This window comes from Cibotium barometz, chromosome 34 (genome assembly GCF_041138505.1).
Source record: "Cibotium barometz isolate CiBa-2024 chromosome 34, ASM4113850v1, whole genome shotgun sequence".
In the NCBI taxonomy this organism is placed as follows: Eukaryota; Viridiplantae; Streptophyta; class Polypodiopsida; order Cyatheales; family Cibotiaceae; genus Cibotium; species Cibotium barometz.
The window spans coordinates 49,719,056-49,791,144 of record NC_141079.1 but is presented as its reverse complement, the minus strand read 5'-3'; positions in this window follow the sequence as shown (position 1 = coordinate 49,791,144).

Sequence of the window (72,089 nt, the reverse complement as noted above, 5' to 3'; positions counted from 1 at the left end):
TCTGTTCTCTTATCTTTTACTCCACCCTGATCTGAACATGTACTCTGAACTACAGGGGGAGTACCCACAAATGGCTTAAGTCTAAACCCATTCACCCCCTTTGGTACCAATGTTCCAAAGGCATCTGAAAGCATGAAGGTTACAGCCTGTCCATTTGCCTAAAGATGATAGAGAGTGGACTTCTTATGCAAAATCATATGGGTTTGAGTCAGCTCTCTGATAACATCATTCAAGAAGTGTGTTCCCTGATCACTGACAAGCTCAATGGGACATCCAAACCTTGTCATGATGTTACTATACAAGAATTTGGCCACACTAGCTGCTTTATTATCTCTGAGAGCCACTGCTTCCACCCATTTAGTACAGTAATCTGTAGCCACCAGAATATAACTCTTACCTGTCTTGCTCTTTGGCTTGATAGGACCCACAAAATCTAATCCCCATTTCTGAAATGGATCTAGAGGTAGCACAGGGTGGTCTGACATCCTATCTTTAGAATTGGATTGGCCCACTTGCTGACAAACCAAACATTCCTTGGCATATGTGTGAGCATCCTTTAGAACTGTTGGCCACCACAGACCTGATTGTAAAATCTTCTTTCCTGTTATCTCCCCTGAGAAGTGACCTCCAGACAACCCTGCATGTGCCTCTTGTTATCTGATCTATCCCCTTTCTATACAATGCTCCTGCAATGACTAAGAATGGCTTGCTTTTTAGCACAAACTTCCTTTTCTGATCCACACTCATCTCTTCTGGTAGCAATCCATCAGTGAGAAACAGCAACATTTGATCATAAAAGGAGTCAGAGCTCCAGCTCTGAACAGCAAACAGATCAGAGTCAGGGAAATAATCATTAACTCCTGGAGCATCCTCTTTACTTTCAAGTCTACTTAAATAATCAGCCACAGCATGCTGATTCCCTGGAGTATGTACTATCACAAAGTCAAATTCTTGCAACAACAACATCCATCTTGCTAACCTTCCTCTCAACTGTGGTTTCTTCACAAGAAATAATAGAGCTTGATGGTCAACATGGAAAAAGACTTTGTTAGCCAAGAGATAATGTCTAAATTTCTGTAAAGAGAACACCATGCCCAAAGCTTCTAACTGAGTAATTCCTCTCAGCTGAAGTTAGCATTCTACTTGCATAGTAGAGAGGTCTGAACCAATTCTTGATTTTTTCCTACATAAGAACAGCTCCTACTGCAATGTCGGAGGCATCAACAAATACATGGAATGGTAAAGACCAATCAAGAGGCTGCAAAATTGGAGCTACCACCATCATCTTCTTTAAAGTTTGAAATGCCTTTTCCTGGGCCTCTGACCACCTGAATTCTACTCATTTCTAAAGTCTGAAATGCCTTTTCCTGGGCCTCTGACCACCTGAATTCTACTCGTTTCTTGGTTAAATGTGACAAGGGTGCACATACATCTGACAAATATCTTAAATGTCTACTGTGCCACTTGATCTGACCCACAAACCTAGATGTTTCCTTCAGATTCACTGGGCTCTTGGACTTTATGATGCTCTGAATTTTTCTTGGATCTACCTGTATACCTTCCTCTGAAATTACGTGGCCCAACAAGACTCCTCTTTTAACTGCAATTGCACATTTGTATGGATTCAATGACATACCATACTTTCTGCATCTCTCAAAACCTTTCCTCAAGTGCTCCAAATCATCTCTTTGGATCCAAACACACAGAAATCATCCATAAATACCCTCATAAAAGAAGACAAATAGGGCTCAAACACTCTGCTTGCCACCTCTGAGAAGGCTGGTGGTCCATTTTTTGATCCAAAGCTCATTACTGTGAACACAAATGCTCCCCACTCTGTAATGAAGGCTATTTTATGTTCATCATCAGGGTGCATCCTAATTTGATTATATCCTGAGAATCCATCCAGAAAACTATACATTTGATGCCCTGCCAACTGAATCTAGCAGAGTATTTGCAAAAGGTAATGGAAAAGGATCTGTGATGGTGGCTGCATTGAGCTTTCTATAATCCACACAAACTCTGATTCTTCCATTTTTCTTGGGAACTACTACAATTGGAGATAGCCATGTTGCTTCATGTACAGGCTGAATGAATCCCACCTTGAGCAGCTTGTCAATTTCATCTTTAACCTGCTTTGCATAATTAGGATTCATTATGTACCTCTGTTGGATATAACAGGCTTAGAATCTTGCTTCAAATTAATCCTATGGGAATAAAATGCAGGATCAATCCCCTTCATATCTGAATATTCCCATGCAAAAATGTCCTTCTATTCCATTAATAATTTCATAAGATTTTTTTTGAATTCTCCTTCCACATGAACACTAACTTTGACAACTTTAGGCTCATTCTCTGTTCCCAAATTCCATTCATTCAGATCATCCTCCATAAATCTAGCTGATTTCTTCATACTGTTTTTATATTTTTGCTCTGCTATTGCAATAGACTGATCAGTTGATAGATCATTCTGCATCTCCTCTGACTGTGACAGCTCTGATTCCTGTCGAACTCTGAACTGTTCCTTAGTCATCTCAGTCCCTGTTTGAATATCCTGTAATTGCTAGTCTGTCTCCCCTTCTGCAGCTACAGCAAAACAATCCTCATAATCTCCCAAAATAGTCATCACATTCATATCAAACACTGGGACAACTATTGGATTGGCCTTCAAATATTCCTCTTCCACATCATCTTCTACTTCATCTGCCAGGTGTATGCCTTGTGCCCACAAAGCTCTTTGCTCCTTTGACATAGTTATAGTAGATGTCATTGGGTAAAGTCTGTTTCTGGTTCCCCTGTTTCAAGATCACCATATTAGCTCCCCAATCTTGCTTTAACTTAGCCTGCCTAAACCAGGGTCTTCCAAGGAGCATTGGGTAGGCCAAGTTCCCTGATTGCATCCTGAGTACTACAAAGTTAACCATAAACTTCAATCCTGCAATGAAGATCTCCTAGTTTTTTAACAAACCTAAAGGTTGTAATATCCTCTGATCAGCCATTTTAACCTGAAAAGGTACTGGATGCAACTTTTGGCTCCCAAATTGAATATACACTGACTTAGAAAGTATATTAACTCTTGATCCACCATCCAAAAGAACTCCATGTATGAACTGGCCCTGATATTTGACTGATATGGGAACTTTGAAATCAACATCTTCCACCTGAACAATATTGCTCATTGAAAAATTACTTTGAGGTGAATCAACACCTTTTCTTTGAAGAATTCTTTGAAACAGCAAATCTCTGAACCTTGGTGCTAATGTCAGCAAATTGGTCAAGAGAAATCTGAATTTCTGAATGTAATAGAGCTTCATAGAGTGAGTCAACCATAGAAATTTCCTCTTCTCCTTTGTCCTGTCCTTGTTCTTCACAAACCTCTTCTATTTGTTCTGACAATAGTTCTTCCAAAGCTGGCTTCTTCTTGTCTAACTTCCTCTGAACCTTGCTTCTAACTTTCTCCTGATCCACCCATTGAATTGGACCTTTATTCAACTTTGCAGCTCTTGTCACTGCCAAGGCAGGAACCTGTTGTTTCCCATCCCTATCATTTGCATTGACTACACATCCAGAACAATCACAAGCAACATTCTCAACCATATCAGAGTTGCTCTGAAACTGGTCCTCTGTCACTGTCACTGCATTTAACTGTGTTATTTGTTGGTTTTGCTGCATCTTTCCTCTCTAATTTTGATCTGCTATAGGGTACCTTACAATTGGGATACCCCTCTCTGTCCTATGCTTGCACCATAACTCACAAGCTGGGCCCTGTCTATGGCCCTCTTTGTCACAATAAGTGCACTTCAATTCTCCTCTACAGTCTGATTGCCATGTTTGTCTAGGCTGTGATCTGAACTGTTTATTTGGTCCTCTAGCTTGAGCAGGGAAGACTTGATTAGATGAAGTTTCTTCCTGCTACTTTGACCTTTGTACACCGAGGGGAACTCTTCCTCTGAAATTTGGGTTATACCAGCAGTTGGTTGCTAAATGTCCTTCCTTTGAGCATATTTGACACACTGGTCTGTCATTTGTTAATGCTGAGGCATACTGCAATGCTTTAAGCCTCTTTAACAGTTGTTCATCATCCAATCCTTTCTTCTTCTTTTTGCTCTTATCTTTGGACTTAGAAGATTTCTTCTTCTTTTTCCTTTTCTGGCTAGTTGATTCATCATTTGAATCTGAGTCACTATTATATTCTGAATTATCATCAGAGCTCTCTGAATCTGTGTCTCCATCAGAGTCAGAGTCCAGGTCTGAATCAGACCTCTTTTTCTTTTTCTTCTTCTTGGTAACACCCAACCTCTTTTCCACTCTTACTGCTGCTTGCAATGTTGCACCAAAGCATCAAAACCTGCAACAATGTCTACATTAGCCACACTGCTAATCTGATTGTCTTCCTTAATCCATTCAGGAAATAGGAAGCTAACATTTCATTGGAAAGCCTATCTGCTCCTTCCAATCTTCTAGAGAGAACCCTGAATTTCTGAGCATAGTCCTCTACTAGCATTTCTTTTTGTTGAAGATCTTTAATTTTATTTATGATATCATTAGTTGTTTTCTCCCTTCTGGACCTGGCAAGAAAACTATCTCTCAAAGCATCAAAGTTTCCAAAATGTCCCAAACCATACTGGCTAAACCAATCCATTGCTGAGCCTTCTAGGGTAGCAGCAAACTACCTCTTCTTCACCTCTCCCCCATAAAGTGTGTCATAGCCACTAGCCTCCCACCTTGTTTGGAATTGGGCTACATGGCAGTCAGGGTCCTCCTTGGGTTTTCCCCTGAACTTTGCTGATCTCACCTTTGGGTTCTGTGCTGGTGGATTTTGAGGATTCATTGCTGCCCCTCTAACTAGCCTCCTTGTTGCTAAGACTGGTAATGGTTGAAACTGCAACCTTCTCCTACTACTTCCCCTGATAACTCTGTTCAACAAGGTTCCTCCAAGAAATGTCCTGAAAGTGCTTGAGAATACTGGTGGATTTTGAGCATCCCCAACACTTCCTGCTTCTGCATTAACATTTGAATCACTATTTAAAATTGGAATGCCCGAATCAGATTCAGATTGTACCAAACCTGTCGGAATCCCTTCTCCTGGAACAGCATCCACAAACTGATCATGTGCTTCTTCTTCATCATCAATATCCTCTGCTTCTTGATCCAATGTTTCCTCCTCTACATCTTCTTCCAAAACAGTTTCCAATGGTCCACTTGTCCCTGGAAGAACTGCATAATCTGAATCATAATCATCACCTTCTTCGTCATCATTCCTGCTTGTTAAAGCAGCATCAGCATCTATGGCCCTTAACCTTGTATAATATCGTCTTGAATTCCCAAATTATCTTCAGACATCCAAGGCTAGCGGTCCTCTGAATATGTCATGTCCTCCCAGAACTCAGGGCATTCGAACTCGCAGGATCGCCAGTGTGTACATGGCCTCTAAAAGGTTCTGTACAAGACATTAACAAACAATACTCACTCAACACCATTCAGAGCACAGACTCTGATTTATCACGATAGCATAATGATTGCACAAAAATCAAGAAAGACATGATAAACACTGATGATAAACACTGAGCAAAGACATAGTAGAACTTCTCCTTCATTCATTAGCGATCAGAATCATCGTATTCCCTAGATGCAACTGCCAGGGAATAACCACTTGGTTCAGATCCCAAAAGGCACATCCACACGTAACTAACCCCCAAGCCCTTTGACTAAGGTCTAAGAATTACATAAGAAAGCCCAAACAGCAGGTCAATAGCTCCTCCAATGTAGATGATCCATTTTTGTAAATAAATATTATCAATACTCCTTCAATGTAGATCCATTTTTGTTAATACTTATAATCTAATTTTACAAACATGGTAAGTTGCCTCATTATACATCATGTCAATTTTACGCTCGATAATTTTATACTACATAAACCATATCCTAGGAAATCAAATACATGTGATATGCCAAACTATGAGTGTCTAATAACTTAAACAAGAGTCTATCCCTATAAACCTTTTCAAAAATAGCACCCATGTGAACCGTTTTGATTAGGTTAATAGCCCATAATGTGAGTCCATGTATATAGAATATGCCAAACCGGCTGCCTTAAGGTTTCAAAGTGTTTCAAAATATCAATAAGGCCTCATACTAATGTAAATAAGGGTGGGCCACTTAAATCTTCTTATATATAATTGAGGTTTTTCCTCACACAATAATGGAAACTTTATTTATGCCAAATGTTCTTTATGGAATAGGCAAGGAATAAAATCTAATTCAACTCTTATTTTTCTTACATATTCTTGTGAGTATGGGTGTGTAAAAAATATGGTTTTAATGAAGAGAAATCTTTAACAACAAAACAGTTAAATCATCCTTTCACTCCTCATGAGAGATCTCAACACATGCAGTTATGAAAGCAACTAGAGGTTAGATCCCCTTACGGGTATACGCACCATAGATTGATGCCTCTTTCTTCACACGTCAATCAATGTTAGCCCAATCAATTGATGCCATTTGGTTGCCGCTCTCTGAAGGCATAACTAAAAACTAGGAACAGTCAGCCCTCACCTAAAGTTTAAATAACATTATGCATAAACACATCCAAGCATTCTCAATGAGGAACACTACAAAGGAAAGGGCTATGGCTGCGAGCACAACTATGCCCGTAAAAAATCAAAAGAGAAATAAAAAAAATTGCTATGCACAAGCAGTAATGTAGCTAGATGCACATCTTGGTGATTGCCACCATGAGCACAGCCAGCATCACACAGCCAGTTGGCTACACAAATGGTCATGTGTATGGGTGTGCGTGTGGCCACGCATGGTAGTGAATATAGTTGTGCACGTGGTCATGCCTCTGTTGAAATATACAAGTGAATAGGGTGTGTGTGGGAACAAGCTCTTGGATAGAGGCTGTAAAAGAGGAGATGTAATTGTGAAAGAACCTGTGAAAAGGTTAGGAGAATCTACTGGGAGAGAATAATGGGTAGCATGAGGGAATTTAGGAGTGTGGAGATATTCTGGGAGATATTCAGGGAAAAGAGAAGAGGTGGAGAGAATCAGGCAAGAGGTGGAGATATTCAGGGAGTGAATCATGGAGAAATCAAGGGGATTTGATGCTTGATGTAAACACTATAAATTGAGGCATAGCCCTAATGAGAATTTGCTGGTTTTTGAGTATCCATGCCTACATTAATCTATGTGCTAATTATTCACTAATTACGTCTTAATCACTTGCTAATCACTTTGTTAATTATGCTGATTCTAGTGTTTGATCCACCATAGCTCATCATTATGCTCAAATTTCAACATGGTATCAGAGCCATGCCTAGAATCAACTAGATTTATGAGCCCATTAGTGAATTAATTAGGATTAGTAAAATAATTAGCAAAAAAATCAGTTTTTAGTAAGCTTTCACTCTTCCCCTTCACCCCCAGCCAGTGGAGGGTCTCTAGCACTTAGCACACTTCAAATTAGGGCACAAGCTTTATACACAAGATAGCTAACCTCATTAGCTTCAAGCCCATCTACTCCACACAGCAAACCGCCGTCAGGATGCGCTGAATTTCGCTAATTGCTGGGCGCCGTTTTTCTGCAGAAGAATTAAGATCCCTACTTGCTCAGTTCAAATGTCTTCAATTCCTCTTAGCACAAAGGGTTTTCAAGCATGCTCTACAAGCTGGTGAAGACAGAAATCAATTTCATCAAGTCTACAGAGAGATCAAAGCTCTTCATCAAATCTGCATGTGACTTTGGTAAAACAGAGATTAAGCTTTCATTATTTGGTCAAATCTTGTGTTTCTTGGCTTAATCCTCTACTAGACTCATTGCTATTGATGCCTTTGAAAGCATTTGAGCTCATTTGAAGTGGAAGGCACCAGATCTGAGCTCCCCGCATACTCTGTTTTCTGCACACAAACCAGAGCATTAATTTGCTAATCAGTGATTAATCAGTGCTAATCACTGTACTTTGGTGCAATTGAGGGTTCAAATTAACCATTAGGTATCTGATACAGATCCCTAAAGCTTCAGATTGCAAATCGGAGTTGGTTTGATACTCCAACCATCCCGTACAAATTGGTTACTCTCAATTTAATGTAATTTCTGGTGATTTTATGCTGATAAAATTGTTGTAATCATCTATTAAACACCAAATTGAGTTGTAAAAGGGTAGACACTGCCCTTGAATCTTGAATTTGGATCAAGAGGTAAGACCCCCTTCACATCACCATGAATTCAGCACAGGAAATAGCCAAATTTAATGGAGAACAGTTTTATACATGGCAAACAAAAACCATGTATTTGCTGATGAGGAAAAATCTGTGGGGATTAGTTGAAGGGAGAGATGAATGCCCAGAGAGAGGGAAAAATGAGTGGAAGAGTAGGAATGAAAAAGCATTGGGGCTTATTGCACTCAGTTTAAATGATGAGATCATTCATCATATCACAGGGATACAGTGGGCAAAAGATGCATGGGATGAACTCAATAAATTATTTGGTACACAAGCAAAAAGTTCCAAGATAAATCTATTAATGCAATTTTACAAATTGGACATGAAGGAAAGTGAACCCTTAATCACACACTTGAACAAATATAAAAGCATTAAGCAACAGCAAGCAGCTATTGGCAAAAAGGTAGAAGATGATGAAGCATTAGCTATACTTTTGAAAAGTGTGGATAAAGGAGATTATGAAAACATTGTAGCAACACTAAAGAATGTGCCTGAACTGAAGATACACGAGATAGAAGCAGCTCTACTAGAGCAAGAGAGGAGAGGAAAAGAGAAGAAAGAGCTCGACTCAACAGCAGGAGAGGAAAAAGCATTCTTCACCCGAGGAGGATTCTCTCGAGGACGAGGACGAGGAAGAGGCAGAGTAGGAGGGAGGACCTTCACTTGCCACAAATGTGGAAAGCCAGGACACATGGCGAGAGACTGCTACAGCAAACCCAGTGAAGAAGGAACGACATCGGCAAACTTCATGGAGGCTCCAAGAGAAGTGGAGTCAGATCATCTTTTCTGAGAGAGAGAGAGAGAGAACCCACAACCCAATGTAACCTACCCCAATAAAGTAAAACCACCTCTGAGCCACCGATGATGTAGGCCAAGTGGTAGATGTATGTGTGAACACTTTAGTCAAGGTCACGGGCACTTATAGTAGCCTTGGACACATAGAGAGAGAGAGTGTCAAGGACTATGGAGTTTAGGGACTTGAGGCACTGGTCGCGGGCTATCAAGTAAGAGGGAAACTTGATACAGGGACCAGGTGTGTTAGGATTATTCACTTGAGGGGAGGTGTTGAAATATACAAGTGAATAGGGTGTGTGTGGGAACAAGCTCTTGGATAGTGGCTGTAAAAGAGGAGATGTAATTGTGAAAGAACCTGTGAAAAGGTTAGGAGAATCTACTGGGAGAGAATAATGGGTAGCATGAGGGAATTTAGGAGTGTGGAGATATTCTGGGAGATATTCAGGGAAAAGAGAAGAGGTGGAGAGAATCAGGCAAGAGGTGGAGATATTCAGGGAGTGAATCATAGAGAAATCAAGGGGATTTGATGCTTGATGTAAACACTATAAATTGAGGCATAGCCCTAATGAGAATTTGCTGGTTTTTGAGTATCCATGCCTACATTAATCTATGTGCTAATTATTCACTAATTACGTCTTAATCACTTGCTAATCACTTTGTTAATTATGCTGATTCTAGTGTTTGATCCACCATAGCTCATCATTATGCTCAAATTTCAACAGCCTCTGTATGTAATGAAAAAATAAAGAGCTCGCCTTGAGATTGCACCATGTAGCCTACAAGGAGAGATCTTTGGTTTCTTATTTTTGCATGTCCTACTACCATGCACAAAATTTCTATAAGGAAGTGCCCAACACTAGCATATCCATCCTAGCTACTAGTCTAAAAAAGCATGCAACATAGCTAAAGTAGATACATACTTGCAAATAAACAAGACACTTGAAATAAAATTGTGTGTATTTATGAAACTATTTAGAACAAAATTCATTGCCTATAAAAATATACATGGCAAAATGTAAAGGGACTGGGCCAAGGCTAGGTCGTTGTCCTCATTATCTTACATTTTTCCTCCTTATATTATGAATCTTCTCGGTCTTCTTGCACATCGACATATCAAAAATGAATACACAACTTGCATTAATGTAAATACAATTCCACTAGCACTACAACACGTCGGGGGCATAGCAACATTTTCTAGTAGCGTTGAGGTCTTCGAGATGTTGGGGCTTTTTGTCGCTGGGCTCATAATGTTGTTCAATAGGTGAAATTTTGTTCTTGGGAAATGAAAATAGTAACGCTATTTCGACGTTGTTCTCGTTGCTCATCATTAGTAGTGAAATTTTGCTACAGGGCATCATTAATAGTAGGGAAATTTCAATGCTACACTATAATTTTGCTGCTGGGGTAGGGAAAATAACAATGGGATAACACTGCTATATATTATAAATATTTCCAGAGAGTTATTGAAGATTGATATTAGGTTATACATATCACATATATAGAGAAAATGATGATAGTTTTTACAAAAACATCCTTTAGAACCCTTAAAGGCATGTTTAAAAAGAAAAAAAGAATATAGTTAAAAACTTTTAAAGAGAAATAATTACATAAACAATGTCAAGATCATGAATCCATCTCATCTTGTGATAGATCCATTTGTGTCACGTCATTAATCTCTCTATCTAATGGAAGCTTAATGAAAATATGGGGTTCTATATCAATATCACTATCATTATTCAATAAAGCATTGTCATGATCAATAGGTGACTCATCATCTTCTTCATATTGATGTTCCTCATGCTCTTGATCGGCCTCCTCTAAATTGTTTTCTTCATTTTCATTTTCATCTTCTTTCCAATGAGTCAATTTGAGGTAGTACTTGTACCTCATCCAGAGATTCAGCTTCAACATGCTCTCCTCTTGTGATCACCTCTCCATTTTTTGATGCCATCGATATTGCCACTTATGAATCCATTCTATATTGATTACATTTGGGAGAGGTTCTAAGCTCGGCAAAAATAGAAAGTGTCTATTTGATCTTCTAAAAGCTCTTCTCTCATCCTTTTGTCTATTGATTGCATCCTTGTATCTCCCAATCCATTTCTCCATATGACAGGACTATTTAGAATGTAGAATATATTCACCTTTTGGCATAATGCTTCATCCATTCTTCGTTGCCTTCCTTTTCCTTGTAGCACATTAGTGATTAGTTGATCATCCTCCTCATTGCTCCATAATCTTGGAATGGAAGGATCTACTCGGGAGAGATGTTTTGAGATATATACAAGAGATTCTTGCATCAACCATCCCTCTACCATACTTTCTTCTGGCCTTGCTCTTTGTCTCACAAAGTCCTTTAAGGTTTTCATGAACCTCTTATGGAAAACATTCATCAAACATGAACAACACCACAAAGTGCCACTTCATCGGCCAAATGCACCACAAGATGCAACTAGCTACTAAGAATTGTTCTAGGAAAGTTTTCCTCTATCATACACACTGTCTCAATAGCATTGAGACTAACCATCTCAATGGATGTAGGATATATCTCCTTTAAGGATATGTACCTACATACATAGCAATCATGTATTATTTATTATACATAACTTGTGATTGCATGAGAATAAGATATTAAATATAATTTAAATAGTTAATTCAAGAGAGGATTCATACCTCACCAAGCTTCCCATTTTGTAAATAACCTCTCTCACCTTCTTGTCTCCTCAACCAACTATAGCTATTGGAAGAATAAACTATGCATAGAAAAAAATGAAAGTTAGTATATGAGCCTACAAATTATATACCATAAAGGGAAAATGATTAAAAGAATATTTGAATACGTGTAATATCTTGTGCTAATTATATGTCTTGAGACCATATAATTGTACCTCTTTTCTTTTTGTTCTTTTTGAAGGCACCCTTCAATGAATGCATTACTTTTGTTGGTGTACAAAAAGAGGTGATCACACTTTTTACCTTATTGTGCTCCTTCTTAGTTAATATCCATGGTGCCTTTGGTATGATCATGTTACCACTCTCATGTACAATTGGCCATGAACTTTGAAGGTGTCCAATATTTTGTAAGTCATCCTTTACACCCATGTATCTCTTTTATAAATATAATGGTCCCAAATATTTGTTGCCACATTCTTGAAGATATGCATGGGATCTAAGAGATGATTGATCTTCAACCTCACGCCAATATGGAAGTCAAAAGAAGACTGAGTATCGCGACATCCCATCAGGTGTGGTGGATTTTATATGCTTCTCCATGCCTCAAAAAATCAATCTCTATCTCTCATCACAAGTGGTGAGACATCATGTGGCACATACTTGGGATGAGAAGGAGGAAGAAATCGATGATGTCTGTCATACACTACCTTCTTTAGTGTAGAGGGTCTTTCCGAAATAAGTGATGGTCCACAAATAGGACATGCATGATGTCCAAAGGTTGCCAAACCTATTATAAAATTATGATGATTGAGAGGTAGAGTAAGACAAGTTTAAAGTTAGAAAGTTCAAGTATGTACTCTATGAACTTGGGATAGTCATGTATCGTCCAAAGAAAAACTCCTTTCACCTCCATATCATGCCTATTTATTGGCCTTGAGACATCATCCACTTTCAAACCTCACCATAGTGTCTCAAGATCTTCAATTAAAGGCTCGAGATACACATCCATGTTCGTCACCTTATACTTTCCTAGTACAAGGAGAGCAACCATAATATGACATTTCTTGATTGCCACCCATGGAGAGAGGTTGTGATTCACCAATACAATAGGCTAAGTAGACCATGATGTGCATGAAGCAGTGGAGTCAGAGAGAAGGATTCAGGAGGTTCAGAGGCACTAAGAAGAAGGATAGAGATTACATTGTGGCTATAGAATTGGGGAGGAAGGTGGAGTTACCACTTAATTTGAGAGAGAGGTAGAAAGGAAAGCCGGCACCATAGGAGACACACTTGGAAATAGAGATTATAGCAAAAAATAGAGAGGAAGGAGAATGACACTAGAAGGTTGCACACTTAACCGCCTTCCATACTTGAACATGTACTCAATTCCCATGAGTGCAAGCTGGCACCTGACTAAACAGACACTTGATTTGGTCAGTTAAACAGGCATGAAGGTGTTACTATAACACATTATAGACATCTGGATGACCTAACTAAACCATCATTAGTAGGAATACAAGGGGGCAACACTACAACAAAAAGAGGGGTTAGCAAGGGATTATAGTGTAGCTATTATAAAAGGATCTGGAAAAATTTCAGGGTGTAAGCGTCGCTATAAGCGCCACTATTTTTTCGAGGCTATAACTGCCGCTATATCCCACGTTATAATCGCTGCTATATCCCATGCTATAAATGTCACTTTTTTTTCGAGGCTATAACTGCCGCTATATCCCACGTTATAATCGCTGCTATATCCCATGCTATAAATGTCACTATTTTTGTCGCTCAGCACAGCGCTATCAAAAACATCAGCATCGCTATTTCCGCCACTCATCAACGGTGCTCATAAAAAAAATCAGTGTTATTATTTTCTCTGCTTTTAACGGTGCTGATAAAAAATGTTAGCGTCGCTATTCCTGCCGCTCAGTGACGCTGTGAATTTTTTTAGGAGCCCAATCTGACCCCAAAACAATTTAATTCAATATATTGAAGACAGTTCTAATTTGTACAAATAGACATAAAAATACATTTGAAACATAGTAACTCTCGAAATCTTATTTGTATTAAATCCCAAATGCCATAAAAAGCAAGTTACATCCAAATACCATAACAGGAGAGCTACAACGAGTATGGAGTTACATAACATAAAACACAATAGGCCGGTCTCTACTCATCCTCCTCCTCCTCGAGACATCTCTGTAAGATCAGATTAGAGGCGATCATACTCATTTATTACCTCACTAATTATACCAAAATCAAACATTCGTCTCTCAATGCCTTTTGATATCGTGAGATAATGATTATACTCCTCTCAATGCTTTTTGTGATCATGATAATGATTATTGTGCTTTGCTGCATGTCTGTCAGTGTAGAGAAAAGGGTTGTTATCCTTTATCTTAATCAACATTGTTGATTGATTATATCACAAAGCGTGTAAAACATGTGAGAGAGTTGAAATCTGTTTCATTCGATTGCATGATCTGAAAGGTGGTTACATTTATCATTGAGGGTGCGTGTCCCTTCGCACCACGCGTCTGTCCATATTTGGGTGGACATTGGGCATTACATCCAACACTCCCCGTTAATGCCAAATCTCAGCATTGAGATTATTTTATTGCTAATTCCTAGAACGAGAAAATAGATTCACCCTCGGTTTACTGTGGTGATTCCCAAATATCTATACTATACTATATGCTATATTGGATTGATTACATTATGCCAATGCATTATCCTGGATTTAGGAGATTCTTCATGAGATAGAATAGCATAAGCTCGGATGTGTGTTGCACATGAGCTTTGGGGTTTTAGGCCAGCCTCTATTTCAGACACAGAGAAGATTTTTAGCGTATCTTGGCCTTGCAACTCGAAGTGCTTAGAGGATGCGTCTCGTAGACATTTAACTGCATCATGAGCGTCAATTTTTGCTGCATCTTGGTCGTGTGAATTTTCAGCTTCCAATTCTGTATATTTAGGGTTAATCATGCTCCTAATTTGGGGGGCTTGTTTGCCACCTTGGATTGCTTGGGGACGCTCAGAGGAATCCGCCACCATGGGTAGACCTTGGCAATCACCTTTGTAGTGCTCAGAGGATGCTTGTGCATCTTGGCTTCTTTGTGGGCCGCCTCAGAGGACGCAACTGCATCTTGGCCTTCCTCTTTGCCTGTGTAGAACCCCTCGAGGAGAGAGAGGATCTTTGCTCCTGTTTTTTCATTAATTTGAGGCGTTGGCCTCCAAGGATACTTTTGAGTAATTAAGACATTGACTCATAGATACCATGTAGAGAAAAGGGTTGTCATCCTTTATCTTAATTAACATTGTTGATTGACTATCACAGAGTGTGTAGACCAGAGTGTGTAGACAGGTGAGAGAGAGTTGAAATTTGTTTCATTTGATTTCATGATTTGAAAGGAATTTGTTTCATTTGATTTCATGATTTGAAAGACGGTTAGATGACTTTGTCATTGTCCTTGAGAAATTTTGGCATCGGTGGAGGACACTTTATGGGGGGGACACAATAGCATGTATAGTTTTTCTCCAGGTGGGACTATGGTGGCCTACACTCCTTGGAGATACAACTATCAAACATTGTAATGAATGTTTTCCATGACCCAAGGAAAGGATTGTATGCCCCTGGTAACCCCTGTAATTTTGGAATAACCATTTGTAAAAAGGTGCTTAAACTTTATGGGTCCCATTATCAGGGAACCTAGGTAAGCTTCATCATAATCACCTCTGATTACTATAAGAAAAACACAATAGTGGAAGAAAAATCTTCACAATATAAAGCATTGAATAGCAGAAAGAAATGGAGAGTAAATAATATTACTACTTATAATCTTTGATTACAAGCTTGATTACAAATTCATGATTATTTTTCCACCCCTATAAATAGTATTATTGATGAAAAAAATAAATTACAAATGATGGTTGTCTACCCACCCATGTGCTCTATGTAAGGATCTTTGATTGCTCAAGACTCTAGAGATGGAGGATGTCTTGCATTAGGAAAAATTTGGACTCAAAAGGGGGCTGTTTCAGACTTCTATATAATAATAACCACATGGGTTCAGTGGCAGGAAATCCTCCCAATGGGCTTCATTGGTGGTGGGTCCTCTGTACAAACCCACCCAAAACGTGGAGATACTCCAAATCGTCAAAAAATATTAACAAAACCTGCGTGTCAGTCCTATGATAATTTTAAATTCTTCTGTCACGCCTGCTATCTGCCCCTCATATTATAAAATAATGTTTATTAGCTTTGTTTGTCAGACCTTCAGCAATATAAAAGTATTTTCACCACACTCAAACTAACGAATTTGTTACATAGATCCACAAACTAAGTCTGAGATTACTTTTGTTGTACTTACAGCTCGACGTTGGCGTGGACGCCCGCCACTGAATTTGCGAGGTACACCCTTGCTGTTTGCACGTCAACGAGTACCAGGCTCCAATGGGAACTGCATGAGTAGGGATATCTTAGTTTATTTCGATATGTGGCGGGAGGAATAAAACATCACATGTCATGGATACGCCATCTTCCAAAAAAAATACTCACTCTTCGAAGTATGCAAAAAAGAAGACTCAGGCGGTGTCCCTTCCTCCTTACAATGACACTGCGTTGGCCAACAACTTCAGCGCTAGTCTTAGAAGCCTCAACTCCAACGAGTTCCACTTGAGCATCCCGGAACCAGGGGTAGATGTCAGCATAAGAATTTGAATCGCTGATCAGCAACGTAGAGATCAGCGAATCAATTTGGTACACCTGCTCCTGAACCTCCCGAGGCCCCCCAACGCGACAAACACGACCTCGCCTACCTTCACGAAGGTGAGGATCTTATTCAAGCCTTGAGTACACGTCCACCAGCCACGAGGTGGAGGTGGAGGTACTCTCCTACGATGACGGCTCCCTCAACGGCACCATCAGCCTGCAGGGCCTCATCAATCAGGCCACCAATGAGATCAGGCCACCAATGAGATCGCCGTGCTAGGTGGCACCGGCGCCTTCAGCGGCGTGCGAGGTGGAGGTCGAGGTACTCTCCTACGACGACGGCTCCCTCAACGGCACCATCAGCCTGCAGGGCGTGCGAGGTGGAGGTGGAGGTACTCTCCTATGACGACGGCTCCCTCAACGGCACCATCAGCCTGCAGGGCCTCATCAATCAGGCCACCAATGAGATCGCCGTGCTGGGTGGCACCGGCGCCTTCAGGGGCGTGCGAGGAGGCAAAATTGAAATAAGATAGCTGCACAACAATTGGAATGAGCATCAGAATACCATTGCTTGAAGAACAGGCCCAAAAATCTCTGAATTCATCACAACGCGAGTTGAACCTTGCGTAATATTAAACACTATCTTTCTTGCGTTGTCATGAATCGTGTAAGTTACAAAGTGTAAGTTACAAAAAAAGGGGTTGGAGAAGGTGAGCTTTATCACATACCTCAAAACACACTGCAAGATTTTGTCGTTCATCTCCTTGTGAGGATCATTCAAAATCTGGACTTCTTCGTCCAGCATGGGGAATAAGCATTCTACACCTCAAACTTGTATTCCCAAATTGAATCGTGGTCCGAGGACGACGAGAGATCCCATGTTCATCTGTCGAAGCGCACGAATGGTCTCTCGCTTAGAGGCCAGAGCTTGAAGATCAAGACCCCTTCCATCTTCTTTCAAAAATGCCGCCCAAAGATCTCATCAAAGCTCGACGTGTGCTAAATCAATGTTTCATTGAATGTGCAACAGATTCAAAGGTGGAGGCGGAGAGACACTCATTGAAATGGAAGGGGAAATGAGAATCAGGCAAGCTATTTCGGCTCAGAAATGGAAAGAAAAGGTGGAAAAGAGATAAACCCAAAGAGCTTCCCGCTAAAAAGAACTAGGATTCTCGCCATTGGAATAAATTATTACACCATGTCAGCCTTTAGAATAAACTAATACACCACATGTCAGGCATTTGAATAAAAAATTGGGCCTTTCAGAGGGATCCAAGGCTCCACAAGCAAATATTATATTCAAAAGTATTCGCCTTTTGCTTACACGTCCCCACCACATGGGCTCTCTTACACGGCCCCTTTTTGAGTCCATATTTTTCCTAATGCGTAGTACAAGAACGCTTGATGATAAAAAAAAGGTTGCTGAAGTAAATTATGTATTGTATCGACATTGCTGAAGTAGTCTATGTATAGTACCGAGGATTGGCATAGATGTAGGCTAACCATGTCCGAAAAACCTACAACATTGTTATTTAAAATGACCAATTAATTATATCCTCTGATGGGGATCATATGAGGTCATATAGACTCTTAAACAAGCCCCACAACATGAGAATAGTGTATCCTTGTTTTGATGTCTAGCGCTCACAAATGCAATCACATAGACTCCACAAGCATGCATTCTATTTGGTAAAGTGCTAAGTCCATATAAAATGTCTCCTAACCATCTAGTTATTAAAATATCAACCTCAACTAGTGTGGATATACATGACATGCCAAGATGACACCTCCACACGTATGCATAACTAGCATGGTTGGTGAGATTATGGGCTTGATTATGATTTGGTACAAAATACCATATTTGGTGCATGAACAATTTACTATAGAAAAACAATGTCTGATAGTCCAACTGGCATGGTCGATTAACTTATGGGATTGATTATGATTTAGTGTAAGTGAAAGTTACTAAAAAAAATAATGTATGACAATCCATCCCAAATTATAAGCGAGAAGCTAGATAAGAACAACTTTCAACCATGCTAGTTCAGGAAGACAATTTTTCTCATGGGAAAAGGATTTTGGGAGTTTATTACAGGTGATGAGAAGAGCTTCCTAAACCAGAATCCCACTCCTACATACCTTTAAAGCATGGCATGAGAGGACTAGCAAGTTTATGTATGGGCTCTCAATTGGTATGTTGGATTCTATGATTGGCCATATACAGGGATGAAGGGACACCTAAAGATGCATGGGATAACTTGGTTAAGTTGTAGCACAAGTACCAAGGCTAGAAAGGTGTAGTAAAAGCAAGAGCTACATAACGTGTTAACGAGAAAGTTATGTAAAAATGATTACTCATTGAAGGTGAAAGGGGTTGGAGATTCTCTTGTCTCTATTGTAGTACCATTTGATGTTGACGAATTAATGTTATTTACACTAAGTTGGCTTGGAGAAGATATGTATCAATGACTCATCAATGATTACTCATTAAAGTGAAAGGGGTTGGAGATGCTCTTATCTCTATTCGAGTACGAGTTGATGATGATAACTTAATGTTATTTACACTAAGTTGGCTTGGAGAAGATATGTATCAATGACTCATCAATGATTACTCATTAAAGTGAAAGGGGTTGGAGATGCTCTTGTCTCTATTGGAGTACGAGTTGATGATGATAACTTAATGTCTTTACATTGAATGGGATTGGGAAAGACTATAAACAGCAGTTTTAGACAACTATCCAAACTCAAGAAAAACTTCCTATCTTTCAGGATCTTATAGCCCTTTTGATTAGTGAGGATATAAATGTCAAGAGTAAATCATGCTTTGATAATATGTACGAGAAGGCTTTCTACATAGATATAGGTAGATGTAGAGGCAGATGTAGATCTTCATCTAGAGGTGGAGGTGCATGTCAATATGGAAATAGGAATTGTTATTACCATTTGTTATTCAGCAAGTTCCCATGTATCATGCAAAGAAAAAGAAAAAGTGGATCAGCGTTTTATAATGCCTAATGTTTCACTCTTTTATATTGATGGAGATAGTGGCTCAAAATAAATCCTTGATGCAGACTTTAGGATCGTTACTATTATTACACAATGTACAAAGGGCCAACTTGGTAGTGATCTAGGTATATACATGTCAACTAGAGTCAACCTACTATAACCAGTGGTGGCCAGATTGAGAAGTGAGGAGAATACAATCCATATATATTGGTTACATTGGCTACATTCATCTAGAGGTATAGATGATCTTATGGGGTTGATTATGATTTAGTGTAAGTGAAAGTTACTAAAAATAATAATGTCTGACAAACCATCCCAAATTATGAGCGAGAAGCTAGATAAGAACAACTTTCAAGCATACTAGTTCAGGATAACAAATTTTCTCATGGGAAAATTATTTTGGGAGTTTATTAGAGGTAATGAGAAAGATTCAGAGGTTCCTAAATGAGAATCCCACTCCTACATGCCTTTAAAGCATGGCACAAGCGGACTAGCTAGTTTATGTATGGGCTCTCAATTGGTGTGTTGGATTCTATGATTGGCCATATACAGGGATGAAGGGACGCATGGGATACCTTGGTTAAGTTGTAGCACAAGTACTACGGCTAGAAAGGTGTAGTTAAAGCAAGAGATACATAACGTGTTAAGGAGAAAGTTATGTAAAAATGGTTACTCATTGAAGGTGAAAGGGGTTGGAGATGCTCGTCTCTATTGGAGTACCATTTGATGATGCATTAATGTTATTTACACTAAGTTGGCTTGGAAAAGATATGTATCAATGACTCATCGATGATTACTCGCGTTAAAGTGAAAGGGGTTGGAGAAGCTCTTGTCTCTATTGGAGTACGAGTTGATGATGATAACTTAATGTCTTTACATTGAATGGGATTGGGAAAGACTATGAACAATAGTTTTAGACATCTATCCAAACTCAAGAAAAACTTTCTATCTTTCAGGATCTTATAGCCCTTGTGATTAGTGAGGAGATAAATGTCAAGAGTAAATCATGCTTTGATAATATGTATGAAAAGGCTTTCTACATAGATATAGGTAGATGTAGATCTTCATCTAGAGGTGGAGGTGCATGTCAATATGGAAAAAGCAATTGTTATTACCATTTGTTACTCAGAAAGTTCCCATGTATCATGCAAGGAAAAAGAAAAAGTGGATCAGCGTTTTATAATGCCTAATATTTCACTCTTTTATATTGATGGAGATAGTGGCTCAAAATAAATCCTTGATGCAAAGTTTAGGATCATTACTGTTATTACACAATGTACAAAGGGCCAACTTGGTAGCGATCTAGGTATATATATGTCAACTAGAGTCAACCTACTATAACCAGTGGGGTGGCCAAATTGAGAAGTGAGGAGTATACAATCCATATATATTGGTTACATTGGTTACATTCATCTAGAGGTGTAGATGATCTTATGGGGTTGATTATTATTTAGTGTAAGTGAAAGTTACTAAAAACAATAATGTCTGACAATCAATCCCAAATTATGAGCGAGAAGCTAGAGAAGAACAACTTTCAAGCATGCTAGTTCAAGATGACAAAATTTCTTATAGAAAAAGTAATTTGGGAGTTTATTAGAGATGATGAGAAGGATTCAGAGCTTCCTAAATGAGAATCCCACTCCTACATGCCTTTAAAGCATGGCACAAGAGGACTAGCTAGTTTATGTATGGGCTCTCAATTGGTGTGTTGGATTCTATGATTGGCCATATACAAGGATGAAGGGACACCTAAAGACGCATGGGATACCTTGGTTAAGTTGTAGCACAAGTACTAAGGCTAGAAAGGTGTAGTTAAAGCAAGAGCTACATAACGTGTTAAGGAGAAAGTTATGTGAAAATGGTTACTCATTGAAGGTGAAAGTGGTTGGAGATGCTCTTGTCTTTTTTGGAGTACCATTTGATGATGCATTTATAATTTTTTACACTAAGTTTTCTTGAAAAAGATATGTATCGATGACTCATGAATGATTACTCGTTAGAGTGAAAGGGGTTGGAGATGCTCTTGTCTCTATTGGAGTACGAGTTGATGATGATAACTTAATGTCTTTACATTGAATGGGATTGGGAAAGACTATGAACAACAGTTTTAGACATCTATCCAAACTCAAGAAAAACTTCCTATCTTTCAGGATCTTATAGCCCTTTTGATTAGTGAGGAGATAAACGTCAAGAGTAAATCATGCTTTGATAATATGAACGAGAAGGCTTTCTACATAGATATAGGTAGATATAGAGGCAGATGTAGATCTTCATCTAGAGGTGGAGGTGCATGTCAATATGGAAAGAGGAATTGTTATTACCATTTGTTATTTAGCAAGTTCTCATGTATCACGCAAGGAAAAAGAACAAGTGGATCAGCGTTTTATAATGCCTAATGTTTCACTCTTTTATATTGATGGAGATAGTGGCTCAAAATAAAGCCTTGATGCAGAGTTTAGGATCATTACTGTTATTACACAATGTACAAAGGGCCAACTTGGCAGTGATCTAGGTGTATACATGTCCACTAGAGTCAACCTACTATAACCACTGGTGGCCAGATTGAGAAGTGAGGAGTAGAGAATCCATATATGTTGGTTACATTGGTTACATTCATCTAGAGGTGTAAATGATCTTATGGGGTTTATTATGATTTAAAGTTACTAAAAAAAATAATGTCTGAAAATCCATCCCAAATTATGAGCGAGAAGCTAGATAAGAACAACTTTCAAGCATGCTAGTTTCGGATGACAAATTTTCTCATGGGAAAAGTATTTTGGGAGGTTATTAGAGTTGATGAGCAGGATTCAGAGCTTCCTAAATGAGAATCCCACTCCTACATGCCTTTAGAGCATGGCACAAGAGGACTAGCTAGTTTATTTATTGTCTCTCAATCGATCTGTTGGATTCTATGATTGGCCATAAATAGGGATGATGGGACACCTAAAGACGCATGGGATACCTTGTTTAAGTTGTATCACATGTACTAAGGCTAGAAAGGTGTAGTTAAAGCAAGAGCTACATCACATGTTAAGGAGAAAGTTGGGTAAAAATGGTTACTCATTGAAGGTGAAAGGGGTTGGAGATGCTCTTGTCTCTAATGGAGTACCATTTGATGACGCATTACTGTTATTTACACTAAGTTGGCTTGGAAAAGATATGTATCAATGACTCATCAATGATTACTCGTTAAAGTGAAAGGGGTTGGAGATGCTCTTGTCTCTATTGGAGTACGAGTTGCTGATGATAACTTAATGTCTTTACATTATTGAATGGGATTGGGAAAGACTATGAACAGCAGTTTTAAACATCTATCCAAACTCAAGAAAAACTTCCTATCTTTCAAGATCTTATAGCCCTTTTGACTAGTGAGGAGATAAATGTCAAGAGTAAATCGTGCTTTCATAATATGTACGAGAAAGCTTTCTACATAGATATAGGTAGATGTAGAGGCAGATGCAGATCTTCATCTAGAGGTCGAGGTGCATGTCAATATGGAAATAGGAATTGTTATTACCATTTTTTATTCAACAAGATCCCATGTATAATGCAAGGAAAAAGAAAAAGTGGATTAGCGTTTTATAATGCCTAATGTTTTACTCTTTTCTATTGATGGAGATAGTGGCTCCAAATAAAGCCTTGATGCAGAGTTTAGAATCATTACTGTTATTACACAATGTACAAAGGGCCAACTTGGTAGTGATCTCAGTGTATACATGTCAACTAGAGTCAACCTACTATAATCAATGGTGGTGGCCAAATTGAGAAGTGAGGAGTATACAATCCATATATATTGGTTACATTGGTTACATTCATCTAGAGGTGTAGATAATCTTATGGGGTTGATTATTATTTAGTGCGAGTAAAAGTTACTAAACAAAACAATGTATGACAATCCATCCCAAATTATGAGCGAGAAGCTAGATAAGAACAACTTTCAAGCATGCTAGTTCAAGATGACAAATTTTCTAATGGGATATTGATGGAGATAGTGGCTCAAAATAAAGCCCTGATGCAGAGTTTAGTATCTTTATTGTTATTACACAATGTACAAAGGGCCAACTCGGTAGTGATCTAGGTGTATACATGTCAACTAGAGTCAACCTACTATAACTAGTGGTGGCCAGATTGAGAAGTGAGGAGTATAGAATCCATATATATTGGTTAAATTGGTTACATTCATCTAGAGGTGTAGATGATCTTATGGGGTTTATTATGATTTAGTGTAAGTGAAAGTTACTAAAAATAATAATGTCTGACAATCCATCGCGAGAAGCTAGAGAAGAACAACTCTCATGCATGCTAGTTTAGGATGACAAATTTTCTCATGGGAAAAGTATTTTGGGAGTTTGTTAGAGGTGATGAGAAGGATTCAGAGCTTCCTAAATGAGAATCCCACTCCTACATGCCTTTAGATCATGGCACAAGAGGACTAGCTAGTTTATGTATGGGCTCTCAATTGGTGTGTTGGATTCTATGATTGGCCATAAACAGGGATGATGGGACACCTAAAGACGCATGGGATACCTTGTTTAAGTTGTATCACAAGTACTAAGGCTAGAAAGGTGTAGTTAAAGCAAGAGCTACATAACATGTTAAGGAGAAAGTTAGGTAAAAATGGTTACTCATTGAAGGTGAAAGGGGTTGGAGATGCTCTTGTCTAAATTGGAGTACCATTTGATGACGCATTACTGTTATTTAAACTAAGTTGGCTTGGAAAAGATATGTATCAATGACTCATCAATGATTACTCGTTAAAGTGAAAGGGGTTGGAGATGCTCTTGTCTTTATTGGAGTACGAGTTGATGATGATAACTTAATGTCTTTACATTGAATGGGATTGGGAAAGACTATGAACAACAGTTTTAGACATCTATCCAAACTCAAGAAAAACTTCCTATCTTTCAAGATCTTATAGCCCTTTAGACTAGAAAGGAGATAAATGTCAACAAAAAATCATGCTTTAATAATATGTACGAGAAGGCTTTCTACATAGATATAGTTAGATGTAGAGGCAGATGTAGATCTTCATCTAGAGGTGGAGGTGCATATGTCAATATGGAAATAGGAATTGTTATTACCATTTGTTATTCAACAAGCTCCCATGTATCATGCAAGGAAAAAGAAAAACTCGATCAATGTTTTATAATGCCTAATGTTTCACTCTTTTATATTGATGGAGATAGTGGCTCAAAATAAAGCCCTGATGCAGAGTTTAGGATCTTTATTGTTATTACACAATGTACAAAGGGCCAACTTGGTAGTGATCTAGGTGTATACATGATGTCAACTAGAGTCAACCTAGTATAACCAGTGGTGGCCAGATTGAGAAGTGAGGAGTATACATGATGTCAACTAGAGTCAAACTAGTATAAACAGTGGTGGCCAGATTGAGAAGTGAGGAGTATACAATCCATATATATTGGTTACATTGGTTACATTCATCTAGAGGTGTAGATGATCTTATGGGGTTTAATATGATCTACTGTAAGTGAAAGTTACTAAAAATAATAATGTCTAACAATCCGTCCCAAATTATGAGCGAGAAGCTAGATAAGAACAACTTTCAAGCATGCTAGTTTAGGATGACAAATTTTCTCATGGGAAAAGTATTTTGGGAGTCTATTAGAGTTGATGAGCAGGACTCAGAGCTTCCTAAATGAGAATCACACTCCTACATGCCTTTAGAGCATGGCACAAGAGGACTAGCTAGTTTATGTATGGGCTCTCAATTGATGTGTTGGATTCTATGATTGGCCATAAACAGGGATGATGGGACACCTAAAGATGCATGGGATACCTTGTTTAAGTTGTATCACAAGTACTAAGGCTAGAAAGGTGTAGTTAAAGCAAGAGCTACATAACATGTTAAGGAGAAAGTTAGGTAAAAATGGTTACTCATTGAAGGTGATAGGAGTTGGAGATGCTCTTGTCTAAATTGGAGTACCATTTGATGACGCATTACTGTTATTTACACTAAGTTGGCTTGGAAAAGATATGTATCAATGACTTATCAATCATTACTCGTCGTTAAAGTGAAAGGGGTTGGAGATGCTCTTGTCTCTATTGGAGTACGAGTTGATGATGATAACTTAATGTCTTTACATTGAACGGGATTGGGAAAGACTATGAACAACAGTTTTAAACATCTATCTAAACTCAAGAAAAACTTCCTATCTTTCAAGATCTTATAGCCCTTTTGACTAGTGAGGAGATAAATGTCAAGAGTAAATCATGCTTTCATATATGTACGAGAAAGCTTTCTACATAGATATAGGTAGATGTAGAGGCAGATGTAGATCTTCATCTAGAGGTGGAGGTGCATGTCAATATGGAAATAGGAATTGTTATTACCATTTTTTATTCAACAAGCTCCCATGTATAATGCAAGGAAAAAGAAAAAGTGGATTAGCGCTTTATAATGCCTAATGTTTCACTCTTTTCTGATGGAGATAGTGGCTCCAAATAAAGCCTTGATGCAGAGTTTAGGATCATTACTGTTATTACACAATGTACAAAGGGCCAACTTGGTAGTGATCTCGGTGTATACATGTCAACTAGAGTCAACCTACTATAATCAATGGTGGCCAAATTGAGAAGTGAGGAGTATACAATCCATATATATTGGTTACATTGGTTACATTCATCTAGAGGTGTAGATGATCTTATGGGGTTGATTATTATTTAGTGTGAGTGAAAGTTACTAAAAATAATAATGTATGACAATCCATCCCAAATTATGAGCGAGAAGCTAGATAAGAACAACTTTCAAGCATGCTAGTTCAAGATGACAAATTTTCTAATGGGAACAGTATTTTGGGAGTTTATTAGAGGTGATGAGAAGGATTTAGAGCTTCCCAAATGAGAATCCCACTCCTACATGCCTTTAAAGCATAGCACAAGAGGACTAGCTAGTTTATGTATGGGCTCTCAATTGGTGTGTTGGATTCTATGATTGGCCATATACAAGGATGAAGGGACACCTAAAGAAGCATGGGATACCTTGGTTAAGTTGTAGCACAAGTACTAAGGCTAGAAAGGTGTAGTTAAAGCAAGAGCTACATAACATGTTAAGGAGAAAGTTATGTAAAAATGGTTACTCATTGAAGGTGAAAGGGGTTGGCTCTTGTCTAAATTGGAGTACCATTTGATGACGCATTACTGTTATTTAAACTAAGTTGGCTTGGAAAAGATATGTATCAATGACTCATCAATGATTACTCGTTAAAGTGAAAGGGGTTGGAGATGCTCTTGTCTCTATTGGAGTACGAGTTGATGATGATAACTTAATGTCTGTACATTGAACGGGATTGGGAAAGACTATGAACAGCAGTTTTACACATCTGTCCAAACTCAAGAAAAGCTTCCTATCTTTCAACATCTTATAGCCCTTTTGACTAGAAAGGAGATAAATGTCAACAAAAAATCATGCTTTAATAATATGTACGAGAAGGCTTTCTACATAGATATAGGTAGATGTAGAGGCAAATGTAGATCTTCATCTAGAGGTGGAGGTGCATGTCAATATGGAAATAGGAATTGTTATTACCATTTGTTATTCAACAAGCTCCCATGTATCATGCAAGGAAAAACAAAAACTGGATCAGCGTTTTATAATGCCTAATGTTTCACTCTTTTATATTGATGGAGATAGTGGCTCAAAATAAAGCCCTGATGCAGAGTTTAGGATCTTTATTGTTATTACACAATGTACAAAGGGCCAACTTGGTAGTGATCTAGGTGTATACATGATGTCAACTAGAGTCAACCTAGTATAACCAGTGGTGGCCAGATTGAGAAGTGAGGAGTATACAATCCATATATATTGGTTACATTGGTTACATTCATCTAGAGGTGTAGATGATCTTATGGGGTTTAATATGATTTAGTGTAAGTGAAAGTTACTAAAAATAATAATGTCTAACAATCCGTCCCAGATTATGAGCGAGAAGCTAGATAAGAATAACTTTCAAGCATGCTAGTTTAGGATGACGAATTTTCTCATGGGAAAAGTATTTTGGGAGTTTATTAGAGTTGATGAGCAGGATTCAGAGCTTCCTAAATGAGAATCCCACTCCTACATGCCTTTAGAGCATGGCACAAGAGGACTAGCTAGTTTATGTATGGGCTCTCAATTGATGTGTTGGATTCTATGATTGGCCATAAACAGGGATGATGGGACACCTAAAGACGCATGGGATAGCTTGTTTAAGTTGTATGACATCAATCACAGGCACATCATCTCCTACATCAATATCCACTTTTTGAACCATAGGAGTCCCATTATCCCTCTTCTTCTTTTTCTTAGATTCCCTTGTGCTAGCTAGCTTACCCCATTCCTCTCTGAGCTTGGGGAGAGAGTGCCAAAAGCTGCCCAAATGTGATTTGTGCCGTTTTCTCCCTAAGATCTGTCAAGAGGTCATAACTAAGAGATCCTTGTCCAAGAGGAAAATCAGATTGTCCAATTTTTCTCCTAGATGACTTCTTCTTCTTCTTATTTTTCTCCTCTTCTTCAGATTTATCTTCTTGTTCTTCTTCGTGACTCCTAGTTTTACGACCCCTTTTTGCCATTAATGGCATCAATGTTTCCTCTTCTTCTTCTGAGCATGTTTCCTCTAAAAGTGCTAAACTTTTATCCTCACTTTTCCTCAACTTTGGACACTCAGTGCGATAGTGCCCCTTCTCTTGACATTCATAGCATGTGACACTACTTCTATCCCTAGGTTTCAGCTCGTGGAACCCTAGGTGGCCTTGCATTAACTAAGTGTAACTTCAAATCAGCAAATTCTGCCATAAGTTGTGCAATGTTATGATCCAAGGATGGAGCTTGTACTTGAGATGTTGAGGCTATCTCTACTCGTGGTGGGTTGGCACACTTGGAGAAGATTGGAATGTGGACTCAATATGAAGAGTGGCCTCCTTCTTCAAAGCAATACGAAGAGCCTCTTTAAAATTAGTGGGATCTTTGCTAAGAACTTTTCCATGTAAGCGGGGATCCAAAGCCCTGATAAACTTGCTCATCTTAAGATGCTCCATTGCTAAATAACTCTTTGAATCTTCCATAGAAGGTGAAGAAGAAGAAGCAACAACATGTAAAGCAGCTTGTTGATATTTGATGAATAAGGCTTCATACCTCACTGAAAAGGCAGAAACTGACTCTCCTTCCTTTTGGAAAATTTGATCCAATTGCAATAGTAAAGCATTTGGCGACTCCACTGTCCCAAATCTCTCCTTCATTGCTTTGGTCAACCTTTCCCAATCATTCTTGGACTCCTCTGGCAAAGCCTCATGCCAAGTTAAGGCCACACTCTCCAAGAAATCTGGAAGTATTTCTGCCCTCTCCTTCATAGACCAACCCGTCAAGCAGCATGCTCGGTTAAACTCTCGGAGATAACTCCCCAGGTCTTCTCCTTTTGATCCTTGGAACACCGGAATGTTGAACATCTTGCACCAAAAGATGAGTAGCAACAAGGAAAATTTTCTTATTTCACAATAACTTTCCTTTAATCATGCGGGACCTTGAGGTTAAAATAGAATAATTCTAAGTAAAACCTGCCCGTCATCTCCACCAAAAGACGTGACACGAAGTTGGGGTTTGGACTTCGGTCACTTCTCAGAATCAAAACACACTTGTATGAAACCTCACAGCCTCCTCACCTCCTTTTCTCTCCCTAGGTTAAGATAAAGATATACACATCAAAGGTGAGATCATAATTCATGGAAGGAAAGATGAAAGGCTCAGGAGAAGCAAGAATTTTTGCCAGTCTTGCAGCTCCAAACAAGAGGGCGATTCTTTGTTGGAAGAAAATCTTCCGACTCAGGATTATGTGAACGGAAACATACGGGGAATATTGGTAAGGTTCATCCGTTCGAATTGGGTGATTTGGTCAGAACATATTAAAGCAAATGAATATAGCAATCACTTACAAGACGATAAGACACATGGGGTTTACCTTTTGATAAGAGATTAGGAGGAATTAATCATGATTAAGAAGAAAGAATGGCCAAAAAGCTATAAAAACAGAGATACACAGAGAATTGTAGTTTTAAATCCATATAGGCTGTGTAAGAGAGGATTATATAGATGCGTAGAGCTTGAAGAGAGCTTCGCGTCTATATAAAAACTTTCAGAAACGGGCAACTGAGTGAAAAGTTATGGAGCATTTTACTGCAAGACTATAAAACTACCAAAATTCTATAAAAACAGAGATACACAGAGAATTGCAATTTTCAATCCATATAGGCTGTGCAAAAAAGGATTATATAAGTGCGTAGATCTTGAAGAGAGCTTCGCGCCCATATAAAAACTTTCAAAAACGGACAACCGAGCGAAAAGTTATGAGCATTTTACTACAAGACTATAAAACTGTCAAAATTCGCCTAAAAATTAGTAGCTTTGGGAGAAATTCTGATCATCAATGAAGTAAGGGATTAAGAAATTAGTTACATGAGTGGAAAGAGCATAGAAAGAGTTTCCTAGCCATATGATCAATTTAAGAAACCAACACCCGAGTGATGAGTAATTACCGGTTGAAATTTGGGTATTGGACCACAAAAACTGCACTTCTCTCTCTTTGCATGAAACCTCAATTTTCACATAGCCTCTTACCTTTCATCTCCTTCATGATTCAAGCTAGAGGGTAAGGGTTAACATTGCTCAGCGGACAATCGTAAAGATTTACCTATGTTCCCCAAAGTCTTTCAACATGCTCATTACCGCTAAAACCATTGGTACCTCCAAAGGAGGGCGGCAATAAGGCAACGGCTACCTTGAGAAGTCACAGGCCCGCCAAGATAATAACTCCTTATCCCACTTATCATGAATCATCAAAGAGGTCCAAAATTGGGTTAAGCATAAGGAGCTAATGCTAAATGAGACATTCACATGTAAAGAGAGTGTTTGAATAGGGGTTTGAAAGATAAGAGAATGGCAATGATACAAAATGCTCAATTGAGGAGGCTCATTCCTTCCTTTGAAAGGGAGAGGAGGGCTCCTTTTATAGGTGGAGAATCACCCTCTCTTCCAATGTTACAAATTACAACATAAAAATCTTCAACCCTTCAGTGACATAAGGGTAGATGTCACCATCAATTGTCCTCTTAGGCTAAGTCTTCTATTGATTATTAAATTGAAGACTTTTTGATCACATCTTATCACATCTCATACACCTCTTCTCACATCCTATCACTTCCCATACGCATCTTATCACATCTTAACTCATCTTATCACATCATATCTCTTCTCATATACGTCTTATCACATCTCATACATCTCTCATCGCATCCTATCCCTTCCCATATCTATTGATAGAATATAAGGGAATTCTTATATTTAATATAAAATTTCTTTACGCATCTAATTATGCATAAATTCCATTTAAGGATACTAACACTTTCGAAATAAAAATCAATATTTTATGCATCTTCCTATGCATAAATTCATTTTAAATGAGAATGAGACTTTGAATTAAAATTCAATCTTTTATGCATCTTTCTATGCATAAATTCATTTTAGATGAGAATGACACTTTTGAATTAAAATCAATCTTTTATGCATCTTCTTATGCATAAATTCAATTTAGATGAGAAAGACACTTTTGAATTAAAATCAATCTTTTATGCATCTTCTTATACATAAATTCAATTTAGTAGGAATTACACTTTTAGAATAAAAGAATTTCTGTTATGCATCTAATTTATGCATAAAATCTATTTATGATGAAAATCACACTTTTAGTATAAAAATATCTTTTATGCATAACTCTATGCATGAAATCCAATTATGACAAAAGTAACATTTTTACAATATAATAATCATCTTTTATGCATACCTCTATGCAAGAATTTCAATTGTGATAAAAGTAATGCTTTTACTATAAAAATTATCCTTTATGCATACTTCTATGCATGAAAATTAAAAATGATAAAAGTAACACTTTTGATATAAAAAAAATTATTCTTTATGCATACTTCTATGCATGAAAATGAAAAATGATAAAAGTAACACTTTTAATATAAAAAGAATTATCCTTTATACATACTTCTATGCATGAAATTCAATTATGCATAAATTCAATTTCTCTATGATTACAATGAATATCTTTCAATTAATCTAGGATGATAATTCCTAGAATATGGTAGGAAGTCCTCTTTTCATGCTTTGAATGAAATTATTTTATGCATAATTGTTATAAAAATTTTGCCATAGCTCCGCTGCTATGACTGATAAATCTCAAATTTTCTAAGGGATAAGCTTATCATTAAGAAAATAAATAGAATGAACTCTAATTGGATCGTTAATCCATAATGGATTGAATCATCAATATACATAAACTAAAAGCATAGAAAAAAGCCATTAATTTGGCCTCAAGCATAGATTAATCTTAGATTAAGGAAAAGCTTTATGAAAAGCTTCATTTGGATTGAGAATGGGTCATGAGTATGATCATTTCTTGAGTGAGAGAGAGAAATTACATAAAAAATCATTTGAATTAAGCATAAATTGAAATTTATATAATTCTTAACTATCATTAATCAATTTACTTCAATAGCATTCATCAATTTTATGTAATTCCTAACTATTATTAATCAATTAACCTCAATAGCATTCAAAAACCATTTTAATTAAGCTTCTCAAGCTTGAGAGGGGTTGAGAAGAGAGAAACATTGAGAAATTATAGAAAAGAATCAATATTCACCATTTACCTTATAAATTACTTGATTCTTTGTTCACGGTAGAGGCCCCCAACCAATCAATTGGTTAAGTATGTTGATGGAGCCACTAATGGGGATTGAAGAAAGAGGGAAGCTCCAAAAACTAGTGAATTATTAAATGAATTCACAGTTCTTGGCTTAGGTGGAGTAGAGTAACGATACATAAACACTATCTATTTTTCACCAAGGTGGAGGCTTCTATTTATAGGAAAAATTGAGCTCCTAACCAAACAAACTGATTCTAGAATTTTCCAAATCAGTTTGGTCAATTTTTGACCATTTTTAGGTCAGTTAAGCTAACTTTTTAGAACTAGACTTGAATTAGGAGAGAGGAGAGATGAAATATCTCAGTTTTTATGAGTTTAAAACTCATTCAAGCATGTGAAATATGCACCTCCTTTAAAGAACTCCCCTTCCTTACATATGTGTCGAAATAGAATCATTATACCAAAAATATCTCATATTTTTAATATTGCTCATAGTTTTTTACTAATAAACCTTGTACATTTTCAACTCTTCATCTTATGTGAAATATGCACCTCCTTTAAAGGACTCCCCTTCCTTACATAGTGTCAATATGAAATCATTATACCCAAAATATCTCATATTTTTAATATTGCTCATAGTTTTTTACTAATAAACCTTGTACATTTTCAACTCTTCATCTTATGTGAAATATGCACCTCCTTTAAAGAACTCCCCTTCCTTACATAGTGTCAATATGAAATCATTATACCCAAAATATCTCATATTTTTAATATTGCTCATAGTTTTTTACTAATAAACCTTGTACATTTTCAACTCTTCATCTTATGTGAACATTTACTCATTTTTGGATACCCAAAATATCTCATATTTTTAATATTGCTCATAGTTTTTTACTAATAAACCTTGTACATTTTCAACTCTTCATCTTATGTGAGCATTTAGTCATTTTTGGGTGTCTTCTTTTGGATTTATCTCCTCCCTACACATGGATTGATGCTATTGGCCCATAGGAACCTTAATTGGACCATAATCCAAAAATTTCTGAAAATCTAGACCCTTAGGCTAAGGTCCTTTATACCCATTTCCAATTAATTCCAATTGCACATTGGAAAGTTCTTTTTGAATTTCTGTTTCAGGGGAACTTATTTTAATAAGATGAGATAATTTTCTATCCAAAAATATTAAAAATCTGAATATTCTCTATCTAGAATATTTTCTCTCTCTAGGTTAAAACAGTTAGAAACAAGTCTTTTATATTTCTAAAGAGGGATTGATTACAGGGGAAGATGCTAGACATTTTGAGAGGCTGGGGAGGAATCTTACATTCTCTCCCACTTGAAAAATGCGAGATGCCCTCATCTCGCAAACTGGGGGTAATTTCGCAAGATGCACAAGTAAGAGACTGAGAGAAAATTTTTAATTAAGATTAACCACCAATTTAAAAAAATCTCAAAGAGAGTAAGGGTCAAGACAAGAACAAGATTTAAACTTTATTCATTCTTGGAACATATACAGTAAAGATAAAAGAACTCTTTACACTTCCATAAGCCCGTCCATCATATGATCACAAAAGCAGCACTCACAAGCTGCGCATGTATAAGGTAACTCATCTATGGGAATAATTCTGTTGGTTATTGCCGCACCTATCTCAGTGGTATGAGGTGTTCTAACAAAAGAATCTCTGAGAGGCAAGCCAAAAACGGGGTAAAGGCATATCTTCTGATGAGGAAGAAAACACGCCAGTAAGAAGACCCGCTCAGAAAACCCAAGATGCCTTGATCTCATGACGCAGTAGTATCGGGGAACCAAACCCAAGGCTTCAATAACCATGGCCAAGCGGACATTGTTGCGAAAGTGCTGCTGACCCCAAGGTGTTACCCTAGTTATGTCTTGATAGGTCCACCATTTGGTCTGAGCTACAGACGTTCCCAATTGAGGAAAAAGTCAGCGCTCATACTGTTCTATAAAATCTTTCTTCACAGACTCGCTCGCGTCTTGAAGGTGAGGAATCATTATAGATAAAACTAGTTCCTGTTGCCAAGCCATGAAGGAGATTAAGAAAGAAAGGAGATCGATGGGAGTAAGATTACTGTGAGCGACAAGTACAAGTTACGATTTATATAAAGGAAGGAGTTAGCGTAACCTAGAAGCCAACGGTATCTTGCCACTGAAGTTTTACCATCTTTCCATGATTTGGGTTTGGCACATATTTCTCTAGAAGGCGTTAAGAACTTTGAGATGAGGAGATAAAAGAAGTTCGTAGGTTAAGTCACTTACTTCCTTTGGTCCACAATATCTGGGAGATAACTACTTATACTCCCTAGAGATAAAGAAATTCTTTTGGTCCGTATTCAATTGAAGACTATAACTGCTTCTTTGATTTCTCTGGCTATCCTCTTCTTATCCGTATATTGTCTCTGTCAATCCTAGGCAGCGTTTATATCTTTATGAATTGCTTGCATCTGATGCTCTAAGTCACCAAGCATTTGACTGGTCATCTCGACCCTAATCAATGGGTCGGACCTAGTTAATGGAGTTTAAGCAATCTTGTCTGAGAGACGGACCTTGATTAGATTGGTATGAAGGAATTGGTCTTTGAATTTGGGTTCTAGACTTCCTTGTGCCCTTTCCATGATGGTAGGAGTCGGGCAGTCTTTTAACTAATGACTAAAACCTTGGCATCGAAAATACCAGTTCTCACTTCTGAACTCATCGTTCTGAATCCTTAAAACAAGTGGGCTCCTGAGAAGGTATTATGGGGAAAGTGTCTTCCCTTTTTAAACAGAATCTTTCTTTTATTTTAGAGAGAGAATAATTATAAGATCAGAAAGGGAGATTCTTACTCCTGTATACCTCTAAGGCTGGGGGAGGAATCTTACATTCTACCCCACTTAAAAGGTGCAAGATGTCCTCATCTCGCAAGTAGAGAACAACTCTTTTGCTTAAGATCCAATTTATTCTGGGGTTCCTTATATTCCGGTCAACCCAAGAGAATATGGGGATAAATATCCCTTATATAGAACTCATCATTGAATAACAATTCATTCAGATCATATCATTCATATCTTTAACACGATAATGGTCCATTAGACCGAAAAATTTTCTTCTGAACATTCCTCCACGAGAATTTAAGTTAAGCAAGTTCTCAATTTGTCATCCCTTAACTTGATCTACTGTCTCAACTATTAACAGAAGCAATTTGACAGCACAATCCACTAATCTTATAGTGATTTGCTGAATCATTATCATCATTTATCATTACAGGGACTCGTCCCAATCATCCACATTGTGGTTTCGCTCAGCTTATTACATTTCAACCCATTTTTAGGGATCATCATTTTTCAATCAGAATCCAAATCAATTCATCAGTTCCCAAACAGAATTAAAAATCATATCAACCACATTCGAAATCATCATCTGGATAGCATTAACGCTTATAATTTCAAGTCTTAGATTTACTCGTATATACTATCGGTAAAGAGCTGCAGTTATACCCTCGGTAAAGAGCTGCAGTTATACCCTCGGTATATACGGATAGTCATGATACTCGAAACTATAAGGTAAATACCATCATGTCTAGGTCTCAAGCAAGTCAGGGTTCTATACAATTGCGGTACTTCCAATTGAAGTCCTAATTTATGAATTTCAGTTTGAATTAACAATTTGTATGAATTATATCACACAATTACAACCTTTTTGTGCGTCTTGATAACTTTTGACATAATTGGCTCCTCAGTTGATCTTATTGGAGATCTATGACATAAGTCTGATAAACAAAATTTTCTTTATCCGATCGTCCGTAAAAAAAACATTTGTATATTTATATATAAGTTGCAATAAGTACATAGAGTGGCTCGGCTCCAAAATTTAAAATCCACTCGAGAGACGCATAAGACGACGGTACTGGGCCATAGTCATGCCCTGTTACATAAATTCTCTAACTGCGAAGGGAGTTATTATTTTCTCCTTAGGGATAAATCGACCAAGGAGTCTATAAATTCGACATGCAAGTCTGAAATTTCGAGGTGTCGAATGATATAGAATGACACCACGCACCATTTTCAGCTTTAACAGGATCATAGTCAATGAGAGATTCTGCCACAGCATTGTACGGCGGTCACAAGGGGCGTGGACATATTGCCCTACAAACCACTTATGCTGTATTCTCTCCGCTGGGGTAGGAAAATATAAATCCGCGAAATGGCGTACGAGTCTTGTTCGGCTTGTTCGTGTCGAAGCGGAAGAGATGAGATGCTCGAAGGCAAATGCAATCATATCTTGAGATTGGGTGAGGTCGGGAATACCAGATAAATGGGGAACTTCCATCTATAAAAAGAATTTCTTTGATTAAAATTTCTTCATTAAAGAAGCTTACGGAATGAAAATACATTATGAAAATGTTGTTTCTGAATTCTTATTACCAATTTCAGATAAGAATTTAATTATCTTTATTAGCTTTCAATTTCGCTCTGATACCAACTGTAAGATTCCTGTTCCCACCGAGCAACGGATTCGGGTACTAGCAGCGGAAGTAGCACTTCTCGCACGGGACAGGGGTCCCACACTCGGGGCCTCACCCACGGATATCCGGACAAAAGACTAATCCGTCGGTTTTTCCAAAACCGAACCCGGAAAAACTTCCTTTATCCGGAAAGCACGGGCGATTCCACCAGGATAACTTTTTACTCTAACGTAGTCAAGACTATTACTGATCAAACTGATCCGACTGCACCTTTAAAGGTACTTGGTCAATTAAGGACGAAACTTGCACTTGGATCATTGGGATCAACGCTTTTTTCCCCATCAAGAGGCACAGCCGTTGATTCCTATCCATAGAACAATTACTATCTTCATCTATCGTAATAACAGAAATTGAGTCTTGATTTACGGATCCATCAGTCCAGCCTAACCCCATCCAGTCCCATGGGTTAGCCAACCTCCCAACCATTGTAGTGATGGGATCCAATTAGGAATTTGGTTAGGTTTTGTCCCGGGTACCAAGAAAAAGAGTTCCAAGGCCCCCTAGCCAGAAGTTCATGCAAACATAAAACTAGTCACACCACTTACACACCCAATATGAAATTGCCTTTTTCTTAGCATCAGCTAACTTTAAAACAATCCTTTAATGAAGCCATTATGTCACTGATGACAATCCTCAGTCTCTGGTTGAATCCTTATTTCCAGTCATTCATTCGTCGGTATACTTATGGCATCATTGGCAACCAGAACGCTCACCACCTGTTCGCTCAGGGGTCTTTTCCATAGTTCCTAGCTCATAGTAACCGGCAATATATTCATATAATAGAATGGAATCTCCGTGGAAGATCAGCAAGATCAACCCACAGATCCATATAAAAGAGCCATGGACTCATCCGTTAAGGACCAGCAAGGTCAATCAACCAGATCCATGCCCGGTTTCAGAAAACAACTCTTACTCCTTGTTCCAATATCTTCCACGACGCACGTGTGGGTATCTTCGGCGACCCAGAGCCCGAGCACCGTATGGTCAGCACCCTCTAGGATCCTTCGCAGGTGACCTAGCGCTTCACTCATAGGCCGCTTCCTTGGTCCCTAATCCACCGTACCGGAAGCTCACCATTTAAATCGAACCGAGGCTGGTCAAGACCTCGGCCGACCTTGCTACGCGAGACGTCCTCCATTGACTCTCCGTCAGCAGTTGCATATTTATCAATTAGGTCTCCTTGACCTTAATCCACAAGACGGTCAAAATGCTTCCCCAGCATTCTTGACATAAAGCATTCATTTACAAACAGTTCACAAAATACAGTTTCTATAACGAACTCTCGTCTTTCCACATTATCCACTCTCAGACCACATTACTTATTCCCTATTCTATTCAATGTGTACTCATTCTCATCCATTCACTCATATAGACTACACATTATTTCACATACACATTCACATTCATTATTCTACATACATATCCATGTTCATACGTCCACATCATACATCCAATTTCACATTCATACATACGCATCTACATGCATACATCTATTTTCACATCCTCATTCATACATCCACATTATACATACATCCAATTTCACATTCATACATACGCATCTACATGCATACATCTATTTTCACATCCTCATTCATACATCCACATCCACATACATACATCTACATCCGAATCTACATCCATACATCCACATCCACATCTTCATTCACATTCACATCCATACATCCACATCTACATACATACATCCATTTTCACATCCTCATTCATACATCCACATCCACATACATACATATATCCGTATCTACCTCCATACATCCACATACATATATACATCCATACTACACATCTACATCCATTCTCACCCTAACACATCCCATATACATCTTATCCCATCAGATACACTCTCTACCTCGTCCCATACACATCTTAACACATCCTAACTCATCTTAACACATTCTATCACATCTCATATACATCTTTTCACATCTCATACACCTCTTATCACATCCTATCATTTCCCATACGCATCTTATCACATCTTATCACATCTCATACACCTCTTCTCACATCCTATCACTTCCCATACGCATCTTATCACATCTTAACTCATCTTATCACATCATATCTCTTCTCATATACGTCTTATCACATCTCATACATCTCTCATCACATCCTATCCCTTCCCATATCTATTGATAGAATATAAGGGAATTCTTATATTTGATATAAAATTTCTTTACGCATCTAATTATGCATAAATTCCATTTAAGGATACTAACACTTTCGAAATAAAAATCAATATTTTATGCATCTTCCTATGCATAAATTCATTTTAAATGAGAATGACACTTTGAATTAAAATTCAATCTTTTATGCATCTTCCTATGCATAAATTCATTTTAGATGAGAATGACACTTTTGAATTAAAATCAATCTTTTATGCATCTTCTTATGCATAAATTCAATTTAGATGAGAAAGACACTTTTGAATTAAAATCAATCTTTTATGCATCTTCTTATGCATAAATTCAATTTAGTAGGAATTACACTTTTAGAATAAAAGAATTTCTGTTATGCATCTAATTTATGCATAAAATCTATTTATGATGAAAATCACACTTTTAGTATAAAAATATCTTTTATACATAACTCTATGCATGAAATCCAATTATGACAAAAGTAACATTTTTACAATATAATAATCATCTTTTATGCATACCTCTATGCAAGAATTTCAATTGTGATAAAAGTAACACTTTTACTATAAAAATTATCCTTTATGCATACTTCTATGCATGAAAATTAAAAATGATAAAAGTAACACTTTTGATATAAAAAAAATTATCCTTTATGCATACTTCTATGCATGAAAATGAAAAATGATAAAAGTAACACTTTTAATATAAAAAGAATTATCCTTTATACATACTTCTATGCATGAAATTCAATTATGCATAAATTCAATTTCTCTATGATTACAATGAATATCTTTCAATTAATCTAGGATGATAATTCCTAGAATAATGTAGGAAGTCCTCTTTTCATGCTTTGAATGAAATTATTTTATGCATAATTGTTATAAAAATTTTGCCATAGTTCCGCTGCTATGACTGATAAATCTCAAATTTTCTAAGGGATAAGCTTATCATTAAGGAAATAAATAGAATGAACTCTAATTGGATCGTTAATCCATAATGGATTGAATCATCAATATACATAAACTAAAAGCATAGAAAAAAGCCATTAATTTGGCCTCAAGCATAGATTAATCTTAGATTAAGGAAAAGCTTTATGAAAAGCTTCATTTGGATTGAGAATGGGTCATGAGTATGATCATTTCTTGAGTGAGAGAGAGAAATTACATAAAAAACCATTTGAATTAAGCATAAATTGAAATTTATATAATTCTTAACTATCATTAATCAATTTACTTCAATAGCATTCATCAATTTTATGTAATTTCTAACTATCATTAATCAATTAACCTCAATAGCATTCAAAAACCATTTTAATTAAGCTTCTCAAGCTTGAGAGGGGTTGAGAAGAGAGAAACATTGAGAAATTATAGAAAAGAATCAATATTCACCATTTACCTTACAAATTACTTGATTCTTTGTTCACGGTAGAGGCTCCCAACCAATCAATTGGTTAAGTATGTTGATGGAGCCACTAATGGGGATTGAAGAAAGAGGGAAGCTCCAAAAACTAGTGAATTATTAAATGAATTCACAGTTCTTGGCTTAGGTGGAGTAGAGTAACGATACATAAACACTATCTATTTTTCACCAAGGTGGAGGCTTCTATTTATAGGAAAAATTGAGCTCCTAACCAAACAAACTGATTCTAGAATTTTCCAAATCAGTTTGGTCAATTTTTGACCATTTTTAGGTCAGTTAAGCTAACTTTTTAGAACTAGACTTGAATTAGGAGAGAGGAGAGATGAAATATCTCAGTTTTTATGAGTTTAAAACTCATTCAAGCATGTGAAATATGCACCTCCTTTAAAGAACTCCCCTTCCTTACATATGTGTCGAAATAGAATCATTATACCAAAAATATCTCATATTTTTAATATTGCTCATAGTTTTTTACTAATAAACCTTGTACATTTTCAACTCTTCATCTTATGTGAAATATGCACCTCCTTTAAAGGACTCCCCTTCCTTACATAGTGTCAATATGAAATCATTATACCCAAAATATCTCATATTTTTAATATTGCTCATAGTTTTTTACTAATAAACCTTGTACATTTTCAACTCTTCATCTTATGTGAAATATGCACCTCCTTTAAAGAACTCCCCTTCCTTACATAGTGTCAATATGAAATCATTATACCCAAAATATCTCATATTTTTAATATTGCTCATAGTTTTTTACTAATAAACCTTGTACATTTTCAACTCTTCATCTTATGTGAACATTTACTCATTTTTGGATACCCAAAATATCTCATATTTTTAATATTGCTCATAGTTTTTTACTAATAAACCTTGTACATTTTCAACTCTTCATCTTATGTGAGCATTTACTCATTTTTGGGTGTCTTCTTTTGGATTTATCTCCTCCCTACACATGGATTGATGCTATTGGCCCATAGGAACCTTAATTGGACCATAATCCAAAAATTTCCTAAAATCTAGATCCTTAGGCTAAGGTCCTTTATACCCATTTCCAATTAATTCCAATTGCACATTGGAAAGTTCTTTTTGAATTTTTGTTTCAGGGGAACTTATTTTAATAAGATGAGATAATTTTCTATCCAAAAATATTAAAAATCTGAATATTCTCTATCTAGAATATTTTCTCTCTCTAGGTTAAAACAGTTAGAAACAAGTCTTTTATATTTTTGAAGAGGGATTGATTACAGGGGAAGATACTGGACATTTTGAGAGGCTGGGAGGAATCTTACACAACCTACTATAACCAATGGTGGCCAAATTGAGAAGTGAGAAGTATACAATCCATATATATTGGTTACATTGGTTACATTCATCTAGAGGTGTAGATGATCTTATGGGGTTGAATCTTATTTAGTGTAAGTGAAAGTTACTAAAAATAATAATGTCTAACAATCCATCCCAAATTATGAGCGAGAGACTAGATAAGAACAACTTTCAAGCATGCTAGTTCAAGATGACAAATTTTCTCATGGAAAAAGTATTTTGGGAGTTTATTAGAGCTGATGAGAAGGATTCAGAGCTGATGAGAAGGATTCAGAGCTTCCTAAATGAGAATCCCACTCCTACATGCCTTTAAAGCATGGCACACAAGAGGACTAGCTAGTTTATGTATGGGCTCTCAATTGGTGTGTTGGATTCTATGATTGGCCATATAGAGGGATGAAGGGACACCTAAAGACGCATGGGATACCCTTGTTAAGTTGTAGCACAAGTACTAAGGCTAGAAAGGTGTAGTTAAAGCAAGAACTTGAGGAGAAAGTTATGTAAAAATGGTTACTAAGGTGAAAGGAGTTGGAGATGCTATTGTCTTTATTGGAGTACCATTTGATGACAATTAATATTATTTACACTAAGTTGTCTTGGAAAAGATATGTATCAATGACTCATGAATGATTACTCGTTAGAGTGAAAGGGGTTGGAGATGCTCTTGTCTGTATTGGAGTACGAGTTGATGATGATAACTTAATGTCTTTACATTGAATGGGATTGGGAAAGTCTATGAACAACAGTTTTAGACATCTATCCAAACTCAACAAAAACATCCTATCTTTTAGGATCTTATAGCCCTTTTGATTAGTGAGGAGATAAACGTCAAGAGTAAATCATGCTTTGATAATATGTGCGAGAAGGCTTTCTACATAGATATAGGTAGATGTAGAGGCAGATGTAGATCTTCATCTAGAGGTGGAGGTGCATGTCAATATGGAAATAGGAATTGTTATTACCATTTGTTATTTAGCAAGTTCCCATGTATCAGGCAAGGAAAACGAAAAAGTGGATCAGCGTTTTATAATGCCTAATGTTTCACTCTTTTATATTGATGGAGATAGTGGCTCAAAATAAAGCCTTGATGTAGATTTTAGGATCGTTACTATTATTACACAATGTACAAAGGGCCAACTTGGTAGTGATCTAGGTGTATACATGTGAACTAGAGTCAACCTACTATAACCAGTGTGTGGCCAAATTGAGAAGTGAGAAGTATAGAATCCATATATATTGGTTACATTCATCTAGCGGTGTAGATGATCTTATGGAGTTTAGTATGATATAGTGTAATTGAAAGTTACTAAAAAAAATAATGTCTGACAATCCATCCCAAATTATGTGCGAGAAGCTAGATAAGAACAACTTTCAAGCATGCTAGTTCAAGATGACAAATTTTGTCATGGGAAAAGTATTTTGGGAGTTTATTAGAGGTGATGAGAGGGATTCAGAGCTTCCTAAATGAGAATCCCACTCCTACATGCCTTTAAAGCATGGCACAAGAGGACTAGCTAGTTTATCTATGGGCTCTCAATTGGTGTGTTGGATTTTATGATTGGCCATAGACAGGGATGACGGGACATAAACAGGGATGACGGCACACCTAAAGATGCATGGGATACCTTGTTTCCATTGTATCACAAGTACTAAGGCTAGAAAGGTGTAGTTAAAGCAAGAGCTACATAACATGTTAAGGAGAAAGTTAGGTAAAAGGGTGGTTGCAAGATCAGGGTGCCCAGTTTTGTCCACTCAAGCACCCTGTAAACAGTAAAAAAACAGGCATTTGTTTACCTTTAGTAGCTAATCTCTCCTAGTAAATGAAGGAATTTCGTTTTAAGTTCTTTTGTTGGAACATCATATTCAAAGTTTTGGAAATATAGTTGCATAATTTGATTAAGCATTAGATAGTCAAAAGTCCTCATTTTCTTAGGTACAAAGTCAATGTATACATTGTGTCCCAAATTTGAACTGATTCCATAAAATGCTAATATCTTTTACATATAAACTCATATGAGATTCCCACTTTGTACCTTAGATCTTCACATAATATGGAGCTTAACTTGATTTTTTGGAAAAATTTTAAGATATTTGTCTATTTTCTTTAAATATTTCAAGGTCTTTGAAGTGTTATAATATACGCCACTTTTTGTACCCACAATAGCTACCACTTAAAATCCTCAATCTTGTAGATCAAAAGAGTGGGTAGATACTGAGACATTAGTAGAATGTGGTAGTTAGTAAAAATTGCAAATCCAATGGTTGGATTTTTAATTATCTCTTTTTCAAAATTCTTCCAGACTATCAGAAGGCCTGTAAATATTAATAATCTAATTAGTAAATTACATTTTTGATGTGAATCATATAAAACCTATAGGGACTAGTGTGCTTGTAATGGTGCATCTATGGAAAAATAAATTGGATCACTCTAAGTATGGAAGGATCATTTTTTTATCGTTTCATCATATTTTTTATTAATTTTGATTAATTAGACTAATTTATATTAATTTAAGTTATATTGGGTTAATTTAAGGGCAAGCGTGTTTTCTAGTATTTGCTTGATCTCACTTTAAGTACCTTGTCCCCCAAAAGTTGCTCTCCAAGCATTGTCCCAGTCCAGCATAAACTGGATAAAACTGGACACCCTGATCTTGCAACAACCCAAAAATGGTTACTCATTGAAGGTGAAAGGGGTTGGAGATGCTCTTTTCTCTATTGGAGTACCATTTGATGACGCATTACTGTTATTTACACTAAATTGGCTTGGAAAAGATATGTATCAATGACTCATCAATGATTACTCGTTAAAGTAAAAGGGGTTGGAGATGCTCTTGTCTCTATTGGAGTACAAGTTGATGATGATAACTTAATGTCTTTACATTGAACGGGATTGGGAAAGACTATGAACAGCAGTTTTAGACATCTATCCAAACTCAAGAAAAACTTCCTATCTTTCAAGATCTTATAGTCCTTTTGATTAGTAAGGAGATAAATGTCAAGAGTAAATCATGCTTTGATAATATGTACGAGAAGGCTTTCTACATAGATATAGGTAGATGTAGAGGCAGATGTAGATCTTCATCTAGAGGTGGAGGTGCATGTCAATATGGAAATAGGAATTGTTATTATCATTTGTTATTCAAAAAGCTCCCATGTATCATGCAAGGAAAAAGAAAAAGTGGATCAACGTTTTATAATGCCTAATGTTTCACTCTTTTATATTGATGGAGATAGTGGCTCAAAATAAAAACTTGGTGATGTAGAGTTTAGGATCGTTATTGTTATTACACAATGCACAAAGGGCCAACTTGATAGTGATCTAGGTGTATACATGTCAACTAGAGTCAACCTACTATAACGAGTGGTGACCATATTGAGAAATGAGGAGTATACAATCCATAATTATCCATATATATTGGTTACATTGGTTACATTCATCTAGAGGTGTAGATGATCTTATGGGGTTGATTTTGATTTAGTGTAAGTGAAAGTTACTAAAAAAATAATGTCTGACAATCCATCCCAAATTATGAGCGAGAAGCTAGATAAGAACAACTTTCAAGCATGCTAGTTCAAGATGACAAATTTTTTCATGGGAAAAGAATTTGGGAGTTTATTAGAGGTGATGAGAAGAATTCAAGGCTTCCTAAATGAGAATCACACTCCTACATGCCTTTAAAGCGTGGCACGAGAGGACTAGCTAGTTTATGTATGGGCTCTCAATTGGTGTGTTGGATTCTATGATTGGCCATATATAGAGATGAAGGGACACCTAAAGACGCATGGGATACCTTGGTTAAGTTGTAGCACAAGTACCAAGGCTTGAAAGGTGTAGTTAAAGCAAGAGCTACATAACATGTTAAGGAGAAAGTTACGTAAAAATGATTACTCATTGAAGGTGAAAGGGGTTGGAGATGCTTTTGTCTCTATTGGAGTACCATTTGATGACGCATTAATGTTATTTACACTAAGTTGGATTGGTAAAGTTATGTATCAATGACTCATCAATGATTATTCATTAAAGTGAAAGGGGTTGGAGATGCTCTTGTCTCTATTAGAGTTCAAGTTGATGATGATAATTGAATGACGGGCTTGGGAAAGACTATGAACTGCAGTTTTAGACATCTATCCAAACTCAAGAAAAACTTCCTATCTTTCATGATCTTATAGCCCTTTTGATTAGTGAGGAGATAAATGTCAAGAGTAAATCATGCTTTGGTAATATGTACAAGAAGGCTTTCTACATAGATATAGGTAGATGTAGAGGCAGATGTAGATCTTCATCTAGAGGTGGAGGTGCATGTCAATATGGAAATAGGAATTATTATTACCATTTGTTATTTAGCAAGCAAGGAAAAAGGAAAAAGGAAAAGTGGATGAGCGTTTTATAATGCCTAATGTTTCACTCGTTTATATTGATGGAGCTACTGGCTCAAAATAAATCCTTGATGCGGAGTTTAGGATCATGACTGTTATTACACATTGTATCATTAGGAGAAATATGGACTCTCCAGTTTGCCCCTTAAGGAGTGAATAAAAAAAGATTGGCCTGACCAATAAGAGAGCTGGGATTCTAGATCCATGTAACATGGATTTTTTTGTCATATCTTTACCCAAATCTCTTAGGACAATAAAATAATAGAGCCCATAACTTTAAAAAATAGAGAAATGTCAGATTTCATGTCATAAACTATTCTTTCATGTCAGATGTACCTTGTGGTTAGCACATGGAAGCTTGAAAACCAAATTTACTTTTTTCCCTTTTTTTATGTTCTTTTTACTTTCCCTCCTTTTGCATTTCACTACCTTTTCATTTCCCCCCTTTTTTTAGTGGAATTCAATTTTGCCATATCTTTTGTAACTCTAGCTCTTTCTTCTTCTTCACGAAATTTTACAAGTATGTTGCTCTCCACCATAGCTCTCTCCTCATAAAATCTCACCGCATCTGGAAAAACCTCTATGAGGTATGTACGTTTTCTCATATGAACTTTCTCTTCTTTGTGCCACAAATAACTATCTTGATCTGAAGTGGCATCAAATTCTTATGAGTAATGATCATATGTTTAGGGTTTGTCTATGTTTTGTCTTGATGTGAGATAGGTTTGTTTATGTTTTGTCTTGATGTGTTGTTGTTTATTTTCACAGGAGCAAGGTTGTGAGCAACAAGATTGTGCAAATCAAAGTAGTAAGTTGCTATTTATTTCATGTTGTTTTAACACTAGTTCTGTAATTGGACACTAAAGTGTCCCGAAAGTTAGCATTTTTCTTGAATTTTTGTGGGCAATCTATTAAGAGTTTTGAAATGCTTAACATCCACAGATGTTCCTCAAGACCCAAAAAAAATTAATATTTTTTAAATTGCACTTTTCTTAACTTTTGCAAGGCAATATTTTAATTTTCTTAGACACATGCTGATAAAACGCATGATTTTTGCTGTTTTCAAAATAGTAGTAATTTGTACATAACTTTTAGAAGGGACATAGTTTGATCATGAAACTTGGCTTGATGGAAAGCCCATGATGTAAACTAAATCTTAGAATCATCAAACGATAATTATTGGATAAATTTTTGACTCGCTAATATTGAAATGATGTTTTTTATATAGGTGGAGCATGAATTTTTCTCCTTCCATATGCAAGCTAATAATGTAAAACTTGAGGTGCACCATGTTATATAGGGTAAATACTACTTTGTTTTGAATTTTCCAAAACTTTAGAGCCACTTTTTGGGCCTCTTCTCATACATGGCCTTTTGCGCAACCTGTTTTTAATACGTAAAATGTCTAATTATGAGCCTAATTTTGATTTTCATCAACAAAGGGGAAAGCTGTGTAAGTGCATTATTTGTTGTAACTATAGGTGTAGACTACTTGTGCAAGCATAGGTATGATTAGTTTTTGAAAAAAGATGATCAAATTTTGTATTTTTATTTTTTACAGTTTTTTTAGAACTAGGCGATAAGAACCTATTTAAGTGGAGGCTAAGTTAGTGTCATACACATCAAATTATGGCTTATTTATCTCATCTCAAGCATGAAAACCAATAATCAACATTCTCATTGATAGGGCTACAATTTTTTTTAGTGGCGTGATTGAGTTTTGATAATACGCGTTACTTTTGCTGATTTTATACAACTTTTTTGAAAAAAATTCTAGGAAAGGAAAATGATTTTTTTGGTGAACTTCTACCTCCTTGGACTGATGTATGCTATCAAAATATCTTGGGAAAAATGCTATTGATATCATTGGATTTTTTTTTGAGAGAATGATGCTTGCATATTTGGAAAAATCTTGAAAAATCCTGAAAAATGTTCATTTTCAAGACATATGCTACTTTGTTGCTTATGTACTTCCAAATAAAAAGGCATTTTATATGTTTAGCATTTTTTACATAAGCATAGGGTTATGTTCTACATGCCCAATGAAGCATTTTGGTTTTTAAAGCCTACATTAGGAGTTTGATTTTTTTTCGCAACCCCCAAAAAAGGACACTCAAGTGTCCTGTTTTGGTACCAAACTAGTGTTAATCTTTATTTGTTGCTTATAATCTTCTCTACACCACAGATAACTATCTTGATTTTTAAGTGGCATAAAATACTTGTGATGAGTAATGATCATAGGTTTAGGGTTTTTTTATGTTTTGTCTTGATGTCTTTATGTTCATTTTCATAGGTTGTAAGCAACAAGGTTGTGTGAATCAAAGCAATAGGTTGCTATTTATTTCTTGTTGTTATAATGTTAATTTGTTGCTTAAAATCTTAACATAGATATTTATTAATCATGCAGTCTAACTTCGTTAATTTTGTGCTTTATTTTTTATTGTAGATGTCTTTAAGGAGGATACAATATTCCTCCTTCTTAAGGAGGAGGAATATCAGTAATATTCACACAGTGGAGGTGTTTAATAGGAGAGATGATGAAGGTAATTGGATCCCTAATCAATACAGTAAGTTAAATTGGTTTTTAATGAGACCAAGTACTCATGGGAGTTTTAAGGTCAAGCTCAAAGATGTAACAGACCCCAACAAACAATGGAAAGGCATAATCATAGAGTTCAGGAGATGCACCAATGGTACAATAACAGAGGCTTTCATTCAGCATGTTTATATGCACAAAGAGATTCGAATGCATCATGACAACTTCAGTGCCAGATATAAGCCTAACAGTAAGTTTATATCTCTGTGCTTTGTGTTATTGTGCTTTGAGTCCATGGTTAATAGATAGAGTTTTAATACAAGCATGTTTGTTTGCTTGCAGCTTTATATCCATCAACTCTGCATGAATGGCAAAATGTAGAGTGCTTAAGTGGAAAGCTAAATGTTTTACATGTAGAGATAGGTGCCTTGATCTATAACAACAAGAGTGCAAGTGAATTGGCATCTTAGAATGCTTACTTTTATGATTCCACATATGTTGTGGAGAGACGTAGTTTGGAGTACATTCCACTACCACCATTGTCTAGCCAGAAATGGTATAATCCTAGCTTAGACATGTCAGAAGCATGTAGGGTAAAGATAAAAAGTGATGTTCATGCTGCCATGAAACCCTCCACAAGCTCTAGAGATGTGCATCTAAGTTGGTTTGTTCCAGCTGGTTTATTTGCACATTTGTTTGGATCCTATGAAGTAGTAAAGAAAACTAAGATTACGTATCAATGCAAGTGCCCGTCTGAGGATTGGATGACTCAGTTACTAGGTGAGTCATGGCATCTCAAGAGAACTCACCATGATGATATCATTGAGTGCAGAATCATTGTGTCAAATGTTACCTTTAGGTAAGATTACACTACTATTGATTGTTTATAGTTTTATTATAAGTACTTCATTTCCAGACACCGATCATTGATTGTTGTTGTTGTTGTTTTTATGTTTTTATGTTTGTTGTTTATTGTTGATTGTATTTTTTATGTTGGTTGTTTGTTTTTTACGACGACAGGTACTTCATTGCAAAGATAAACTTTGTGCATTCGCTTCAAGTATAGGAGGTGGCGACTTCTACGAGGGGAGTGGCTCAGCTTGGACCAAGACATGTGAGATGGCATGCATTTAGCACTCATTGATTTGAATATTATTTGGGAGGGTCATGACCCTTTTAGTGTTAATGTAGACAGTCATTAGTCCCTTAGTTTTCTGAGGCAGGAAATCCAACTCATGTCTAATGATCCCCTTTGTAATTTTCATTTCAAGTTGGATGGTAGGAAGGTTGGGAGTCAAAGTGAACATTACAAAACATGCAAGCAGTGTGTTGCTCCACACATCCTTGAAATTGTAGAGTCCATGTAATTCTTATTCTTCTAAGTGAATATATAAAACTGTTTCTCTAAAAGTGTTGTAAATTTAATTTTATTTCATTTTCATAAATTGTAAAGATTTTTTTAAGTCCACTATGTTTCGAACCCATTAATATGTAAGAAAATAAAGATAAGTATAAGTAAGTATAATTGTAAATATAAGTATAAATATATATTTACGTGTAAACAATAATATAATTAATTATCCTAGAAATATAAATATAATTTATGATTTCTTATATTTTAATGAAGTGTCATTAATTTTAAGTCTATGGATATAAGTATAAAAATAAATATAACTTTAAGTATATATTTAAGTGCAAATAATAATATAAGTAACTTTGTAAATAATATTATATAATAATAATAATAATAATAATAATAATATGTAACAAGAAATAGAAGTATGATTTATCATTTATTATATTTTATTGAAGTGTCCTTTATTTACTAAAGTATAAACATAAGGTATTAAAATAAATATAAGTTTATACATATTTTAAGTACAATAATAAACATAAGTATAAATTGTATCCATCCAGCCTCACGAAACCCAAAGTCATGACCCACCACTAGCTTTATTGAGTGCCATCACCATTGAAGGGGTGGAGTACCTCCTCATGCAGGATGTGTTGGAGCTCTTGGAGTTTTAATGAAATAAATATTACTCCATTAAAATTTTAATAAAATATATATTACTTTATTAAAGTTTTAATGAAATAATATTACTTTATTAAAGTTTTAATGAAATAATATATAATTTTATATTTATAAGTATAAGTAGGGGTTATTTTCATTCACTTCTATTGCATTCTCTATCTCTCACTTTCTATCCACCTTGGTTTGTTGCTCCCTTTATGCCTTCACCATGGCTTCTCATCATGATGCGTTCGCACAGTGGATGAGTGAAACCCGTCAAATGCGGGACCAAATTTACCGTAGGTATGTGGGACCAGATTTACCCTAGGTTTTGTTATAGTGTTGAGCTAGAGAATATATTTAGGACTCTAGAGCCCGATAGCTCAGTGCTTGCATATTTTTGCGTGGGATGTGATGATATCACATTTTTTATCCCTGACTCCACTGCTCGGTGGATACCCCTAGAGCTCCTCTTCTCCATGAAGAGTGATGATAGCCATAGATAGGTTGTGCAAAAAGCACTTGCACATGTTCCCCCCCCCCTTTTCCGATCTACCTCTATGCCCCTCGCTTTTGAGGAGGGAGACCCGATCGATCTCATCGAGCGGGATATTGCCTTTGCTATTTGTATATTCTGAAGAGGAGAATGATGAGGAGTGTCACGGGACCCTTTAATCTTCTTGAAGAAAATAATTAAAAACTCATAAAATATATCAAAAAATAACTCAAAGACTTGAATTAAATTGAAATCAAATCACATAGCATAACTTAAAGCAAGAGAAAGAATAACATCACCATCAACACAATATTGGGTGCAATCTCCCCCCCGACATGTGTGGCTCCACTCCCACACAACACGGTATTTTAATCATATTCATAAATTTAGCCCTTGGATCCATTAATAGCATAGATTTTTCAAAATAGGGCTATTTATAAATTTGAACCTTTCTCCAATGCTTTTAAATCAAAATAAAATAAACCTTGCCCAACTAAAATTTCTAGTGGGCCTTTTTACATAAAGTGATGATGTGCACAATTTACATCTATGATTATGTGCGTAATTAATTTTGTGCCCATTTGCATATTCCATTAAACTAAATCCTGCATAAATTAAATTAAACATAATTTTGTAAGATTAGTAATGCATCAAAAATATGAATAAATATATACCTATAACAGTCCTCCCATTTGGGGAAGCAATTGTCAAAAATTGCGTGAAATGATCAACAACCTAACAAGGTTAACTCAAATAATTAAACATAGTTCAATCACCATTCCCTGGCAATACTACATACATCAATAACACTAGATGATTAGTATTTATTGTGGAGTCTGCCACAATACGCAAGCAATCATTAGTAGGTATCTCGTGAGGACCCATACGACACCTCATTCAATACCCTCGTATGGTGCGACACCTCCGTCGGTGACCCTCGCATAGTGTGATACCTCGTTCGGTGACCTTCACACTAATCCTCACCTATGTGACACCTCATTCGGTATCCTCGCATATATCTCTCTCGTGTGACACCTCGTTCGGTACCCTCACATAATCTTTCACTGGTGGTGTAACACCTCATTCGGTACCCTCGCACGCATCTCTCTCGTGTGACACCTTGTTCGATACCCTCACACAATCTTTCACTGGTGCGACACCTCATTCGGTACCCTCACACCTACCATCTTATTCCAATGATGCTTTCAAGAAGCATGTGTTTAAGGTAGGAATCTCGGTTTCCTATTCGGTCTTGAAGATGGTGTCGTGAAAGCCACCTGGGTCAACAGATTATTTCTAACTTGTATATAAGAAAAAGATGAAAGTTAATACTTATGATTGATCTTGGTATGATACTATATTAAACGTAGATTTTCTACACATAACATACTAAACTCCTCGGTCTAGTATGGTTTTTAGGGATTTTAAATCTTGAAAGAGGTCTTGTTTACAATTGATGTTTATAGACTTGAACAAATCTTTGTTTTTGAATAAGAAATCTGTAATCTTTAAGAATCTTGTACTTGATTAAAGTTTTAGTTTGAACGTCTCTTGTACTAAAATAAAACTTCCTCTTGAGCTTGAATAGATCTTGTAATTGTATTTTGTGAAAAATTAAGATTATACTCTCTTGTGATTGATACTTTGATTTGTAATCTTGACTTGATGGTTACTTTTAATCTTACCTTACCATCCATGATACGATCTAGGGATACAAAACCTGATTTTCATAGTACTTTTCCAACAACTCAATGGAGAACTTGTCTTTATCTACTAGCAATTACTCGTCACTTGAACTAATACTTGCTGGAGACCAACTAGCTATGTCATTAAATTTAGCATATCTTCACTTAGTCGTAATAATCAATCCAAGTGATCTACTAGTACAAGTTTTCCTTATTCTTAATATTATGAATTGAGTTTTTTTTTCTTGTCATTTAGAATTGTTTTTTAGAAACTAGCATGCTCTAAATTTCTCTTCCTAGGTCTCAATGAATGGCTAATAATACAGAAGGAAATGAATACTTAATTTTTAAATTTTTAAAAAGAGAATTATTCAAAAGAAATGAAATAGTTAACTAATTTGACTTTAAAAATAATTAATTATTAATTATCAAAACTTAAGCATATAAAAGACAGTAAAATAAATGCTTACAAATTTTCTTAACCTTGAAAATGGAATTTCAATCATTTATAATGAAACTTGAATAAAATAATTAATTTAAAATAGTAAAAATTGATCAAGAATTAATTTTCAAACTCAAGAGGATTAAAGAGATTAAAATTATAACTTACATGATTTTTCTATAATTTTCTAGTAGTAAAAATGAATTTTCATACAATTCTAAAGAAAAATCACTAAATAATTAATTTAAATAACTAAATTTATAGAAATTAATTTCTAAAATTTTATGAAAATTAAAAACATTTAAATATTTACCTAAACTTTCCTTGGATTTTTTCTATTATTTTTACTAATTTTATTATAATTTTAGTCTATTAATGCATTATACAATGAAATAAATTATAAAAATTAATTAAAAATACCTTTAAAATCTAAAAACTAATTGATAATATTTAGAAACTAAAATTTGATTTTTATGGATTTTTCTAGCATGCAACTATAAATTTTTAAATAACTTTTAATTAAAAACTAGGAAATAAACGTTGAGATAATTAATTTTGCTTATGCAAATGAATTAATCATCCAAAGAAAAAGTGATAATCTAAACAATGATTAATGAAATTTATTTGGATTTAAAAGGATACGATCTAATAATTTTCAACAAATTAATAATTTGAAGAAACAATAAATCGAGATTTAATTATTATGATCATCAAATTAAATACTCAAAATTATAAACAGAAATAGAGAGGGCAGTGAAGGACTTAGCTCACATGAATTTGATTTGTCGAGCTGTAAAAAATTATTGACTTGGATGACACAAAATATGCATGCCATAATTTAATTAATCTTACAATTAATCCAATCTCAATGAGGAACAATGCTAGAATGCTCTCTCTCAATCTCTCTCAAGACACAAGGGAGAGCTCTCTATAGCACAAAGGGGATTGTGTCTTTTTATTATGAGAAAATGCCCTATATACATTTGGCCCTTATTCACACTTGGGCACCCAAAACTTACTTACTAGGCCTTGGGTGGCCAATATTTCATAATGTATTTCATTTGGCCCTTATTCACACTTGGGCACCCAAAACTTACTTACTAGGCCTTGGGTGGCCAATATTTCATAATGTATAACCTTTATAGTGCTGTTTCATGACACTTATTAAGTCCTCAATTGGAGGATCATGTGTTAATCCAAAATGGGATTAGCATCCCTCCCTTCCTAATGTAGGTTCTGCCGCCGCCGCAGAACCTGTTAAACTGAGGTCTACAAACCTGGTCACCAAACTCATGTCAGTAGAAGTTCCTTCTAGATTGGAGCTTTTTGAGTGTGTGTCGGAATGCTGAGTGTGATCTCTAGAATCCTATATCCACCATGTCTTAGAAAGTGATATGCATGTAGCCTGGATGAAATCGTAGTCGATGGTAGTAAAGCATGATACCTCTATCGGATGGCCCTTGGTTCATGTCGAACTTCAGGTGTTCTGCTTTATACCCATCATAGGGCTCCTTTGGTTGGTCTATCAGCACCACCACCAATTTTAAAAATCTGACGCTAGCCACAATTGCAGGGTCTAGAATTCTGTGCCATGCCCTTATCCATGTAAACATTTGCTATCTTTGCTCCTTAATGTTTGCAAATGTTGCTGGTAAGAAAATTGGGAAGTTGTAGCAAACATGTGAGTTGTGCCTTTTGGCTTCCTGAAATTCCAGCAGTGTCCATCTTCTTTTAACTGGCATGTATAGAGGATCTACCCGCAGTGTTGGTGGCATGCCCATATACACTTGCCTATATTCCAAAATTGCTAGGTGTACTCCTTCCGCCACTCTGGTTGTATGCTAAAGTCTTCCAGTCTCGGGTGCTCTTCATTAGGGGCTATGGTGGCATAGCCACCTCTTGTGTACACAGGGTTTGCTTTCCTCCACCTTCGAAAACAGTAGCTGATCATCATGAATGTAATGATCCGTATCTCGAGCAAATCAAGTAACTGAGGGTTTGCTAGCTTTGTGTGCCTTGCCACATTTGCCCATAATGTACGCTCTCCAGCTAATGGAAGTAGTTCTTCTAATTTAGGGTGTGGAGCGCGGAGAGGGTATGGCACATCGTGCTGTTTTGTCGGAGTGATTTCCGAATAAGCTTCTGGCATGATTCGTCTTGTGGGCTCAAATGGAATTATCTGCATGAGGACTTTGAACATTAACTTTGGCTTGAAAGATTCCAATTAAACCCTCATACTCTACACCTGACAAAGATTTCAATACGGTATCATCAGTAAATGCCTCAATATTAGCTTGCAGGATAGGATGTCGTACCTCTTGAGAGTGCCGTGGTGGAGATGCATGAGGTGCCAGTATCTCCTTGTTGGGGGCAAGAGGGTTAGTGGGAAAATCTATCTTTGGAGGGTTGAAAGATAAGAAAATGCAGTCAGCTTGAGAGGTGTTAGTAGGTGGCATGTTAGGATATGGGTTAAGTAGCTTACTAGCAACATTAGAATAGACAAGGTAAGTTGCTTTTGAAAATGAAGAAGAGGATTCTTCTTACCCTTGACCTGTGCTAGGGGGTGGGTGGCTAGGCTTATGAGATTTAATAAATTCTTCTAAGTTTGGAATTTCTTCGGCATTGATAGTGGGATATTCTATGTGGGTAGCATCAAAATTGTATTGTACATTTGTTAGCATGGCTTCTATGTGTTTGTAGATATTAGAGTAGAGTTTTAGAATGCCAAAAGGATGATATAATGTGGACTCACATAAACTTAGATGCTGTTGAGTGTTATATACTTCTAGCCACCCATGACTAATAATCCATTGGTAACTATGTGCTACTACCTCATAGTTACCAATTGGCGAGCGTCTTTGGAATGTCATCTGGGACAAATAGGTCTAATTTTTTGACATTGTTGTCCAATTTTTCAAATTTTGAAGATCACGACACCAACTATGAAGGTTTAACACTATAGGATATAGAGGGTAGAAAAAGATGTCTTGGGGATTTGTTAATACTAAGTCTCCCCTCAAAATTCTCATTATTATGGTAGGATCAGCATCTTGTTCAGTATTTTGTTTAATTAGGGTTAGTTCTCATAGGCCTATATCTTCAGCTAGATTTATGTCATATTGAAGTAGAGAGAGTGTTAGTATAGACAAAAACAAGGTAAGAGTTTAAGGAGGGGCCTGAGGAGTTACTGGTATAGCTGACCCAACTCGGAGGTGCGCTCAAGGAGGAGTCAGAGATCATCGCTAGGCTCCAGCCACCGCTGACTTCTATCTTGTACCTCTCCAGCCAACACTCTAACTCTTGTAGGCGAGAGTCTGTGTTGCTAAGGAGGTTTGAAATTGCTGTTTCTCTGACCATCCTTGCAGCATCTAATTCTTTGAATCTTCTTGTTACGTCTTCTTGGGCCCTCTTGGCCGTTGCTTCTTGTTCCACGGGAACACTCACGGGAACACAGATTATGGAAGGAGGCCGGAAGCAATTAACGTGAGAGAGCGGGATTGTAGCCATGGGAACATAAAGACGCACATAATTTTTTCATATTTTTGTGCCGAAGTGCAATGTAAATCGTTTTAGGCCAATGTGGGTTCTAAATGAGAGTTCTAAGTGTATTAAGAAAGGCTCACTTATGGGGTTGTCCGCCCATGTGTGAAAGAGGCCTAGGGTTAGGGTTAGTGACATCTCTACAAAAGAGATGTTAGCTAAAGAAAGTGGACGTTCTTGCCATTCTCATAAGCTATTGAGTGAAGCTCTTGAGCTCTCAAGCTATGGCAGCTCTCTAACTCTCTCTCTATTGTACTCTAATGAGCATCAAGCTCCAATGAGTATAGCTCCACTTCTTTCTCTTAATCTATTTTAGCATCATTGGAGTAGATTAATCTATGATTAGTTGAATGCTTCTTTCTTTCTCTTGTGTATGCTGCATGCTTGTAGTGTGTGTGTGTGTAGTCTCCATTGATGCAAGCTCTTGCCCACTTCATTGGCAATGAGTTATTCATGGATAGACTCTCTCTATGAGCTTGTGGGTTTGTGAATGTTACATTCTCTGCTTGCTTAAGCTTGTGGGTTAGTAGATGCACGCTTATGGGTTTGCATGCATTAGGGAAAGCTAAGATTTAATCAATGTTTGAATGGGATTAAGAGATTGCTATGCATTGCTTGTTCTCTTGATTAGTGTAGTGGATTTAAGGGATTGAGAGATTGATTGAGGTGTTGAATGGTTGAATCGTCAAGTGGTGGTTTGTGTATGTGAACTCTCCCTCATGGGATAAGCCTTCATGCACTAATCGGGTCGAGTCCTCGGATTGACATTGTGTTTCTTAACACATTTGTTGATCGGTAGTACTCTATGAGCACTATATTGCACGGTAGAGAGAACTGCTCTACAATGGCGCCGCTATCGGGGAGTGAGTGTCTACATTAGTTGAGCACCATACACACACTACCACTCTTTGTTAAGCTCCAATCGGTTGCAAAACTGTTGATAGGAGAGCAGGCTTTGGGACTAATTTTGGTACTTATTTAAGACTAATCTGTTGTTAAATTCTCTTTATTTGTTTTGCAATTTGAGGGCGATTGGTGGCTGGCTACGCTTCTCCTTTGAGGTCAAGACAAGGATTCAATACACACGGGAAGGATTGGATGTAGGCGCTAAACCTGCAAATTTCAATTTGTGTGCAAAAGAGAGAGGCCTGTTTTTACATTTCTGTCATTCTGTTTGAGGAAAATTTTTACAGTTTCAATTTTCTGCATGTTCGTTTTATTTTCTGTTCTTAGCTTAGTTTAGTTTTCTACATCTTTAATTTTGTGCATTTTAGTTCTCTGTTAAACCTGCATTTTAGTTCTCTGTTAAACCTGCACTTGTAAAGAAACTGAAATCCGTACACACACATGAAGATTGAACATTTCAAATTTGCTGCAAATCTCACAGCTGCACATGCATTGAGTTCCCTGCACATGTATTGAATTCGCTGTAAATCTGACAGCTGCACACGCATTGAGTTCACTGCACACGCACTTCAAAAAAGAAAAAAATAATTAAAAAAAGGAAGGTGGTTGTGCGTGAACAGCGCACCGCGCAGAGAGACCCACACACCGCACCATAAAGACCGCCACCGCACTGGATAAGGGGGTGCCAAAAAAAAAAGTCTGGAAAATTTTTCATTTTCTGCCGCAAAAATTTGGGAGGTTATTTAACTTTTCAAGAGGAGTTAGAAAACACCCATCGTCAAAATTTCGGTCCCGGAACCATTTTTCCATAGTGAGTCAGTATGGGAAACTAGTAAATTTTAGGCGATTTTTGATCCAGAAAAATACGCTATTTTTTTGGCCTAACGTGTTCGAGGGGGTTCAAAATGGGATTTGGTAAAGTTTGAGCCAACTTGAAAATTTTTGGATTTTTTGAGAAAAAAAATAATTAAAAAAAACCTTAAAATTTGACCTTATGCACTTGCAGTCGGGACGTCATATAGACACTGCCATAGGGTCTAGGGCACCTTCTAGAGTACCTACACAAGAAAGTGGGACCCAATCGGTAGGTAATTTGGCAGATATTGCTGAAACCTCTTTCGAATCCCAATCTGATACCCTTTCCAGGACAACTAGCTCATTGTCTATGGACAAAATCTAGGGCCGTCAAATAGTCATCCCTTAGTCCCAAATAGGACACCCACAAGATCTTTTAATCCATTTGAAGCCGGCACCATGGGGTTACCACTCAATGTGAGACTTCAATATGTCTACACGAATGCTCAAGGAGCTGAGATCTTTAGGAATCCACAACAACGGTATCTCGTTAAGATCGCAGACTTTTTCTCATAGCTTGATAGAGCACCTCTAGTCAATGACCAGGGTAACATGTACATGGGTGGAGATGGTGTTCACCTACGAAGTCACCTATCATCCAGAGAATATAGACAAATTAGGAGAGCTCTCTAAGAGTGAGTTCCTAGATTTATTAAAGCCTTTTGGAGCAAGGGAGTCTAGAAATGATTGGCTCATTGAGCCGGACATGCCTGGACCATCCAATGCCCAGTCCTCAAAGCCATCCATAGATGATTTACTTTGTGTAGATCTAAATTTGGAAAGGGACAGGAAAGGCAAGAGCAAAAATGGATCAGGGGGCTGAGAACCAATGGGAGTTTGTACGACAAATTCCAGTGACAAAGGTCTTTCAGGATGACCCACTTCAAGAGGTCTATAAGAACTCTTTAGAAGGATATTATGCCACAACTAGATTGCCAGAGCTAGATCTTCCTTTAGCACTTGTGGTGATAGTCGAGAAGCTTGCAGGACACAAGAATCGAATCATTGATAAATGGGCCAATGAATACCGAACCTTAGATTGGAAGGAAATTCGTGAGCTCACGTGGAGAGGACAACCATTATTCATGGAAGTGTTCTCAACTAATATAGCTAAACCAGGAGAGACAGCCTTTCTTGGAGAAACTGTTGCTCCTCCCCTAAGAGAGTTCACTAGAGAGGGACCCTCAACATCAAAGTGGACCACTGCAAGTAGCCCAACTCTAGCACCAAGATATTATCCTACACCAAAAGTGCGACCACAGATCACACCACAACAACGTTTCTCTCACTATGACAATCGGAGGGTAGGGGAGCCAACTCGGCCTCCCATAAATGCACCTCCTGAAATGCGGGTAACAAGATCTTTGGAGGGGGTTGGTGAGGCAGGTAATAGGGGACCCACACCAATTTGGGATGCATGTGGACCATCTTACCAAAGAGAGGAACAGTTCCCACTGAGAGTGAGAGGCCGTAGGCCCTATGATGAGTATTCAAGACAAGTAAGGCCATCAACTCTTCAGAAACTGGTACAGAAGTACGAAGGGTCGGCAGATCCATATGACCATGTAGCAGCATTTAGGCAAGCAGTTCGAGCTGAGCAAGTGACTGACAAGCATATGCAAATTGAAGGATTTGGGCTCACTCTTGAGGGAAAGGCCCTTGCTTGGTTTCAGGAACTAGAGACTTCAGACAAATCTTCTTTACGAGTTTTGGAAGAGAGATTCATTGCTGCTTTTTCCTTGATGGGGATTCAGCATGACACAGTAGCAAACATCTACTCTTTCAAGCAAGGTGAGACTGAGAGTGTTAGAGACTGTGTAAATAGGATGAAGTAGTACATTAATCGTTTCCCAGAAGATGAGAAGCCCACCCAGAGTCGATTAATTTCTCTCTTCTTAAAAGGACTTAAAAATTCAACACTGCACACACATCTCTATGCAAAGAAGCATACAAATTTCAATGAGTGTTGCCATGATGCTATGGATTTCACAGATAACTTCAAATTCCAAGATGGTTCTGGCCCTGAGGTGCAACCTAGGGATCAGTGGGGTGATGACCAAAGTTCAAGGTCTAGCGCACTAGAAAATCCAGACCAGATAGCTAACCTAGTACTAAGGAGATTGGGACAAACCTATCGTCCACCCATGCAGCCACAACAACAACAGCAGCAGCGAATGAGGAGTGTACTACCTACAGGTCCTCATCTTTGTGGAGCATGTGGCGGTAACCATAAAACCAAAGAATGTAATACCTTTTCTCCTCTAGTCACAAACCAACCCACAAAGAAGTCGTGCCAGGCCTGTGCTTGGAATTATACCCACACCACACAGGAATGTACTCGCATTGCAAGAATGAGACAGGAGCGTGAGCAACAACAAAGGGGTGCAGTGGCTCCACAAATGCATCAACAGTATACTAATTTTGAACATAAGCCACCGATGGCACAAGAGCAAGCACGACCTATACTTGGAGCTCAACCTCCTGCTCCTGGGACTGCTCCTGTGAGGTTTGTTGACTACGACAATTCAAATATGTGTAGAGACTTGGTAAACCCAAGCTATGTGGAGGAGGAATGTGGAGGACAAATATGCATCATATTCATCCAAGGAAAATCTCTTTGAAAGTACCGCTTATCCAAGCCAAGTACTGGAGCCTCAACCAGGGGAACAAAATTCTTTGATGTTGCTAGGCGGCTACCAACCTAGGACTCCAGGCCCCTTAGGTCAATGGCAGCAAAGGAAAGTAGAAGCCAAACTAATGGGCCCCTATTATGAGTGCGGAGAACCCCATTGGGCTCGTGATTGTCCACATCGCCCAAGGCAAGCAGCTCGATCCAATACAACAGTACCACAGTTTCCACCAATTGAAAGATATTGTCTAGGGTGTTGTGTAGAACACTTTCCAAAGGATTGTTTGCTGAAACCACATGAGGAAGGCACCTCTCAACCAAAGGTCTCACTCAACGTTGTAGGGGAAGTTCCATCGCCACCTTCATCAGAGAATGAGGATGTCGTGCCACTTAGAGTCATGACTAGATCACAGACACGAAATGCCGAAACGCAGACTGATGAGACATCTCAAACTAGGGATGCAAAGGCAAGTCTAGTGGACAAGACCCTACGTTCCAATAGAAAAAGGACCACTAGGAGGAAAAAGGACCACTAGGAGGAAAAAGAACCGCAACAAGCAAACTAAGAGTGCATCTAGTAGTTCTCAAGAAGTCTCTAAACAAAACATGAGGGATCAAGCTTTTACATCCCAAGAAGTGCATGAGGAGCATCAACTAGTGCTAAACAAGATGAGGCTAGTACAACCGAGGATAGTTCTGGGGGTTCTGTTTTTGTGGATAAGGTGAACGAGACTCTAGATGCCATCATTGATGCTCATAGAAGTCACATTGCAGCTTTATCTGAGCTACCCAAGAAGCTTCAAGAATACCCAAACCCTCGTGAGGAGAAGATCAATCTAGCTGTACATCAGCAACTCATTAGGGAAGCTCAATCAATACTTGAGGGCCCACCTCCACCTATCGGGGTCCAACCTCTCTTAAGCCAACATTAGAAACCATACCAGAAGTGTCATCAAGTTGGGAAATGAAAAGTGAGCTGATCTCACAAGCTCATAGAGCGAAAAGTCCACCAATTAACACCCCATTGAAAGAAGGCATTCTGCCGCCACACCTAGTCTTGCCTTCCCATGCAATGATGAAGTTATTGATGCTAACGAGGACATGGCAAATGAGATGTGGGCAGTAATTCATGAGAAAGTTAATGAAAATATGTCCTCTATTATCTCACCTCCATTCTCTGAGGTGCATTTTACCAGGGGCACAGAAAACAACTTTAGACGCCCAAGCATCCAGGAGGAAGTTCAAACAATTGTTTCTCCTAGAAGTAAGCATACAATGAAAACCTTACCATCTTATTTGGGAAAATATGAGAACTGTTCTCAAACCTTGAGGATACCCTCCATGCATAGAAGGTTGACAAAGGAGATGGATATGGAAATCGTGGAAGCTATTTTGTCAGCACCGGCTTATACCATACCTTTGCTTGATTTGATAAAGCTTCGTCCAGAGTTGTGGAATGATATTGCCACATGTTTTGTCAGAGCAGGTATTGCTACAAAAGGGTCACCATCATTGTACTATACACCCTGAGACAAAGCATGTTATGCCAGTTCCTATCAACAAAGTAGGAAAATTTTGTGAGGACGATCAGGGAAATGCTACCCTCCCATTAGAAGTGCGAAAAGTAGCTTCAACTGCAATACTTGATAGTGGTGCAGGAGTGGGCATTGTGACAAGGTCCATTTGGGAAAAGTGGGGTAAACCAGCTACTATTAGGAGTACCAAGATGCGCTTGCAGCTAGCAGATGGAAGCTTAGAACTTCCAATTGGGCTGCTAGAGAACATATTGGTCACCACATGTGGGATTGAATATGAGCACACATTTGCAGTAGTGGATTTTGGAAAGCATCCAAACTATGAAGTGATATTGGGTAGACCATTCATGCGATAATTTCAAATGATTCAAGATTGGGGATACAATTATTTGTACCTCCGACATGATTCTGTCATCACAAGGGTCAACCTAAAGAATCACAAGGGTCAACCTAAAGAATCACAAGGGTCAACCTAAAGAATCACTCATATCGTGATGTAACAAGGTCTCCAATAGATGAGTTTGATTCTGCTTCATCTGAGGGCTCAAGAGTTACATTGTCAGATGGGCGAGAAGATCTGTGGATGTGTAGAGCCTCATGTAGGGATTTCAACACTGAGAGACTTAAGGGTAATCGAAGTGTATCAGATGAGACATACATTCCACAACCCTTCCCTGAGCACTTAATTGATCCACTAGAATGGAGTCATGTCCTTGCAACATTATCGACATGTGCTTTACCTAAGCCAATTCAATTTTGTGACTCAGATGGATATGACATTATTCCTATACGAATGGTACAACCACGTGACCTTCTAGATGATTTGTACTATGGGGATGCATCCACAACAGCACTGCATGTTGAGGAAGTCTCAGTGGAGGATTTAACACTCGAATTTGCTAATGATGCTGATAAGGAAGATGGATGGGACTCTGATTTGGATGATGATGTGATAATCCCCGAGGAAGAGCTAGAAAAGGCATGCCTACTCTTGAGAGGAAGCCGACCTAAACATAAATGCTGTAAGAGCCATAAGAAAATCCGTAAACAAGATGAGAGGGAACGATGTGAGAGAATACAAAAAGAAGACGAGGAGTTTAAGAATGAACACTCTCGACCACCACCTCACTTCTCAGGAAAGAATGGATATCTATACTATGTCCAAGCACAAGATAGTATCAAAGACCAAGTAAAACGATCAGATGGATTCCAACTAGGAGAAAAGCTAAAAATTGTTAGCAAAAATCATAAAAAAAAATGAAGAAACCAAAACCAAAACTCAATTCTCAAACCAATTCAAAAGAGAGTGTCGGAAGTGCAAAGATAACGGTTGAACAAAAAAATCTGATGCAAGATTGCAAAAGAGAGCTCAAAACCGCATGGTCTTCAATTAGTGAGGACTCAGGTGGACAAGAACAAGGTCTCAATGTTCCCCCCAACTTCAAACAGTACACTCTTCAATATCGAAAGATTGTTCTTCAACAGCCCATGCGACAAAAGCCAAGCGTGCCACGGGTTTCGTATGATGGTCCAAAAGATGCAAAAAAATTGATATCGCTAAGCCAGGAGAAGAGCCTCGCTATGTGTGGATTGCCACAGACTTGTCCTTAGATGAGGAGAAGTTATTAATTCAAACAATAAAGGAGTATCGCGATGTTTTTGCTTGGAGTTATAAAGACCTCAAAGGAGTTTATCCAAGCATATGTCAGCATACAATTCCATTGCGAGAGGATGCAAAGCCTTCCAAGCAACGTCCTTATACTTACAATGAGAATTTTGCACGAAAGATAAAAGAAGAAATAGACAAGCTCTTAGAGGAGGCAGAATTTATCTATGAGATTGAACACACTGAATGGGTCTCCCCTATTGTAGTGGTGCCCAAGAAAAATGGAAAACTTCGAGTATGTGTAAACCTCAAGAAGGTAAATGCAGCTACTATACGTGATCATTACCCACTTCCAATCACGGATCATGTTCTGGAACGAGTTGCAAGGAAAAAGGCATATAGTTTCTTGGATGGATTCTCCGGTTACAATCAAGTGTCAATTGATCCAAAGGATCAACACAAGATAGCCTTTGCTACTAAAGATGGCATCTTTGTCTATCATGTTATGCCATTTGGTCTAACAAATGCACCAGTAACCTTTCAGCAGTTAATGAGTCATGTATTCAAGGAGTTCCTTAGGCAATTTCTAAGGTCTGAATAAACAATTTGGTGTAATCCAAGCCCCCGCCACTCATCACGGTAAGCCATTTCAGCTTTTGATTGATTGTGGCAGTACCCATTCATTCCTTTCTCCTAGGTGCTTGCAAAAATTGAACTTGAGTCAAAAAACAGCTAGAAAAATGATTGTAGAGTTAGCCAGTGGGAAAGAAGTAGTATCTCGCCACTCTATAGGAAACCTTGATTTTGAGCTGGGTAATGGGCAAACTCATGGCCACTTTAGAGTCTTGCCACCACTAGGAATTTATGATGGAATCCTTGGGATGGATTGGTTAATTGCAAACAAAGCTAGCATTCATTGTAACCAGGGGAGTATCACTTTTGAAAATGAGCATGGCCAAGTAATATCTATTCAGGGGATCACAGGAAAACCTAAGTCTAGGGTAGTCAAGGCAAAACATCTTCTCAAGGGGACACGTAAGGGTCAGCAAGTTTTCTTAGTCAAACTCAACAAAGTCATTGAACCTAGTATGGAGACAGAACCCTCTTGGCTCTAAGAATTCTCTGATATCTTCCCTGACGAGCTTACAGGGTTACCGCCTCCTCGAGAAGTCGACCATGAAATCGAGGTGATCCCTGGAGCTCAACCTGTCTCAAAAACTCCCTATAAGATGTCCCTTCCTGAAGCCATTGAACTTAAGGAGCAACTCTCCCAACTCATTGAACAAGGATTTGTATGCCCCAGTAGCTCTCCGTGGGGAGCACCTGTTCTTTTCCAAAAAAAGAAGGACGGGACTCTCTGCCTCTGCATAGATTATCGGGGGCTAAATCAAGTCACTGTCAAGAATAAGTATCCTATCCCTCGCATCGACGAACTTCTTGACAGGCTTCATGGGGCCAAAGTCTTCTCAAAAATAGATTTGAGGTCTGGATACTATCAAATCAAAGTCAAGGAAGCAGATATACCCCAAAACAGCCTTCAATACCCGTTATGGCCACTATGAGTTTACTGTAATGTCATTCGGGTTAACCAATGCTCCTGCAACCTTCAACCGCCTAATGCAAGATATATTCCGCCCTTACTTGGATGAGTTTGTGCTTGTTTTCTTTGATGACATCTTAGTCTACTCCAAATCAATGGAAGAGCATGAGGAGCATGTGCGTAGAGTTCTGCAATTGCTGCGCAGACACAAACTCTATGCCAAGAAGAGTAAATGTACCTTCTTTACTCATCAAATTGAGTATCTTGGATTCATCGTCTCCAATGATGGCATCTCAGTAGACCCTGCCAAAGTCAAGGATATTCTAGAATGGCCACCCCCTAAATCAGTTCGTGAAGTTCGTGGGTTCTTGGGAATCACGGGTTGGTATAGGATTTTTATCAAAGATTATGCCTTGGTAGCTGCACCCTTGACAGATCTTCTTAAGAAGGATTGCAAAATAGTGTGGCTGCCAATCCATCATTGATCAGCTGAAAGTCATTATTACTTCTGCCCCAGTCTTAAAGCTTCCTGATTTCTCCAAAGAATTTGAAGTGGTTACCGATGCTAGTAGTCTAGCACTTGGTGGTGTCTTAGGCCAAGAAGGTAGACCAGTCGCTTATACTTCCCGCAAGCTGAAGCAATATGAAGCAAACTATGCCACCCATGATTTGGAACTCTTAGCAGTTGTTCATTGCCTCAAATTATGGAGACATTATCTCTTGGGAGGCAAATTCCAGCTTGTAACTGACCACAAAAGTCTAAAGTGGATCTTCACCCAGCCTAACCTCAACATGCGGCAAAGGAGATGGATTGAAATTCTACAAGAATATGATTTCGACATCAAATTCCGCCCTCGGAAAGATAATGTGGTAGCTGATGCACTTAGCCGCAAATCTTTCTTGAATGCAATTTCAATGCCAAATAATCCCATACTGGTCAAGGTGGAAGAAGTCTCATCTCATGACCCAGATTATCAGAGGATGATAAAGTTAGTAGAAGAAGGGGGACATTCAGAGAAAGAGAAGAATCTAATCAAGGGATACTCCATTCATGAAGGAAGCTTCTACTTCAATCACAGGCTATGTATCCCTAAGGATCCTGCTTTAAAGAAACTAATCCTCCATGAAGCTCATGATAGCCCTGCTGCTGCAGGACACCCAGGTTATGTAAAAACATTAAATGCGGTAAGAAGGAGCTTTCATTGGGCAGGCTTGAAAAATGATGTGCTTCGGTACTTGAAACAATGTCTCTCATGCCAAAGGATCAAAGCTGAAAGGGTCAAGATGCCTGGAAAGCTTCAACCCTTAGATATTTCCCAAATGAAGTGGGAGTGCATTAGTATGGATTTTGTCACAAGTCTCCCCACTGTTCAAGGAGGATATGACTCCATTCTAGTAGTAGTGGACTTACTTACCAAAGTAGCTCACCTTATACCAGCGAAGAAGACCTTCAAAGCTTCTGATGTTGCTCGAATATTCATCAAGGAAGTCCTCAAACTTCATGGTCTCCCAAAAAGGATAGTAAGTGATCGGGATTCTGACTTCACCTCAAAATTCTGGCAGTCTTTATTTCAAGCTCTGGGGACTCAACTTTGCTTTAGAACAGCTTATCATCCAGAGACCGATGGCTAGACTGAGAGAGTCAATCAAGTAATTGAAGACATTCTCAGAGCATACTGTGGACGGGAACCCAGAAGGTGGATTCAATACCTTCCTCTGGTAGAATTTGCCTACAATACATCTTATCATCAAAGCATAGGAATGTCACCATTCAAGACACTCTATGGGCAAGAATGCCTATCTCCTCTAAATTTCTCTGATCCAACCATAAGGGTAGAGGCATCCAGGAAAATGCTCAAAGAAATGGAGGAACAAACCAAGGCTATCCAAAAGGATATTAAAGCTGCCCAAGATGACAAAAGCATTATGCTGACAACAAGAGGTCTGAAAGGATCTTCAAGGAAGGAGACAAAGTTCTTCTACGAGTGCGACCCAAACGAAGTTCTCTATCACTTGGGAAATATAAGAAGCTCAGTCCTAGGTATTGTGGTCCTTATACAGTTATTAAGTGTCTAGGTAAAAGTGCCTATAAACTCCAACTCCCAGCCCATATCAAAGTCCATAATGTATTTCATGTAAGTTTGTTAAAACCATATGTCCCCAGTCTCGATCATATTCTTGATGATGAACAAGTTGTAATCCCTACTCAAGGAGTCCTTGAATTACAGCCCAGTAGCATCATAGATTCTAGGGAAAGGCAACTCCGAAATAGAACTCTTGTAGAACATCTAGTTCAGTGGAAAGATTACCCTGAAGAGGATGCAACTTGGGAGGATGAAGCTACACTCTTAAAGGATTATCCCCAATTCATGACGAGATGAGGACATCTTGATTTCTTTAAGGAGGGAAGGAAGATGTAACGTACCCATCTTCACTAATAAAGAAATGTCCATGTAATTATGAGTTTTTATGGTATAAATATCAATGATTTTAATATTTGAGTCATTTCTACTTGGAATCTTCAAATTCTGAGTCCAAATTTGGAATCTGCGCGCGATTTTACCCTAATATAGGATTTTACAGCATCCAAAACGGACACCGGATCAAGCCTATACGCTAATTTTAATCATTTTAGTTAAAAAACGGCGACCTTTAAACCTTAATAAATGCACGACCGCACGTCCGATTGACGAACGGTCTGAACCCCTGTGACCAGGAGAACCTCCCGGACAAAAAAAAATTCGCCCCTAGGGCGGCCCGGCACGCAAATCGAGGCGGGCGTCCCAAATTTGGGACCCCGCCCCAAAATTTGGTCCGTACACACTTACTAGGGTGCCCGTACAATGGCTGCCCAAGAACCAAAGGACGGCCGCCCACTGTATGGTCCACGCGTACCCTTAGGCAGACACCCAGACCAGATAAGGTACATGCGTACCACTCCTTTCCCGGACAACCGACACCGTACCTTTCCCGTAGACCCATGCAGGCCACTGATCCACAGCCTTTGCAGGTACACCGTCCTTTCGTCCTTGCTTTGCGCACCGCCCGTACCCTCACCCCTCTGCTATATAAACCCTCGGGGTGCTCCACAGATGGCACGCATTTCTGTGTAGCGTATGCCCTGTTGTGCCACCGTCCGTACCGCCGTAGCGTACTTGCTGCAAGTACAGCCGCCCTTGCAGCCACCCCTCTCACACCCCCTCATTTGGCTCTTTTCAGATAAGCCAATTTTCCTCCATTCCCCTCTTGCTAGAAGCCAGTGTCCTTAACTCTTCTCCCCCCCCGTGTGAATAGACTTACAGAGAGGCTTGCAGCCACCCCTCCCAGCCCTTTTTGCTAGAAGCCAGTGTCCTTAACTCTTCTCCCCCCCCCATGTGAATAGACTTACAGAGAGGCTTGCAGCCACCCCTCCCAGCCCTCTCCACGTTTTTGACTTTGCCCTTAAGGACATCTCACAATTTCTCCCCCCCCCATTTGCGTAGACTTTAGTAAGGGATTTTTGACTCAAGCAAGGGTTCGTGCGCCATATTCTTTTGCTCGTATGGTGAGCAAACGAGCTCGGAATTCAGATCCGACTGAAGCGTTTCGATCGCAGCAGCGAGCTCTACAAGGCGACGCCTAAGATGGCCTCATCTCGGAGATGACAAAATATTGCCTCAAGAGGGGCCCGTAACAACGAGATGGAGGGAGATCCGCCCAATGCGGCCCCAGTCCTCCCTTTTCAAGCCCCTCAAGGAAACGGTGGCCAGGTTAGCTTGGTTAATTTTCAAAAGAAGAGATTTTTCCTTAAATTAGTATTAATGAATGGTGTCTTTTTCTTTTAAAATGAGGACATAAAAATTATATGAAATTACGAATTATGTCTTGTTGCATTCGATAAATTGCTTGAAATTGCTATCTTCATGAATTGTGAATGCTATACTTAGAAAATTGCATTGAAGTTGTTATCTTTGGAATTCAAGATTTTTTTTGGCTTCAATGCTAACTCCGTTCCGTGCTTGTGTAGCCGGGCGGCATCATTAGCAAAGCCCGGGAATGGCCCAAGGTATCCCTCATACCTTTGGGAGAATAAGGATCGCCGATTGAGGCGAGAGATTATGAGGCTGCCTAGTTCTGAGGGCCCAGGCTAGTGCGGTAAATAAGCCCACCCTAGTGTGTAGACATCCCTCTGAGGGGCGGGAGGATCGAGCGATGGAGCCTGAGAGGGCGACAGGCCGGCTTGAGTCCTCGCCAGCGCGGCCGACGATGAGGTGTATGGTCCCGTAGGGTTTTGCCCAGCATGTTGAGGCTGGAAGGCCAAATTCTAGATCATCGGCAGAATAAGAATAAGAGAGCCGGATTGGCTTGTATGGAAATGGATTCATGTATAAACTTTTTATATAATTGCATCTTGTCTTTGGTATGATTGTATTGTGTAAGAAGGCTGTTTTAACGAACCTTGTGAAGAAGGGCCCTAATTAAGGAATATGTTTATTTATGTCAAACAGTGTGGTAGTATTAATTAGAAAACAAATTGATGCGTGAGTAGGGTGGAAAGTGGGAGGATGGAATGCCCTGACGGCACCATCCTACGAACGGGCGGACCCGATTAGTTGGGTAGCTTTCCAACAGATTAAGTGAAAGCCCTACGTTAGATAGTTAGGTTCTTGGGCAACTCTATTCTAGAAGACTAGGTCAGCGGCTGTGCCTTGCATAAGATGAGGAAAAAAGCGTTGTCTCTAGAAATCAAGTCTAGTAGTTGCCCAATTTTTGATCAATCGCCCTATGGGTGATTTGATGTTTAGAAGATCACGCTCCCCCTGCGGGATAGAGCTAGGTCATACCTATGAATCGTATCCTTGAATCTCTACAGGGTCAAGGTGTCGATGAATAGGAAATTTTTCCCAAGATAAGACTTAGCGGACTATCTTAAGTGTTTCTCCCATTTTTAAAGGGAGGAACCTTACAGGACCAAACCTCCCATCACACAAAGGACAATATGCCATTGCGGCCTATGTTAAGCACACGTGCTTTTGCCAAATGGGATATTGATTTTGTCGGTCCCATTAAACCTCCAGCTCATCACACGCATGCCGAATATATTATAGTCGCAACTGACTATTTGACCAAATGGATAGAGGCAAAGGCTACAGTTAAAAATGATGCCAGAACCACACCAAGTTCTTGTATGAGTACGTGTTTACACGCTATGGCTTACCTATTGAAATCGTTAGTGAGCAAGGTGTGCAATTTGTGAATGAGATCATAGAGTTTTTACTTCAAGAATTTTTGGTAATTCATAAGCATTCTGCAGCACCATATCATCCCCAGACCAATGGTCAAGCTGAGAGTACTAACAAGATTCTCTGCACAGCACTCACAAAATTGTTGAGGGACATAGGACTGGGAGCAAAAGTTGCACTCGGTTCTTTGGGCATATAGAATAGCCTATAAAATATCTGTGGGCACAACCCCATTTGAGCTTGCTTTTGGGCTAGATGCAATTCTTCCCATTGAATTTCTTGTACCTACTCTACGAGTTGCTAAACAATTGGACTGGACTGGACTGGTCATGAGCTTTCTCAACCCGTTGATGAATTGGAAAAGCTTGATGAGACCCACTTATAATGGGGATGTATGCCGAGAAGAGGAGACAAAAGCAATGGTATGATAGAAATGTAACAACTGACTGATTCAAAAAAGGGGACCTTGTGCTCTTGTACACACTTAAGAAGCATAAGAGAAAGCTCAAGAAACGTGGCCTAGGACCGTTTGTGATTAATGAGCTTACTCCAAGTGGTGCAGTGCATTTAGAGACACTAGAAGGTGAGCAAATGCCTAACTTCATTAATGGAAGTCGTCTCAAGAAATACAATGAACCATTGACTGAAGCCATGATTCAACAAATGCATGCTGCCCACACACGGAAAGAAGCACATGACCTACTTAAACGTCAGGCTCAAGAAGAGGCTAAAGCTAGAGTTGCAAAAGCCAAGGAGCGTCGCAAGGCTTCTGTGTTGGCCTTACAGTTGGCTACTGATGAACAATATGTCGATCCTTTCAATATTCAAGTGTGTCTTCATCTTCATGAGACTACCTACTTTGTCTCTGCCTTAATTGACTCTGGTGCAGATTATAATGTTCTCTCGTTTGACACATGGATAGCCTTGGGACAACCAACACTTGTGCACATTCCTATTGACTTACGAAGCTTCTCAGGTGAAGATAACCCTATAGAGGGAAAATGTGTCATTATGATGTCCATTCAGGATCACCAGATGTCAGTTCCCTTTTATGTGGCTAGTAAGTCCAAGGCAGTGGTAGAGGCTGTTCTTGGTCGATCGTGGTTAAGTGCTACCAATTGTTCATTAGATTGGAAGAATAGACAATACAAATTGCAAATTGACTCTGATTGCATC